The 60948-nt window shown below is 41.4% G+C and overlaps 1 protein-coding gene across 1 annotated transcript; it reads right to left on the reverse strand.

Annotated features, from left to right (window-relative positions):
• On the reverse strand, positions 13295-60508 carry SLC25A17 (solute carrier family 25 member 17). The gene is made up of 9 exons (XM_005681098.3): positions 60302-60508; positions 42617-42677; positions 34332-34398; positions 32510-32661; positions 21453-21569; positions 20336-20481; positions 20152-20247; positions 17924-18006; positions 13295-14339 (listed from the first exon to the last, which is right to left on the reverse strand). The coding sequence occupies exons 1-9, from the start codon at positions 60491-60493 to the stop codon at positions 14192-14194; spliced, it is 1062 nt and encodes a 353-aa protein (XP_005681155.2). The 5' UTR covers positions 60494-60508; the 3' UTR covers positions 13295-14191.

Here is a 60948-nt window from a genome sequence, read left to right on the forward strand (position 1 = left end):
TGTTGAGTCAATGATTGCCACCTGGCCTCCATATCCTTAGGTACTTGGGAATATATTAATCAATGTATTTGGAATATAGAAAAAGAAATATAGTAGTTTTTAAGGTTAGCAATACTAGACTTTTTGAGTTAATGGATTTTCTCTTTTGTAATAGATTACTGTACTTTGTTATAAATCACTGTGTCCTTGCTATGTAAAAATGTAACTTTATCACTATTTTAAGACTAAACAGATCTTAAGGGGAACATTGGTGAAAGGATTTTCATTTGTTGGGCTGATGTTTGCTGCTAAATCTCCATATTCCCTGCCCTTATAATGAATATAACTAACATATAGGAGAAATAAGTATTAACCTTTTAGATTAATCATGTTAACCTTGGGTTAAATAAATTCCTTTCTTTGATTGTAACTCGCTACACCCTCACCCTATAGGAATGCAACTTTATTTGGAGGGTGGTGCCTGGTTTAAGAAAAAACACCCTTGGAAAAAATAAGTTTTTTGCTTATCAGAAAGAAAGGGTCGTAAACGGGTGATTCTGTATTCATCCCTATGTGTAACAAAAGGTATATAAGCAAATCCCAAAATAAAGAAATCGGATCAGTTTCCAGAAAGACTGATTCCCCCATGTCATTCTTTCTTGCTCCCCGTTTTTCTGGCTGAATTCCCATCTGGAACGTGGGTGCTCGCCATGTCTACTTACTTGTCCCGGTTTTCAAGCCCACGCGAGAAGGAGCCCAAGGAGGGGCACCTTCCGATATTCAAGTGGCACCGGTGGCCCAACGTAGATGGTGCAAATTCCTTGTCTTGGAATTTTTTTTGGTATCTCACGTAAACCAAGTTATTCAGCCTCGTTTTCTCTCCTACTATTTTTTGGCCGAATTCCCATCTGTGCATGGGTACCCACCAAGCCTACTAATTTTGCCTGGGCTTCTAAGATCGGACCCGGGGGGCCTCAGTGCCTCCTCTCCTTCGGGAGAACGGGGAGACACCTGCGGCCTACATAGGTGGTGATTGGTATTCCATGTAAACCAAGTTATTCAGCCTCTTTTTCTCTGCTAATTTTCTAATCCCTCTCTATCTATAATTAAATAAGTTATTTCCAAGGACACCGACTCCGTCCCCACCTTCGAATCACCCTGGATCCACCGGGGCTGGAGCCCGGCAGTTGTTGCTTATTCGCTAAGTCATGTCTGACTCTTTGCAACCCCCTTGGACTGCAACACACCAGGATCTCCGGTCCTTCACCGTCTCCCAGAGTTTGCTCAGATTCAGGTCCATTGAGTCAGTGATGCCATCTAACCATCTCATCCTCTGCTGCCTCCTTCTCCTTCTGCCTTCAGTCTTTCCCAGCATCAGGGTCTTTTCCAGTGAGTTGGCTCTTTATGTCAGGTGGCCAAAGTATTGGAGCTTTAGCACCAGTCCATCCAACAAATATTCAGGGTTGACTTTCTTTAGGATTGACTGGTTTTAGTTGGTCATGCCTAAATTCAGTTATGAACCAAGTTCTCATTTGGCAGAATTTGCTACCTACTGACATAGGTGGGGAAAGGGCATGAAGTTCGTGAGTAGGAGTGGAATCATGGCAATCTGTAGACACTACCTGCTGGATCTAGAATCTGCCACAGAGACAAATACAAAGACCCAAAGCTGAGGGAAAAGTCTCAATTATGATAATACATGCATACACATTTAATATATCAAGTCCCTTAGCTGGTGACATGATACTGTATTCTAGCCCTTTTCTATCTCTGCATGGCTTCAGGTTCTCCTGCTCTGATACTCTCCTACTTTGCTCATATCAGCATTCACACACATTGTCTGAATAATCTCTCTCACAAAGATGCTGGTAACTAAAGTCTCATTAGAGGACTTCCTTGGTGGTCCAGTGGTTAAGAATCTGCCTGCCAGATGAATGGATAAGAAAGCAGTGGTACATATGCATAATGGAATATTACTCAGCTATTAAAAAGAGCGCATTTGAATCAGTTCTACTGAGATGGATGAAACTGGAGCCTATTATACAGAGTGAAGGAAGTCAGAAAGAAAAACGCCAATACAGTATATTAATGCATATATATGGAATTTAGAAAGATGGCAATGATGGCCCTATACGCGAGGCAGAAAAAGAGACTCAGATATAAAGAACAGACTTTTGGACTCTGTGGGGGAAGGCGAGGGTGGGACGATTTGAGAAAGTAGCATTGAAACATGTATATCACCATATGAGAAGCAGATGACCCATCCAAGTTCGATGCATGAAACAGGGCACCTAAAGCCGGTGCAATGGGACAACCCAGAGGGTTGAGACGGGGAGGGAGGTGGGAGGGGGGTTTGGGATGGGGGGGGGTCACATGTACACCCGTGGCTGATTCATGTCAGTGTATGGCAAAAAAAAAAAAAACCCACTGCAATACTGTAATTAGCCTCCAATTTAAATAAAAAAAAAAAAAAAAAAAAGAATCTCCCTGCCAGTGTAGAGAAGATGGGTTCAATCCGTGGTCCAGGAAGATCCCACAAGCCTCAGGGCAACCAATCCCATGTGCCACAATTACTGAAGCCCATAAGCCTTAGAGCCCGCGCTCTGCAACAAAAGAAGCCATTGCAAGGAGCCCAGGCAGCACAACTGGAGAGTGGTCCCTCCTCGCGCACGCGTAGCCCACGGGAAGTGGTCCCTACTCGTGCACGCTTAGCCCGCAGGAAGTGGTCCCTACTCGCGCCCGCGGAGCCCGCAGGAAGTGGTCCCTACTCGTGCACGCTTAGCCCGCAGGAAGTGGTCCCTACTCGCGCCCGCGGAGCCCGCGGGAAGTGGTCCCTACTCGTGCACGCGGAGCCCGCGGGAAGTGGTCCCTACTCGTGCCCGCGGAGCCCGCGGGAAGTGGTCCCTCCTCGCGCCCGCGGAGCCCGCGGGAAGTGGTCCCTCCTCGCGCCCGCGGAGCCCGCAGGAAGTGGTCCCTACTCGTGCACGCGTAGCCCGCGGGAAGCAACGAAGACCCAGCAGTCCAAAAACATTCATTAGAGTATGTTAGATGGATATGCTTCTATGTTATGCTGTTTCCGGCACTTATCTGTATCTAAAATCCCCTACTGGCTTGTACTCTCATGCCTCCCTCCATCCCAACACAAGTCCCACAAGGACAGGGGCCTTGTCTATTCTCCTCACAGTGTATCCCCGTTGCTTAGCAGAGAGCTGGCAGGTGCCACGCGCTCAAACATTCTTTGTTGACTTCTTGATTGACAGCGTACCTTTGGCACAAGACAACAATACTTATTAAGCACCATTATTATTAAGTCTTCGCTTAGGTACTAGAGACACAAAGATGAACACTGCTCCAGGACTTGGAGCAACAGATGAACAATAACATGCGGTAAGGGTGAGGCCAGCATTCTTGTTTTAATTCCACAGTATTCTCTCTGAGCTTATACATTTACTCTGCGGCTCGCTTCTGTCTGGACACATCTCGCACTTCATTCAGCTCAGACTAAGGAGTACATGTATCATGTCTAGTGTGGGGAAACTACCAAGACACTAACCTTTGGGGCAGCCATATGTTAATTCTGTCAAAATACACATTATCCCAGGGATTGCGACTTTAGGCACTCTGACGAACCTAAATTCTACACTATACCCCACCTCTCCCTCAATACATATACTCAGTGGACAAATCACACTTGGGACACAGTGATGGTGGTGAGGATTTTGAGCCCTTAATCTATCCATGGAGGTAGGTAAGTCAACAGAGAAATATAACTTAATGCAGAAGTTACTTGATAGAGCTCTAGCCCTGGGTTCTCTGTTCCACAAATACCAAAGTAAAAAAAGCACACAGAGACCTTTGTGTTAGAGACAAAGCTTGACATTCAAATGATGAGCCTGTTCTTTTTTAACACAGGTATTATTGCATAAATCATACCTTAGGGAAAGATGCTGGGATTCTTAAGACTTGAAAGCCTTAGTGAAAGTGTTGGCTGTTTAGCTGTGTCTGACTCAGTGACCCCATGGACTGTAGCCCACCAGGCTCCTCTGTCCATGGGATTCTCCAGGCAAGAATACTGGAGTGGGTTACCATTTCCTTCTCCAAGATGCCAGATTGTTCTATAAACCGCAAAGCAATATATAAAGATTAATTATTATTCATATCTGTATGCCCCAGTCTTTTCAAACATACTGAAAAGTATTTGTGAAATAAATATCTCAAATGTTCCTAGGGGATAGAGCTCTAGTTGGCTACATCTCAGAAACCTCAATACTTTGAAAATGTATTTCAAATTATATGGTAAGATGTATCTGTTAATATTAAAAAAAAAACACAATACTTTAGTAAAGATTTAAACTAATTTTTAAATTCATGGATTATCAGAATGCCTTTAATCTCTTTTCCCTCTGGCTCTGCCTTTTAATCATTTCCCTGCCTATCAGCAATTCTATCAGATGGTGAACAGAAACAAGCGAATTACTCAGCTGTGGATCAGTCCATTTTGCAAGTTTTTATTAGTGTCAATAGAGACCAATAAAGTGGTGGACGCTCCTGGACAAAAACTGTCCATTGGTTCTCTGCCTTCAATTCCTATTGAGACTGAGAGCAGCCGGGTTTAATATCTGGCCAAGAGAAGATTATAAATTGTGGATGATGAATTAAAAGTTTAGGCATAGGCCTGGGGAAAGGGAAAAGTAAAAAAATAAAATTTCAGCAAATACTGCTTACTCCATTCTTCACTTTCATAGATTAAAAAGGTTCTTCAAGGTAGTGCTCCACCAAGTTCAAGCCACAGGCCCTATGCTGATTGCTCATTACGCCTAAGAATGCTGTCATTTTTAGTTTAATTGGGAACAAATTTCTCTCGGCATTTCTGACAGCAGTGATTTATTTTTGTTTTATTTATTTATTTGTAATTGAAAGATAATTACAATATTGCATTGGTTTCTGGCATCAGTTCAGTTCAGTCCCTCAGTTGTGTCCAACTCTTTGCGACCCCATGAATCGCAGCATGCCAGGCCTCCCTGTCCATCACCATCTCCCGGAGTTCACTCAGACTCACGTCCATCGAGTCCGTGATGCCATCCAGCCATCTCATCCTCGGTCACATCAATGTGGATCAGCCACAGTGACTGCAGGGATTTATGATGATGATAAAGGAGGCGGACTGCAGTGCCCTCTGGTGGCATAAAGGTTTTCTATAGCTGCAGTTGTATAAAAAAACCCAAAACACAGCCATCTTCTATCAAACAGCTTACTAATAAAGTAAAAAGTCAATAAAAGATAAATAGTAAAATTATTCTTGGAGAAGGCAATGGCAGCCCACTCCAGTACTCTTGCCTGGGAAATCCCATGGATGGAGCCTGGTAGGCTACAGTCCATGGGGTTGCTAAGAGTCAGACAACACTGAGCAACTTCACTTTCACTTTTCACTTTCCTGCACTGGAGAAGGAAATGGGAGCCCACTCCAGTGTTCTTGCCTGGAGAATCCCAGGGACGGGGGAGCCTGGTGGGCTGCCATCTATGGGGTCACACAGAGTTGGACACGACTGACGTGACTTAGCAGCAAAATTCTTGGACTTTCGTAATGATCATCATCTTAAAGCATTTCTACAGTGGCACTTGCCCAGAGTAACTCCATGTTCACGGGTGATCCAGGGAATGATTCAGAGTAAGTCCCTGCCCTCTAGAATTTGCCACCTAACAAAGACTTGGGAGCTGGGATGCAGACACGGAACCAAAGCTCGAAGGGAAAACACTGTGGAGAGTATGCCAGCTTTGGCACCTCTGTAGCAGCTTAAATAAGACAGTTTATGTAAAGCACCTAGTATGGCAACTGGAGCATGGTAGGTGCTCAATAAATTATTACGCATCAGCATGTGCTGTTCAATGATCCCAGTCATCTGCCGGAAGAAATCTAATTTTCAGCAAATTGAAACTCCTGTAACAATTACTTCTGATACACCTAACTCTGAATTTCATAGGATTGTTACAAGAATTAAATGAAAAAGCATATAAAGCTTCAGTTCAGTTCAGTCGCTCAGTCATATCCGACTCTTTGCGACCCCATGAATCGCAGCACACCAGGCCTCCCTGTCCATCACCAGCTCCCGGAGTTCACTCAGACTCACGTCCATCGAGTCAGTGATGCCATCCAGCCATCTCATCCTCGGTCATCCCCTTCTCTTCCTGCCCCCAATCCCCCCCAGCATCAAAGTCTTTTCCAATGAATCAACTCTTCGCATGAGGTGGCCAAAGTACTGGAGTTTCAGCTTCAGCATCATTCTTTCCAAAGAACACCCAGGGCTGATCTCCTTCAGAATGGATTGGTTGGATCTCCTTGCAGTCCAAGGGACTCTCAAGAGTCTTCTCCAATACCACAGTTCAAAAGCATCAATTCTTCGGTGCTCAGCTTTCTTCACAGTCCAACTCTCACATCCATACATGACCACAGGAAAAACCATAGCCTTGACTAGATGGACCTTAGTCGGCAAAGTAATGTCTCTGCTTTTGAATATGCTATCTAGATTGGTCATAACTTTTCTTCCAAGGAGTAAGCGTCTTTTAATTTCATGGCTGCAGTCACCATCTGCAGTGATTTTGGAGCCCAAAAAAATAAAGTCTGACACTAGCCCCCGGCATACAACTTTTCTTTCCCATCACACCCAGAATGGAATTTCTCCTGCTGTTTGTCAAAGTAGAGGTGAAGAAAAGAAGTTTCTTTTTCTTTTTAAGGAAGAGAGAATTTTATTTTTAAAAAATATTTATTTATTTGGCTGTGCTGGGTCTTGGTTGCAGCGTGTGGACTTTTAGCTGTGGCATGTGAACTTAGTTGTGGTATATGGGATCTAGTTCCCTGATCAGGGTTCAAACCCTGGACCCCTGTGCTGGGAGCATGGAATCCTAGCCACCACTTGGGAAGTCCCAGAAAATGCTTGACAATGAACATAAAAAGAATAAACAGGATGAAGTTTTAATTTAATAATTTGCAAGAGGCATACCTTTTTAATCCAGGAACTGGATTCCCGTAAATTTTTTCTTAAAGAAGTAATCAGAAAATATAAAGGGAATCATATATAAATGATTTTATCACATTATTCATAAGAGCAAAAAATTGGAAACAACCCAGAAGCCCATTAATAGGAGTCTAACTAGATAATGGTACATTCATACAGTGCAATTCTACATAACAAATTATGACATATTTATTGACAGCAAGTTATATTTGAGATCAAAAAGTTACAAAGTTAGGCATAGTTTGATCTCATTTTAAAAATCCTACCTAAATATATCTGGGAATTTATGTATTTAAACAAGTCTGAAAATAGATATAGTGAAATATTAGCAGTGATTTCTGGAATATAGTAAGAGTATAGGAAGATATACATAAACACAGGCATACAGGAATATATCTTTACTCACTTCATTCTTCTTTTCTGTATTTTCTGAAAAATTTTAATGACTGTGTGTTATTTTTTATAACCAAAAAAATCTCCAAAACTAAAAGAAAAACTTTAAACCTCCACGCAGTACAAGCCAGTGAAAGCTTACTGGATAGACTACCAGGGGGCCGGAATTTGTGTTTTTGACTGCCAATCCTTTGCTATGTGAACTGAGCCAGACCTGTGTCTCACTTCTCCACCTGCACAGTCCAAAAGTAATTAATCCTTTCAATAGAGAGAATAAAGTGAGAATGAATGCATTAGAAAAAAAATCTGTAAATGTCATATCTATAAACTGCTGCTGCTGCTGCTAAGTCACTTCAGTCATGCCTGACTCTGTGCATCCCCATAGACAGCAGCCCACCAGGCTCCTCCATCGCTGGGATCCTCCAGGCAAGAACACTGGAGTGGGGTGACATTTCCTTCTCCAATGCATGAAAGTGAAAAGTGAAAGTTAAAGTGAAGTCGTATCCAACTCTTAGTGACCCCATGGACTGCAGCCTACCAGGCTCCTCCATCCATGGGATTTTCCAGGCAAGAGTACTGGAGTGGGGTGCCATTGCCTTCTCCGACCTATAAACTAGCTGTAAGTTAAAAGAGGAATAGAAAGGACTTTCTCAATTTTTTAAAAAAGATTTATTTATGGCTGTGCTGGGTCTTCGCTGCTGTGCGCGCGTCTTCTCCCGTTGCAGCTAGTGGGAGCTACTTCCTAGCTGTGATGCGTGGGCTTCGCATCGCAGTGGTCTCTCTTGATGTGGAGCACGGGCCCTAGGCATGTGGATTCATTACTTGTGGCTCCCGGGCTCTAGAGCACAGGCTCAATAGTTGTGGCACACAGGCTTAGTGGCCCCACGGCATGTGGGTCTTCCCGAACCAGGGTTTGAACCCGGAACTCCTGCACTGGCAAGCAGATTCTTTACCACTGAGCCTCCGGGGAAGTCCATACAGAACAGTATAGGTGCACGAGTCTTTGGAGGTGGGTGGGTAGGAGGACACAAAATTCCAGAAAGGCTTCCAGGAAGAGCTGATTCCTAATCTCCACAAGCATAGGAGAAAGACTTGGATTGATGGAGCCACCCTTGGATTCAGAGGCCACAGGCTTCCCTTGAGCCTTGCAGCATCATACAGAGGTTCAGACAGGTCATTACAGAAAGAGTTACCCATCTTCAATCATATGTTCCTCTAGGTTTGAAAAGGGAATGCACACACTCGCTCAGAAGGCTTACTTTTAGGGACATCTGAAGAATGTGCTGTGGCAATGTAGAAAGTTCTGGGGTCAGCCTAAATTTTAAATTCTGACCCTCAATCATTGAATGACCACAGATAAATTACCCTTGAAGCCTTAACTATCTTATCTGTTAATGGGAATCAATCTCATGTATTTAGAGTTATTACAAAGGTATCAAGATATATGTAAGTTCATTGTGCCTGGCATTTACCAGGCACTCTGGACGTGAGTCTGAGTGAACTCCAGGAGTTGGTGATGGACAGGGAGGCCTGGCGTACTGCGATTCATGGGGTTGCAAAGAGTTGGACACGACTGAGCGACTGAACTGAACTACACACAGAAATTCCATCACCCATTCTCACAGTTAGTGCCAGACCAAGTTTTCCTTCCCTTTCCCCAGACTGGGTCTCATTTGCTGGGTTCCACAGTTTACTGCCGTCTATGAGCATTTTTGGAGCATGTTTCCTTGAGTGCTATGCTAGGCACTGGTGCCTTGTCCCCGCCTCCCCCTGACCCTCTTATCTGTCTCCTAATTTCCTCTCCACTCTGTCTTTATAGTTATTTTCTATCTTCTCTTTTCTCATGCAGTCCATGGTAAGTTATTTTCTTGTCTCTTGTGTCTCAAGGAACATAATTTTCAGGGGCTACCAGTATGCCCCATAAAGAAAGCACTAACCCAAGGTCCAATCATTTCTATAGTAAAAATCCTGTGGGGTCACATCAATTGCATTTACTGCATGTAAAAATATTCTACAAGTGAGCCTTTGTATATCTTTGGTATTCTGGTGACAGTCAACACTGCTAGGTAAGTAATTCACCAGCCTAGAAGCAGGGCTCTCCAGAGACGTGCGGTGTTTGGTGCCATGAAGTCACAATTCTTTAGCTTTTCTAGAGAGCCAAGATGAGACAGTAGCTCAGCCAGTGACTCTGTGCTACTGAACCAGTTCATATTTTACTGATGAACTGATAAACGTTTGGGTGCCTTCATCTGAATGTTGGATTATTGTTCAGTCGCTAAAGTGTTAGTCGCTCAGTTGTGTCTAACTCTCTGCAACCTCCTGGACTGTAGCCCACCAGGCTCCTCTGTCCATGGGATTCTCCAGGCAAGAATACTGGAGTGGGTTGCCATTCCCTTCTCCAGGGGATCTTTGCAACCCAGGGATTGAACCCGGGTCCCCTGCATTGAAGGCAGATTCTTTACTGTCTAGTCAGTCAGTTTAGTCGCTCAGTCGTGTCCGACACTTTGCAGCCCCACGGACTGCAGCATGTTAGGCTTCCCTGTCCTTCACTATCTCCCGGAGTTTACTCAAACTCATGTCCATTGAGTTGGTGATACCATCCAACCATCTCATCCTCTGTCACCCCCTTCTTTTCCTGCCCTCAATCTTTCCCAGTGTTAGGGAAAGATGAGTTGGCTCTTTTCAGTGAGTTGACTCTTCGCATCAGATGGCCTAAGTACTGGAGCTTCGGCATCAGTCCTTCCAATGAATATTCAGGGTTGATTTCCTTTAGAGTTGACTGGTTGATCTCCTTGCTGTCCAAGGGACTCTTGTAGTGGTTAAAACATAAAATTACTGGGTTTGGCTTCACTTTTGATGAGGTACACAAAAGCCTTCCAGAAAAGAAATGTTCACGATTAAAACAAATGGGAAGACGAAACACTGCCTCAAAGTAAAATGTAATTGGCTTTCTTGGTTTAAACAGCATTTATCTGGTTCATGTTTTGGTGGTAGATGTTTACTAGACTTCCTGTGGTGATCATTTTGCAATATATACGTATGTGAAATCACTCCGTTGTACATCTGAAACTAATAAAATGTTGTATGTCAATTACATCTGAGTGGAAAACCTTGGCATTTATTAAGCACATTTACATGTCATATACTCTGCCAGATGCATACATACATATATATGGGCTTCCCTGGTGGCCCAGTTGGTAAAGAATCTGCCTGCAGTGAAGGGGACCTAGGTTGGGAAGGAGGGCAAGCCCTGAAGGAGGGCATGGCAGCCTATTCCAGTATTCTTGCCTGGAGAATCCCCATGGACAGAAGAGCCTGGAGGGCTACAGCCCACGGGGTCACAAAGAGTTGGACATGACTGGGCCACTAAGCACACACACACTCACACATATACATCTTCACCCAGCCAACAGAAGTGATTACTTGCAAGGCTGGTTCTAAAAATTAAAAATTACACACACACACACACACACACACACACATAAAATAGCCTTGCCTGGTAATCATTTCTACTGGGCAGATAAACACATAAAAACTAAGAAAGGAGAGAAAATTACTTGTCTGTGGCTAAAATGCTTTTTTTTTAAAAATTAATCTTCATTGGAGTATAGTTGATTCACAGTTCCATGCCGGTCTCTGCTATATAGCAAAGTAAATCAGCTACATACATACACATATCCCCACTTTTTTAGTTTCTATTCCTACATAGGTAGTTACAGAGAGTTGAGTAGTAGGTCCCAATTAGCCATCTATTTTATATATAGTGTATGCACGTATCATCTCCCATCTCCCAATCCATCCTTACCCTTGTCCCCCGTGACAAGTCCATTCTCTACATCTGTGACTCCACGCCACAATGCTTTTAAGTCTGAACCTAGCGCTGACTCAAAACCCAGAGTGCTTTCCACTGAACTACAGCTACATCTATTCAGTCATATCCTCCATCAATAATAATACTGTAGTAATAGTCGTCACTAGTATTTATCTAGCTCTTCCTATATGGCAAGCCTTGTGCTAGGAAATTTATATATATGATCTCATTCAATCCTCACAATCACCCTATGAGGTAGGTTTATCACCATCTCCATTTCATAGTTGAGAAAACTGAGTTTTATACCAGTTTGGCAATTGCCTTGTTCCCACAGCTGGTAGAGAGCAAGACCAGAATTGAACTTAGGTCTAACTCCAGAACCCATTCTCGTAATCATTACACTAGACTGCAGGAAACCCAACTCTTGTCCTGGCTCCAACCAGGCAAGTCATTTGATAGCTGTCTCAATTTCCTTATTAATTAAGTGGGAATATGGTTACTTGCCCCCTATTTCACAGAGGTGTTGGGAGTATAAAATGAGAAAGTGTATAAGCTTTAAGAAGGGAAATTGCCATATAAATCTGGGCTTGTTACAAGTTTCACTTGGATCTTCCTTCTCCCACGATCATAAAGGGATTTAGCTGACATTATGAGCTCTCAAATACCCTCTGAGATGGATCGATCGTATTATTGCCTCCACTTATAAAAAAGCTGAAATACAAGATGACATAACTTGTTAGTGGCAGAGCTGAGAATAAAACCCAAGATTCTAACTTCAACTGCTTATGTTCTGATGGTAAATCCTATTTCTGCATTTCAAACTTAACAGTAAAATAGACAAGAATGGACATTTAACCACTTTAAAGCACAGATTAAATGCTTACAGATGAAATTTTCTAACATAATCTCTAAGGTTCTTAATCCTCATTTTCTAGAGAAACTGCATAAAGAATCAGAAAGAAAGTCTTCCATTCCCCTTATATAGAATTCAGCTCCTTAGTTTTCTCAAGCAACTTATTAACAATCAAAGGTTATAAAACTGGGTGAGTTATTAACTCGTAGTGAGCTCAGCTTTCACAGGGAACATAAACCTCAAAGTGAAATTGTTCCCTCACAAAATCAGATAAAAAAAGAAGTATCAGATACATTCTCACATCATAAACATCCAATATAACTATATATCCTGACTTGGGAATTATTTTAGCATATCAACAATTCATAATACCCTGAGCTCAAAATTCAAGTTCCAAAGTGAACATCAAAATTAAAATAATAACAAAATACATATGGTATCTTATGGTCATTCTTCCCCCAAGCTCCCTGCTCACACCTTGACACACTCACACACACACACTTTAAAATATAAAATATATACATATAATAAAAAGCAGTTAGTGGGGCCAATTCTCTAGCTTTTAGAGAAGTGTCTCAGATTATCATTCCTCTTAGTTTTTGTTTTCTAGAACAACACAATGATCTGTTGATTATTACTAGTCTAATAATCATGTATTTTGAAATTACCACAGGGACGAGAGAGAAAATAAATTTCCACTCTCAAAATGGAACTTAAGTTCTAGTATAGAATAGACATAGACACTTCATTATTACTCTAATTGACTGAATTAGACTTATAAAGGAAAAACCTGTCATTTTTATATAGGGGCTAAAATAAAGTCTAAAAAAGCTGCTGTTCTACTCATGTCAAGAGAATCTGCTTCTTGAGTGCCTTGAGACGTCAAAATTCATTGTTGACCACATAATGAAAGTCCTACCGACCTGAACATGTGCTGTGGGGTGAACATAAATGATGACAGAACTTCTGGTCTTTTCACAGGATGCTCTAATACATTAGTCTACCTGTTCTTCAGTATCGATCTTTGGTTTCCATAATTGAAACCAACTGCATCTTCGGTGGAGTCAGGAGCTCTAAGTTCTCTTGAACTTTGATGAGTACAGATCACGTGAGTATCTTGTTAAAACACAGAAGATGATTCAGAAGGTCTGGGGTGTCCAACAAGCTCCCAGGGTGATGTTGATGCTACTGTTTGGGACCCACACTTTGAGTAGCAGGACTCTAAGCAACATTTTCAAACAGAAATAACCTTAACCAGAAGTTTATTCTTAAAATATACAGCCTGCTCCCTTTCCCTTTTCTGTGATTTTGACCAGCTGGTTGTAAACCCAATGTAACACTGTAAAGGGCAAATTTTAAGAATCGCTTTTGTGCTTAAAATCTACTGGGGCCCATATGGGTGAACACAAAACCTCAAGTTCTGTAATGAAAAGGTTGATTCAAAATAAATATTTTTTAATTATGTCAGATACGAAAGAATAAGTGATGCTTATAAAGAGTTTATAAGAGAATCATTTGGAATTAATAATTTTCATTTCCCCCACAAAATAAATAGTTCACACACTAAAGAAGATATCTTTCCTTAATTAGGAGAAAAAAAGCTCAAGAATAATAGTCATGCCTGTGGCATAGTCATAACATTTTTAGTGAGGAAAATACCAAGATGAAGACGTGCAAAAGTATACAGGAGGAGAATACCAAGAGAATTACATGGTAGCAAATTGGTTGTAGAAGCTGGAGGGCGGGGGGCAGCGGGCGGGGTTGGTTCAGGGAAAGAGAATAGCTGGTAAATTTAAAAAAGACTTTAACTGGAGAAGATTATACATGACAGCAATAGTCCATTCCCTTCAGGAAAATCAATAAATCCCCATCAAGTTTCATTTTTAGGTTTTCGATCGTGTGTGCTTTTCATATGGCCATTGGTCCAACCTCCTCCACAAGACTCAACCAACCATCAAAAAAGCTGAGTTGGCAATGAGTCGAGCTGGAGTCAAGCTGGCTATAACCGTGCATGTGTATGTACCCTCAGATGCATCTCAAGCCAGCGAGGGCAGATTTCTCCGTGGGAGGGGCAAGTACAGTGGAATCACTTGCCCCCGTCTGGAGCACTTCTGAGTGCCGGGGGCGGGGGTGAGAGGTGTCTCAGTGCTTGCGCGTGCTCTTCAGCCCCATGACCATGAAGGTGGCGGCCGTCAGTTTCTCGTAAACGAGGAACATGAGCGCAGCAGTCAGGACCGTCTGCAGCAGCTTGGCTTCAAGGCCTTTGTAGAGTCCCGCAATTCCAAAACGCCTGAAAGGAGAGGAAAAAACAAAAGGTTTTCAAAGAAACATACTGTTTGCAAAGGCTTATTCTTAGGATCAAAAGAAGCAATCAAAGTTTTAGATATTAATGGACTTCTGTTACTTAAGTACTTTATCTTTGAAGGTGCTTGGGAATTGATAAAAGTTGATTATTTCTTCAAAGCCATGATTAATCAGCGGAATGCTGACAGTATCTCACAGACAGGGTACAGATCCTAAAATCCTAAAACCATTTTAATGCCAACATCTAAGATTAACAAAGAACTTTTAGATCTTGACTTTAAGGCTCTCCCAACAAAGTTATTTCAACCTAATAGTCCCTAAATGGTAGGAGAGCTGCCAATTGGTTTAGATCATTGTAGCCTGAACAGAACTAGAGAAAGTGACAGGAATGAAAATCTCCCCGAGTCTTTCTGTACATTTGACCTTTTAACTGAGTGGTTCTCAAATTTAGTGTATGTCACAATCACTGGGAAGGCTCGGTGAACCACAGATTGCTGGGTTCTATCCACGGAGTTTCCGAAGCATTAAGCCTGGGATGGGACTCAAGAATCTGAATTGCTAATAAGCTCCCAGGTGATGAGGATGACAAGGCCCGCCTGGACACCAGCCCTTTAGAACGACTGTTCTAACCACAGAAAAGAATGCTTCAGCTAGAAACAGAAGCTCAGAGTAAATGACGTCTCCAGAGCTAATTACTGAGACTGAATTAATCTCATCTGCTGGTTCATCAGCAACTCCAAGGCTCTATATAGCACACATGCGGACCGAGATATTAAAAGTCAGTCAAGTGCTCCATTCAGGAGCTATTCTACATTTTACATACTTGCTATGTGCGAAAACCTATTATTTGGAGTGAATCATGTGATAAATAGAAATGAAAATCCTTGACTCATGAAATTCTAGTTCATTGGCTAACTTATGTTCCCCCAAGAAACCCAAGAAATGCCACCTTGGTGTTTCTCTAGGTGAGATCTGCTAGGAGATAACAGAAAAAAAAAATCTATTTAGTCCCTGTCCTCAGTTCCCGGCAGAGTTCTAGGAGCTCTTGCTTATAATTTCCTGAGAGAAAAGAACACTAGGAACATTTCTTTATTCTAACAATTGGTCTTTGATTCTAGTTCCTGACACAGAGCTCCTAAATCCCTTAAGTCCTGGGTGGCAGTAGTGTCTTCTGTTCTAATGAGGTGATTCCTGCTGGACTCTTGGGTGGGGCTGGTCACCAGAAAGACCAAGCAAAGATCAGAAGCCGCGAATTTCCAGCACCACCTACTATTCTCCAGAGAGGAGAGGGGGCTGGAAATGGAGCGAAAAATATGTTTTTTATACAGAATTCTGGAAACACATATACTTTTTGTTAATAGTGACTATCTCCTGGAAAAGAGTCAGAAAACAGTGTAGACATGCATGTACTTATAGCTTTATTAAAGTTTAAATGGCTTCAGTTTGACGAGTTTTGACTGACGGGTACATCCGTGAACCATCACCATGTTCAAGGTCATGAACGTATCCATCATCCATCATCCCCAGGAGGATGGTGTCCTCACGTCCCTTTGCCGTCACTGTAGATCATTTTCTATGTTTAAGTGATGAGTGTGTGTGCACACAGTGGTGTCCAACTCTTTTGCGACCCTATGGACTGTAGCTCACCAGGCTCCTCTGTCCATGGAAGTTTCCAGGCAAGAATACTGGAGCGGGTTGCCATTTCCTTCTCCAAGGGATCTTCCTAACCCAGGGATTGAACCCATGTCTCTCCCGTCTCCTGCACTGGCAGGTGGATTCATAAAAGTGGGATCATACAATATGAATTCCTTCTGTCTGATCTCTTTTATTCAGCATAACTATTCTGAGATCTACCTACATTTTTGCATGTATCAATATTTCTTTTTCCTTTCTGAATAGTATTCCACTGTACAGGTATATCACAGCTTGTACCTACTCATTCAATGATGGACATTTGGGATGTTTCCAGTTTTTGACTCTAACAAATGAAGCTGTTACTAACATTTATGCACAGGTCTTTGTGTAGACATGTTTCATTTGTCTTGGGTAAATATCGTGAAAGGGAATGGCTGGGTCTATAGGAGGCGTATGCTTAACTTTATAAGAAAACGCCACACTGCATTCCAAAGTGTTTGTGCCATTTTGAATTCCCACCAGCAGAGGAAAGTTCTAGTTGCTTCATTCTTGCCAACACTTGGTATGATCAGCATTTTTGTTTTTTTAACTTTACACCAATTCTTTATCTTTAATTTTTTATCCCAAGTATATTCTATCTTTATAATAAACTTAGTTTAAAATATCTTACATCTAGGAACAGTAATAAAGTTATAATAGCTTCTGCCTCAAAGGTGCTGACCTATTTGATTTCCTCTTTAAATGAAATGGGGAGATGACGACAGTACCTGCCTCAACGGGCTGTTGTGAGGATTAAGTGAGATTACCCAAGTAAAGCATCTGGCTTAGTGTCTGCCACATTATAGCTCAAAAACGCTAACTCCTCTCGCCATCGTCATCACTGTTGCCGTAATTGTGATGACAGCTATTGTTCCTCTGCCTACCCTCCTTCCCTTTCCCATGATGACTGCGGCTCTCTGACACCCGCTTATTTCTATCTACAAGAGGTTTTAGGATATGTCATCCATGGAGCACTACTCAGCAGAGCAGTCTCTATATTAGATTACAGGAGCACTCTCCTTTGTTTCAGGTGTGAAAGTCGCTCAGTCATGCACGACTCTGTGTGACCCTATGGACTAGACAGTCCATGGAATTCTCCAGGCCAGAACAGTAGAGTGGGTAGCCTTTCCCTTCTTCAGGGGATCTTCCCAACCCAGGGGTTGAACCTAGGTCTCCTGCATTGTAGGTGAATTTCTTTACCAGCTGAGCCACAAGGAAAGCCCAAGAATACTAGGGTAGGTAGTCTATCCCTTCTCCAGCAGATCTTCTTGACCCAGGAATTGAACCGGGGTCTCCTGCATTGCAGGCAGATTCTTTACCAACTGGGCTATCAGGGAAATCCCACGGTTCAGGTGTACAGCATTATAATTTGACATCTCTACACTGCACAGTGATCATCACCACAGGTCCCAAAATCAGTTGTTACCATACAGCTGACTCCTTTCACCCGTTTTGCCCACCCTCAAACCCTCTTCCTCTTTGGTAGCTGCTAATCTGTTCTCAGCGCCGATGAGTCTGTCTGAAGATTCCACATATGAGTGAAAGCACACAATATCTGTCTTTCTCGGCCTGACTTATTTCACTTAACAAAACACTCAAGGTTCATCCATGTTGTTGGAAATGGCAGGATTTCACTGGCGGATTCCCTTTCTGAAGAAATCCTGAATATTTGTAACTAACGAAGAATCAAGGACATGAACTTTTCCACAATTTCCCGAAATGCTCTCATGTGTCACTAAGCTCCTAAATGAGAAATGTCTGAGCACAGCAGGCAAGGGAGAAGCGTTCAGGCTGCCACTGCCAAGGCAAAAATACAAGATCAGCAAATCCAACCACTTCTTGGCAGAGACGGCTGTTAAGAGAGAGGACAGAATGTGAAACATCTACCAAGCTCACCTTACTCGCTGGTGAAGGAGATAGAGAACGTTCCGAAGACTCCCCAGTGTTCTGTTTTCTGGGTTGAGTCTGTGACGTCCAAACTAAGGAAGAAGGAACAAGATAAATAATTACCATCTGTTACCGCTTTCTTTTTTAAAAAATTTTATTTATTTACTTGTTTCTTTTTTTGCTGTGCTGTGTCTCTGCTGCTGGGTGTGGGCTGCCCTCTAGTTGCAGTGGCCGGGCTTCTCATTACGGGGGCTCCTCCTGTCGCCGGGCATAGGCTCAGCAGTGGTGGTGCACAGGCTTAACTGCTCCACAGCACGCAGGATCTCCTCAGGGGAATCAACCCGAGTCTCCTGCACTTGGCAGGTGGACGCTTTACCACTGTGCTACCAGGGAAGCCCTGTTATCACTTTCTTTTAATCTTAATTTCCACTTATGTTGGAGTAACATCTTACAGCACATGGTAATAAAAATACCCTTTTAATATGTGAAAGTGAAAGTGTTAGTTGCTCAGTCATGTCTGACTCTTTTGCAACCCCGTGGACTGTAGCCCGCCAGGCTCCTCTGTCCATGGAATTCTCCAGGCAAGAATACTGGAGCAGGTTGCCATTCCCTTCTCCAGGGGAATCTTCCTGACCAAGGGATTGAACCTCAATCTCCTGTACTGCAGGCAGACTCTTTACCATCTGAACCACTAAGGAAGCCCCTGGTGGCTTTTTTAGTATTTATATTAATCCTCTTTTTTCAATGAAACAAATGAAATATTTCAATGAAATAAGTGAAAATAAGAATTTTTTTTCAATGAAGCAAGCATGAGAATTTTCATTTTTACAGAGAATCACGGGGAAAATTCTACCTCAAAAGAAAAAAACCATGCCCAGGATGAAGATTTAGATACTGATGGAAAGGCTTGCAGTCTTTTAAGAAGTTATGATAAACATTAATCAGTTAGAATCTCTGTAGTCCAAGCTCTTCATGTTATGTTTCTATTATAAAAATGTCAAAATACATTTATTTGACTGCAACTGAAATTCTTTATATTAAGTACCAATTGAAAAATAGTCCACTGGTAAAAATACTTTTAACAGAAGGGAATAATCTTTTCAAACTAAAATACTTTCATTAACACCTCCATTTTACTCGTTGGTTTAAGTGCTTTGAATTTGTTCTCCCAAACACAACGTGAATCCCTCCCTTTCCACTACCACCTTAGGCCAGGCCACCATCGCATCTCACATGTGACCGAAATAGCCTCCTAACCTGAAACTCTCTTTTCTCTTAGCCTGAATAGTCACGGTAGTCTGCTCAAATTATAAATCAGATCACATGATTCTCGTCTAAAGCCTTGCAATGGTTTCCTACTGCCGTGAGAATAAAATCCAGTCATCACTCATAGCCATCCTGCTTCTTTTCTGATCTCCTTTTGAGCCACCTCCGGCCACAGTGGCCTCCCTTTCCGTTGCTAAGATTCATCAAGCTCCTAGTACACCATGTTCCCTCAACCTGGAAAGCTCTTTCTTCTGCTCTTTGCATGGCTGGGTTCTTGCCTTCCTTTAAGTCTTGGTTTACACAGGGCTCCTCAGAGGACCCACCCCAATCATGCCATCTGAGACGATCCCCACTGCGGCCCTCTCCATTAAATCACAGAATGTGGCTTACTTCCTCGATAGCTCTTCCTCAATCTGCAGTGACCTATTTATGCCGATCTACTTGTTGGCTCTCTCCTCGGTTAACTCCTAAGGGCAGGGACCATGGCTTTTATTCACCACGTGCACCCCAGCTGCTCGCAGAATGGGTACTTAAAAAAATATTTCAAAGAATAAATAATTAAATGAATGAAAAACTAGAAATTTGAAAATACTTCAGAAAAGCTAAATCATTCATTCCTTCTGAATGAATCTCTGATTCTACAAAGGGAAATCTACCCTGTGCACCAGGCCAACCAACTTGAATGTGAAGGAAGCAAACTCACTATGTTCCTGAGGTCTTTAAAGAACTTCCTCCACACCTGGGTTTTCTGAGACAGCAGGTGACCGACGAAATGCAAAGTGTAAACTTTGTTCCAAGCCAAAGAGAAAACCAACTGACAGCCTGACAAGTTAGCAAAATATCAAACAACGGGAAAGTGGCTGAGAAATGCTCTGGAGCACTCCATGGCTTTATTAACACTGCTTCAAGCAGAGAAACCACATTATTTTAGAATGCTGTCTGTCTAAATGCAGGAGAGGCCCAGCACTCACCCTCAGGATTGACTGTACTGTCTGCATAGGATAGGTGACCGTGGTGGCGATTGCTTTGGCGATTGCACCAATGAGGAACACATCCAGGGAAGAAAGCTGCGAGGCAAAGAAAGAACGAACTGCGTCAGTCTGCACGGTGAGAAGGTGTCAGGGGTTGTTTGCAGCTTTCAAGATCAGGGCTTACCTTCGTTCGTTTCTTTAAAAGCTGCCGCTTTAAGCCTTCGTAGAACATGAACTGGATGGCAGGATTAAAGACCAGCAGCAGGGAGGGAAAGGTGCCATTCCATAAAGCCAGGATCCCTTCGTCCCGGATGATCTGGTGAAAAGCATCTAAGCGAGAAGTCAAGGACCTTTGAGGACAATCCCCTAACTAGAAAGACAACGTGCCCAGAACACAGGCCAGACTGATTCTATCAAGATTTCCTTCTGGCAATGACAAGTTAATCCGTTAACTGCTCTGGAGAATCATCAGATACTGACAGTCACTGAGTTATTGAGAGACTAACTTCAATTGTTGGCAACCCCTCCTGACAAATCTGGGGTTAGCAGATCAAGTTTTCTTCAGTACTGATCATCTCCACCACCAAGCTCTCTGTGTTACACAGAAAGAATGGGGAACGACAGCCTATGGGTTTCACAGTGAAGGCCAGTACAGAAAAAGATAAGACAGTGCTCTGGAGTTCATTTTATAGGACTGCCTTTTAAGAAAATCACTGTCCTCATTATAAAGAGGGAAAGATGGGAAAGAAGAACCTGGCAGTGTAATACTATTAAAAAGCAGAAGCTCAAAGATATCAGACACTAATTTTGTATTTTTATCCAAAGAAAACACTGGGGGAGAAAAAGTAGCAGATTATTCTTCAGAAATATGCATCCCCTCCCACCTTCACTCTATGGGCTATACTCCACGGGTATATTTCTCTACCCATTGTCTTGAGGCTTGGCCATTGGGAGTGCATTGGCCAAGACGATGGTAATAGACAAGATGGAAACGGGGGCTTGAAATGTGCTTGTATGATCGGAGGTGTCTTCTTGTGCGCTTGCTGTCGCCAAGAGAAGAATATCCTGAGGCTGGTCCCAGGAAATGGAAGAGAGACGCATGGAGCTGAGACTCCTAGGCTGGAGTCAGCTTAGATGAATCAAATCCTTGCCAATCCACAGACACAGGAGCTAAACAAATGCTTACTGTTGGACACTGAGATTTGAGGCTGTCCATTAATGTAGCTTTATCATGGTGATAAATTCCAGATACAAAGAGAAAAGAGAGCCTTTAAAAAGAAACACATCCAAACGACACTCACCAATGATACCACTGTAGTTGGTCGGTACGATGTCTTCATTCCTAAATTTTGCCCCCTGCAGCTTCAGTCTGGTGTTTACCACCCAGAGTGGAGTCGTGAGCAGCACATTCACCACCCCTGTAAAGAGAAAGGGGGCGAGACAAAGGGAAAGCAAAATGTAACCTTTATGTTAAAGCTAAACACATCCATGTTCCAGTTATTTTTCTGCTGACCTACTAGGAGACCTGAGGTAAGGTGTCCCTTTGTGCCAAGGTACAACACAAGCCACCACTGTTAGAAGCAATTCAGAAGCCTTGCTCAGAGCGGGCTGGCCGGCAGCAGCACCTCTCCAAGTGAGGAGAGTGTGGAGTTTCCTCCTTTGTACACTAGGAGGCAATCTGTCAATTTACACAGCATCCAAAGTAGCAATTTTGATATAGTTTTAAACACAGTTTTTAAAAACAGCTTTCATGTGAGGGAACTGATTTCTTGATCACATGCTAAATAAGTCCATGACAATATCACATAGAACACACACCTTACAACTCTCATGTAAGTAGCTCACAGGGTTTTAAGTGAGTATGGATCCAGTATTATAAAAGACAGGTGGGAGATAGTGTGACATTTGAAAGGACTTCGACAGGGACTAGAGGCTCACAGAAGAGTTCCTCATCACTTGGGGAATTAGGACAGGCAGGCAGCAAGCAGTCGTTATGAACCATCACAAAAATACCTGCAACAGCTTCACAAGCATCGTGATTCTTACAAGCTTAAGGATGGGGATCTTGGCCACCCAAGGTGGCCTCAGAGTGGAACAATACAATGAGCCAGGTGCTTCTGTTTTGAAAACACACGATCCCAATTTTAGCACCATCTTGAGATATTAAGATATTCCTCATCAGTCCTGAAATGATTAGAGAAAAATACCAGACAGACTTGTAATAAAAGTGCCTGACACACAGTATATACTTTATAAATGTGTGTTAAATAAATGTTTAACAAGTAAACTAATGAACAAACTCAGCAAACAACCATATACCAAGCTATCGGGCCACACTCAGAAGAAGTGAGAGGCACACTCATGAAGAAGAGAAATCATTTAGTAACAGGATTGGGAATTCCCTTGGGTCCAGTAGTTAGGACCCGGACTGAAGGAGGCATGGGTTCAGTCCCTAGTCTGGGAACTAAGATCGCGCAAGCCGCATGGTGCAATCAAAAACAAAACCACCACCACAGCAACAAAGCAAGATTAAGGATGTTTTGATTTAAGGAATTTCAAACATACTATACAGATAACACCAAAGTTAATAAACTTGGTGAAAATGCCAGGAAATCTGAATCCTGAATTTTCATTAGTGGAATGCAAGACATTTTGGCACCTCTCTCTTAGGAACATTATGAGAAGGTATTTCTCAAAAGGCATTATCATTTGATGAGTTGTATCTGTTAGTTTTTCATGGAACACCAGGAGCCATCTTTAGTTAGGACTCAACATCTTCACACATTGTCAAGATACTGGTCATAATCTGAAAAAGCCTCAACTAAAGATTCTTGCAAGTCTCATTTTAAAAGAGCACCAGTGCCCAAGAGGCCAAGATAAAAGAGTACCAATACACACTCATTTGCCCAGACTTTATAATGTATTCCTATTCAATATAATGTACACACCGCTTAACAAAAAAACCAACAGTCAGAAAAATCAGACTGGAAAGTACTACTGAGCAGTCTGCTGCTTTTGATTTAGATGAAGACAGGCAAGCTCAGAACCCGAGATCACAAGCTTCTGTGGGTACTGTAGTGCAAACACCTTTCTAAACAAACGAAATAGGTCGCCCATTAGAGAAATGCTTTGGAAATCAAAATTCCCTTCATGTGCTATTCGAGAGGCAGGCACACACAGAACAGGTCAGAGGAAATGCAGCCAAGATGAAGATTTAGCCATTATTCAGGATTCTGCTTACATTATCCCATTACCCACATGAGTGGAAAGACAGAGGATTCTAAGGACAATGTCAAGTACAAAAATGCATTATATCATTTAAAGAAGAGAATATAAAGTCCTTGTAAGAACATTCTGTACTTCAAAGCTTTTTATCTGAGAAGATCTTTGTTCATACTCTAAGCCAAATAGATGGAGAGGTTACTTTTTAACCACTTTCATTTTATGAATTCTAGAAAACACCTGAGGATCCAAGATAAAGACTTGCACCCTATATAAGCAAGCAAAGGACATTTTTCTGTGGAGGAAAAACCAGCTGCAAAAGAATATGATGAGTGATTTCAGCTCTTACTAAGGCACGATGGGTATAGCTGCAGAATAAAGAAAGCTGTCTGCTTATTTATGTGTAGAAAATTTCACCAGTGCCAAGTTATGGGCGTTATTTCAGCTCTAAGATGAGAATACCAATACTTTACCTACTTAAGAATAGGAGACCGTTCTCTTTCCAATTCGAGTGATTCTATTCTCTTTCTTTTTTCATAGAAAAATAATTTACAGGAAAACACGATCAAAATTAAGAGATGAAGAACAGCAACTGAACATACTAAAATCATTCACTGATTCAGGGAATAATTGGAACACAGCTATTTACTTCTGAAATCTTGAAAATGAAGTTTTATTAGCAGTGAGTCTCCTGAGTTAAGGACAGAAAACAAAAACAGAGAACCTTAATTGGGTGCTCTTCTGGGGAACGTCTGCAATGACCGCTGAGGCAAGAGAATGGCCGATCAAGGCCACCAGTCTAAGAGTTGGCTCCCTACAAAGGAATGCGGCTTGATACACTGCAGGAACAAGCCTGCCTTACCAGATTTAAGGCCTAAAGGCAGGAAATTAATTTCAATTGTCACAACAATGATAATACCATTGGCACTCAAAAAGAGTTATTGACAAAAATTCCAATTTCATAAAAATGCCAAGTATCTTCATTTATGTTATCTGTAAGGTTCTGTTCTCAAATTCTTCCCCAGGGTTTTAAGCTACATGGGTTTTTCCTGTGAAAATACAATATATAGTAACAAATCTAAGTTTCTAGCAGAACTGGAATAACAATAGTACTTGTGCCTAGTTCTCCTGGGAGATAATGTAACTCATTCCTACAGTGATTGTAATACAATGACTGGGTTCACAGAAGGAAGAGAAAAAAGCTGTTCTAACGGTAGAAATGCGCAGGCACTGGGGAATTCCCTGGGGGTCCAGTGGTTAGGACTCGGTGCTTCCACATGGGGGCAGGGGTTCATCCTGGTCAGGGAACTAAGATACCACAAGCCCCACAGTGCAGCCAAACAAACAAAAATTCGTAGGCATTAAGAGATAAACACATGTTATGAGGAGAAGTTTAAAACTCATAACAGTCATTTCCAAGGAATTCCCTACCTTCAGAAAAAGAGAGGACCTATAATCAAAGCATCTCAGAATCATTAAGGACTATAGGAATCACTTACTCCAGGGCCTCTCACCTGCGCCACTCACACGCCGGGGGCGGGGCGGGGGTGCAGACGTGCAGGGTGTTGAGCGGTGTCTCTGGCCCTCTAGCCACTAGATGCCAGTAGCATCCTCCAGTTGTGACAACCAAAAGTATCTCTAGACACAGTCACATGTTCCCTGTGGACCTAATTCAAGCACCAAGTGGTCTGGTGATTATTCACTTTCTTTTTGAAAACCTCAAAAGACAGGAATTCACTATCACCCCAAAAAGTCTATTCTTTCCAAGAGCAGTTAGAAATTTTATTCTTATTGGTATTAAATCTACCTTCTTAAAGCAAGTGGAAACATATAAAACTAGCCAGTAGATGTTTTTTTACCTGAGATATGAATTGAAGAGTAAAAAGTTAGCCTGTCACTAAGTTGTATCTGACTCTTTGCAACCCCACAGACTGTGGCCCGCCAGGCTCCTCGGTCCATGGGATTGTCCAGGCAAGAATACTGGAGTAGGTTGTCATTTTCTTCTCCGGGGGATCTTCCTGACCCAGGGATAGAAGTCGAGTCTCTTGCATTGGCACTGATCCCCACCAGGGAAGCCCAATTAGCAATTCTTAAGTGACTTTATGTGTATTTTAGGAGAAGCAAATGTTTATGACCTGCAAGTAGGTCACCTATGGTTTACTCATCAAATATGTATTGTGTGTTTAGTATTGGGTTGGCCAAAAAATTCGTTTGGGTTTTTCCATACAATGTTACGTGCTAAGTAGGTGCTGATGATACAACAGGTACATAAAAAATGAAAATCTCTGTCCTTGTTAAGTGTATGTTCTAATAGTGTAAGACAGGATAAACAAGGAAAATACGTAGTATGTCAGAGGATAAAGTTAAGGAGAAAATTTAAGCAGAGAAGGGAGATAAGAGTTTTGGTGGTAGAAAGGGACTCCATTTTAGACAGTGTAGCCATTCAGAGAAAAACTTTACAGGAGGTGAGGGAGCTAACCACGCAGGAACCAGCAAGAGGAAAAAGCTTCAAGTTCATGGGCCCCGAGGGAGAAGTATTCTGGGACAGTTCGGGGAGAAGAGGCCGGTGTGGCTGTAGTGGTGTGAGGGGCAAGGATAGGTGGGCAGGACAAACTGGGCTTTGGGGACTCTGGCTTTTATTCTGAGTGAGAAGAGAAGCAACTGGAGGCCTCTGAACAGAGGAATAATACAATCCATCTGCGTTTTGGTGTGATCACACTGGCTGCTGTGTTGAACATGTATTGAAGGGGACAAAGAAGGAAGCAGGCCATCAGTTAAGAGACTCTGAGGATAATCCTGGCAAGATTCAATGGTGGTTTGGGCTCAGGTAGTACAAGCAGGGGAAAGGGGCTAACTGCTAGATACCATATGAAGAAACAGGAAATAGGATTCGTTCATGGACTGGGGGTGGGGTCAGAGAGAAAGAGGATGAATTCAAGACTCTTGGTAGGGCAACTAGAAGATGAGTGTTGCCACTTAGGAAAATAGGGAAGACTGCAGTCCTTTGAATTGACTTAAACAACATTTAAAATTTAATTCACTCAACATTTAATCAGCACTTTCTGTGTATCAGTCACTGCATTAAGGTACTAGATATACAAAGGGTTTTTTTAAGTAATTTCGGCCTTTAAGGAGGGTCTAGTAAAAGATAAAAGACAAATTTGCAGACTACTGTTATCCAGTAGAGTAAGCACTTAAGAGGTATACACTGAGTTGAAGCACAGAGGGTGGGCACCTAACGCAGAATAAAACCTGGGGGTGGTGGGTATGAGAAACAGGGAAGGCTTCCTGAAGAGGAGGTGGCATGAGCGGATGAATAGGAGTTAACGAGACAAAAAAGAGCAGTAAGACGGCTTCAGGCTGACAACAGCAGCTGGCGAGGAAGAATCACAGCCTGGGAGGACAGGCACAGGGAGGCCAAGCTAGGGAGGGAGGCGGCGCCGCGGCAGATCCGGTAGGGAGACCCTCATCCTGCACGTGTACCAGGCGGGGAGTGTCTTCTCTGCTGAGGGCGCTGTGACGTCCTCCTATCAGCAGGCGGCAGGGACTGAACCTCAGAACAGCAGTTCTCAGCCGCTTCTCTGACAAGACGTGTAATAGATGATGTTCGCGATCCGCGCAGACCCAGGGGTTCTAACTGTACGTCAATTCCATTCTTTTCTCACACTCTCAAGAAAACAGTTCAGAATGTATTAATAAATGAATGAGAATGATATTAACACCGTGGGCTCTCTTTTAACCAGTTCCACATACTGGACTCACCAGATAAACCTGTGTTTCTCTCCCTTTACGGACATTCTGACAGAGGCCAGGGCGCACTGACTCCTGCGGCCTGGAGGCTGCGCTCTAGTGCGCCCATGCTCTTTCACTTCCGTCCCACGGGGGTCGAGGCTTACCAAGGGTGAATTACGCCTTTTCTCAAACCTGTTTATGTTGGTCATATCTGTTGCAGTGGACAGAGCATTTACAGGCACAGGTTATTGTGGCTCATCTGGTAAAGAATCCGCCTGCAAAGCAGGAGACCTGGGTTCCATCCCTGGGTTGGGAAGATCCCCTGGAGAAGGAAAAGGCTACCCACTCCAGTATTCTGGCCTGGAGAATTCGGTGGACTGTATAGTCCATGGGTTCACAAAGAGTCAGACACGACTGAGTGATTTTCACTTTCATATCAGAAAAAAAGCACAAAACTCCCATCAGTGAATGGATATGCCTTGGCCATACAGAAAATTAGAGAAGTATATATTCATATATCTTAGGTTAAAATAAAATATTTAAGGCACATGGGCCATTTATGACATTCCATACTTCTACTGACTTTTTAAAAGCTAACCACCCTACCATACCGGGCTAGCTGTTTTAGGTGTGGAAGAATCTACTGTAACTATAAACTGTGTAAGAGTCAGAAAGGAAATCAGCAGAGTACAGTGAGAGCATGTAGGGCTTCCCTGGTTGGCTCAGACAGCAAGGAATCCACCTGCAGTGTGAGAGACCTAGGTTCGATCCCTGGATTGGGATCCCCTGGGGAAGGGAACAGCTACCCACTCCAGTATTCTGGCCTGGAGAATTCCATGGACTGTATAGTCCATGGGGTTACAGAGAGTCAAACACAACTGAGCGACTTTCACTTCACAGTGAGAGAATGTAACAAGGGGTGGTGTGTACCTAGCGTATAATGGGAAGCCAGACACAGCAAACAAACAGCTCTGGACAACCAAAAGGGAGAAGATTTCATCATATATTTCATAAAATAGTAGTTTCATGGAAAATTACCTAAGTTAGTCCCTGACAGCGACATATAACCTTTTCAATGTAAATATATATGGAAACTAATATAATAATGTAATCAAGGTATAACAAACATTTGGTCTCAAGAATAAAAGATCATACCAGACTGCCATTTGTTGCAGTTATATAAAAAAGAAGATTCCCTCTCTATAGGCTGGATCAATTCTGATTTTTTTTTTCAGTGAACAAATTTCAAACCTGAGTTCTTCAAATTATAAGTGTCTGAAAGCTATTCTTCTAGAAAGGCTACTTGAGCAGAACTGTGCAAAGTGTGTTAGTGAGAAAGGCTTGAGAAGCAAGGAGATCACAGCAGAGCAATGGTCCAGGTGAGGGATAGTAATACTTGATTAGGGGAAACAGTTATAGACATGGAGAAGAGGGCATGCATTCAACAGATCTTTAAGAGACAGACTGGTGGTTCATGAGGCCTGAGCAGACATGGAGGGAAAGAGAGCACTCTCTATGAAGACCTCCAGATTTCTGTCCCGAGCTACCTACTTGTTCATTCATTTCCTCAGAGAAAGTGTGTTACACTCTGTTTGAAAGCTGGTCTGGCTGAGGTTGGGAGTCTGTGTATGCATGCTCAGTCGCGTTCAGTCGTGTCCAGTTCTTTGCAACTCCAGACTGTAGCCCTTCAGGCTCCCCTGTCCATGGGATTCTCAAGGCAAGAATCCTGGAGAGGGTTGCCATGCCCTCCTCCAGGAGATCTTCCTCACCCAGGGATCAAACTCAAGCCTCCAGCATTGGCAGGTGCATTCTTTAGCCACTGAGCCACCTGGGAAGCCCTAGGGTTAGGGGTGAAGGTGGTCAAAGGTAGAAACTTCCAGTTATAAAATAAATAAGTCATGGGGATATAATGTACAAGGTGACTATACTTAATAAAATTGTATTGTATATTTAAAAGTTACTGAGAACAAAACTTAAAAGTTCTTACCACAAGAAAAGAAATAAATTTGTAAATATGTGTGATGATGGATGTTAACCAGATTTGTTGCAGTGTTAATTTCACAATATACACAAATACTGAATCATTATGTTGTATACCTGAAATTAATATAATATTATATGTCAATTATATCTCAATTAAAAAAAATACATTTGGTTCAAGGGAAAGTTTATTATAAAAAAATCAACTAAGGACTAAAATAAGACTATTAAGCATAAGAAAGGCTGAGAGACCGAATAAAAAATAGTAGTGGTCTCATACAGGTGAAGAGGAAAAACTGGGGGCCATGAATACTCTTGGCCTGGTTACTATTTTTCAGTCAAATCATTTTCATTTCAATTGGACATTTACATTATTCAGTTGTGCAGCTTCCAAATCTGTACTTTTTCAAAGAATATATAAAAAAGTGAGTCCACAAAATACGAACACTAAACAGACATTTAAATAAATTAATTTACATACAAACTAAATGGATAAGCACACACACAAAAGGAAATAGATCTACTTTTTTCCCGTCTCTTTAATAAAACTCTGATTAATTCAACAAATTATTTATTCAGCAAATATTTATTGAGCTCCTACTACAAGTTAGGAATTGTTCTTACTGAAAATTTCGCAAGGGAGGGGGAATATATATATACACAACTATATATGTATATATATAACAACTAAAGTGAAAGTGAAGGTAGCTCAGTCGTATCTGACCCTTCACGACTCCATGGACTATACAGTCCATGGAACTCTCCAGGCCGGAACACTGGAGTGGGTAGCCTTTCCCTTCTCCAGGGGATCTTCCCAACCCAAGGATTGAACCCAGGTCTCCAGCGTTGCGGGTGGATTCTTTACCAGCTGAGCCACAAGGGAAGCCCATGTAATAACTGAACACAGATACATAACTGCAATATATATACTGTTACATATGTAATATATACTTATACATATGAAGTATACCTAAGATACTGCTCTGTATCTTATGGTGCTCATATTTCACCAAGAAGAAACAGATAGTAACTAAAGATTCACAGTATCAGATTACTGGCTTCCCAGCTCTTCTGAAACCTCAGGTGACAAGGATCCAAAGACTTCTAAAAGCGGGCTCCTTAACTCTCCAACTTACTGCTCATGTTCCTATACTCACTTTACTCATTCACTAAATTACAGAGCTCACTGTTCTAAACAATTCTCTCAATTCCCTCCATCGGGAAACCACCACCACTTATCTCCAAGTGCTACTAATTCTGCCAAGGCTCAGTTCAAGAGCCACTGCTTTCTATATGCAGATATCTCCCAGCCAAAAGAGACCCTCTTTCTCCTATGAACCCCAAAAGTATTAGCGACTATGATGATACTGACTACACTGAGCTGTGCACTAAGATCTTTGTCACACCTGACTAAACGCTTTCACACTCAGGGTGGGCTTCATGCGTGTGCAACCCTGTCTCATGCTTGGTGTAAGGCTTCATTGTCAACCATCTTGGAGTGCTTAATCAATTGTGAAGGAGTCCTGCATTTTCAGTTTACACCGGACCCTGCAAATTATGTAGCCAGTCCTGTTCATGTTAAACATCTCAGTCCAAAAAACAAAACAAACAAACAAAACCCCCCAGAAAATAAGCAGGAAAGGTACTGTAATTTTCATTTTAAAAAAAAAGAGATCTTAATGTCCATAAATTCCGGGTACAGGCTCCTAAACAGGAATAATTGACCCTCTTCTCTGATTAAGAAGATAAAAACAAGCCAAGTTAAGCTCAGAAATAAAATTTTCTGTATATGGTCAACTGATCTTTACAAAGGTGCCAAGACTACTCAGTCGGGTAATGGACAGTCTAGTCACATCAACAAATGGTGTTAAGAAAACATTCACACACAAAAGAATGAAGTTGAATCCTTATCTGATACCACACACAGAAAGTAACTCTAAGCGGATTAAAGACTTAAAACTATATAACTCCTAGATGAAGATTAGGAGAAAAGCTTTCATGGCATTAAACTTAGCAATGATTTCTTGAACATGACACCTAAACCATAGGCAAAAAAGAAAAAATAAGCAAATGGCATAAGATCAAACTCAAAAACTTTTGAGGGAGGGGGGTTCATGTTTGGGAACTCATGTACACCTGTGGTGGATTCATGTCAATGTATGGCAAAACCAACACAGTATTGTAAAGTAAAATAAAGTAAAAATAAAATTTTAAATTAAAAAAAATAAAAATAAAGCATAAGTAGGAAAAAAAGTTATTGAAGTATATAGTGAAACTATAAAAAAATTTTTTAATTAAATTTAAAAAAAACAAAACTTTTGAGCATCAAATGACATAACCAACAGAGTGAAAGGCAACCCACAGAATGGGAGAAAATATGTGTAAATCATATATCCGATAAGGGGCTAGTATCCAGAATATACAAAGAATACTTGTAGCTCAACAGCAAAAAAATCAAATAACTCAAAAAATGAGCAAAAGATTTGAATAGACATTTCTCCAAAGATGCTCAGCTTCAGATGAAAAGATGCTCAACATCACTATCATCAGAAAAATGCAAATCAAAACCACAGTGAACTATTATTTCGCTCTCATTAGGATAAAAAAATAAACCAGAAAATAACAAGTGTTGATGAGGATGTGGAGAAACTGGAACCAACTGCTGGTGGGGTTATGAAACAGTGCAACCACTGTGGAAACAGTACAGTAGTTCCTCTCAAAATTAAAAAAGAATTACCATATAATCCAGGAATCTCACTTCTTGGAACATATCCAAAGAACTGAAAGCAGGGACTCAGAGAGATTCATACAACCCACACTCAGAGCAGCAACTATTCACAGTAATCAGGAGGTGGGAACAACCCCAGTGTCCATCAGTGGGTGAATGGATAAACAGAATGTGGTATATACATACAGCAGAATACCATTCACCCTTACCAAACAAGAAATCCTGTCACATCCTACAGCATCAATGAACCTTGAGTATACATTACTCCAAGTGAAATAACTCAGTCAAAAAAAGAGACAAATACTGTAGGATTCCACTTACATGAGGCATAGAAAGTAGTCAAATTCATACAAACAGAAAGCAGAATAGGGGTTACCAGGGGCTGGGGGGGAGGGTGGAAAGGGGAATTGCTGTTTAATGGGTATAGAGCTTCTTATTTGTATGATGAAAATGTTATAGAGATCTGTTTCACAATAATGTGAAAAAACTTACTACTGAAATGTACACTTAAAAAATGTTAAGATGGTAAATCTTATGTTATGCATTTTTACTATACACACACACAGAGTCAAGTTAGACAACTAATTACGTTCTTTGTAGTATTACTGTGTGTTAAAATAACCTCATAGAGGGTATATGAATACAATATAAACAATAAAATATAAAAACACCTTATATTCAGAAAACTTAAGTTACCTGCAACAAATCCAACTACCAGATCTTTTCCAGTAGTAGAATGTTGACCTTTGACCCAGACTGCTTTGAGGCTATTAAAAGTGTAGAAATATACAAAATTGGAGCAGCAGAGACTGGAGATAACTGGAAACCACCCTCGATATGGTGCCAGGCTAGGAGAAGAACACAATAAGCAAAGTAAAGATGTGGGACAGAAGCCTCTAGAAAAGAAAGTCCTAGAAAAGGCTGATCGTCATTCACATATTCTCAAAGTTCATTCCTGTATCAAAATGTACCCCAAACTGTACACATATCCTACCTTCTGAGGATGCCCAAGAAGTCTTCTCTAGCATTAATGATACCAGGAAACAACATACTTTCAATGACTGATTTATTGATTCCCTCCCTTGATTTCCTTTAGAAATTACTATATAAAATTAGAGACAATTTCCTCATGACTGTTAGTTAATACAGCATCATTCACTTTATTACAGGGCAAGAACATTTAAAATTAAGTAAATACAGAACAGAAGTGATGAGGGCATCCAAAAAAAGTGATCGAGACATGGTGGCACGGGAACCAGACGGCAGGGGCTCACACTGGCCACAGCTGGGACAATGTGACCACCAAAATAACTAAGGAATCAACTGGAAATCACTGCATTTCTGAGTCTCTATAAATTAAGTATTTCCTCATAGACTGCTTACAGTTGCAAGAAAGGAAAAATAAAATTATTCAGTGGTTAACTCAAATCTAAGAAATTGTAATTAATCAGTAAAGGGCAAGTGGACAATATGTGACTCTAGATGGGACATCCCAAGAAGAACACAATTTTACCTACATATTATTCTGCCCGAGAATGCAAGCTGCTGCTGCTGCTGTGTCGCTTCAGTCGTGTCCGACTCTGTGCGACCCCACAGACGGCAGCCCATGAGGCTCTGCCGTCCGTAGGATTCTCCAAGGCAAGAACACTGGAGTGGGTTGCCATTTCCTTCTCCAATGCATGACAATGAAAAGTGAAAGTGAAGTCGCTCAGTCGTGTCCGACTCTTAGCGACCCCATGGACTGCAGCCCATCAGGCTCCTCCGTCCATGGGATTTTCCAGGCAAGAGTACTGGAGTGGGCTGCCATTGCCTTCTCCGCAAGAATGCATAGATTCAGGCTAATCAGGAAGAAACATGAGGCAAACTTAAAATGAGAAACATTTTATTTAAGGAAAAATAAGGGGAGAAGGTCCACACTCTGAAAATGTCAGTCACAGGGGTAAGGGGTTTGATGTATGGTATATAACTTACTTACAAATAATTCTGAAAAAAACTTGTGTGCGTTGTGCGTCTGTGTAGTAAAGGAAGAAGGATGGGGCGGTGGAGAGGGAAGGAGAAAGCATGAGCAGAAATGGAAAAAACAAATAGGAAAGAAAGTGTCAACAACAGGTCAATCTGGGTAAAGTACATACTGGTATTTTTTGTATTAACACTATTTTAGCTTTGCAGCTTTCTGTAAGTTTGAAATTATTTCCAAATTAAAAGCTTTTTAAAAGGTACAGAGGTCTGAGTGTATCTGATAGGAATGAATCAAACAGCTATCACCTCCTTCAATACTGTACATAAAACAAAGCACAGGTTTCATGTGAAGTCTCTGTGATCAAGAATTATAATGGCCAACCACAGAACTTTAAGGCAGTGGAAATAACTGTGCAGTTAAAAGTCAGGCAATTACAAATTCACAACACAACAAGGCTATGAGAAATGGATAGAGAGTGAGCAGAGACACGACAGACGCCCGGGAATCTCCCAGTGAGCTGCTCCATCTGACAAAGATGAACGAGACGGTAGTACTCACAGGCCTTCTTCTTTAATGATCTCCAGGAGCACCATGTGTGTTGTTTTGGACTTTCTTTTCTCGTCAACTACAAGATCAAAGAGTTTAAAGATAAGTCCTTTGAGAGTTGTTATCTTCAGCACCAACAAGTTTCACTGAAAGGCCACTGCCTCGCCTGAGCAATCTTTCAATCTCTGGGCTCCCTGGTTTGCCTCAGAATTCAGTGATTCTCCTGTGTTCCCATGGGCTAAATTCTCAACTGCTGATACCCTGGGTTTTAACTGTTATTTATGAACCATAAAACATTTTAATTCAATACCTGATTTCCAAAGTGAAAGATGTAACAGGAGAAATTTATTTTTTTTTTATTTCATAGGGCTCTTCTGTTGGTTTTTTTTTCAAAGTTATATATTCTCATTTTTTTCTTAATATCTTATAAAGTAGAGAGAAAATAAATTACCATTTCCCTTTTAGAGAAGAGGTTACAGACACAACACTGTCAAGGACTGCGGGGGACTGCCCGTGAAGGGTTAAGTCTTAGGAGCTGCTCTGCGTTATGCAGAGCCCTAGGACATGTTCCTAAGCTCCCTGTCCCGCCCCCCTGAAGAATTTATTACCCTTAAGGCTCCAGGACGTTTGGTTCTTGCAACATTTCATAGAAGATAGATTAGCTTATTGATAGAAGATAGATTATCTATTTGTGATGTACACAACGGTAAGGGTCTTGTGATTGTATTTAGAGATTAAGAATAATCTTGTGAATGTCAGAAGTCACGTACTTTATCCTATATATACTGCAGCACAATAAAGGAAGGCATCAGCCATTTTGGTCTGATCCTCTCAACCCCATCTTTTGTCTCTCTCTTATTTTTCTTAGCGGGGACGCTCCGTTCTCTCCCTGTGCAGGTGCGACTCTTGCTTGTGCTGGCCGCGGCAGGTGGCGCCCAACGTGGGGCTTGATTTCGACAGTTTTCCTCGCCACTACTCTTATTAGCTAAAAAGAGTGAGTATATACGTATACAAGTGAATTTAAATTGAGGAGGAGTAGTAAGGTATATAGTTGAGAGTATAAATATGGGACAGACGCATAGTCGTCAATTGTTTGTACATATGCTATCTGTAATGTTAAAACATCGGGGAATTACTGTTTCCAAACCTAAATTAATCAATTTTCTTTCATTTATTGAGGAAGTTTGCCCTTGGTTCCCCAGAGAAGGTACAGTAAATTTAGAAACATGGAAAAAGGTAGGGGAACAAATTCGGGCTCATTATACTCTACATGGCCCTGAAAAGGTGCCTGTTGAAACTTTATCCTTTTGGACACTAATTCGTGATTGTCCGGACTTTGATAACGATGAATTAAAACGTTTAGAAAATTTACTGAAACAGGAAGAAAATCCTCTACATGTTCCTGATCTGGAACCCAGGTATGCTGTTCCCAAGGGAGTTGAAGGCGACCCTCCGTTTTCTAAATTATCGCGTCCTTCAGATAATGATGATTCACTTTCATCCACAGATGAGGCGGAATTAGACGAAGAAGCTGCTAAATACCATCAAGAAGATTGGGGTTTTTTAGCACAAGAAAAGGGGGCGTCAACATCTAAAGATGATTTGATTGAATGTTTAAAAAACCTCACTGTTGCTTTACAGAGTTCAGGAATTAAGCTTCCCATTAGCAACTCTAAATCTCCTGCTCCGCCTCTTCCCCCTGCCTATGCTCCTTCCATTATAGCAGGTCTCGATCCCCCTCCGGGGCCTCCTCCTCCTCCTCCTCCATCTGAGATTGTGTCTCCGCTGCAAAAGGCATTGAAACAAGCACAACGACTTGGTGAGGTCGTCTCCGACTTTTCTTTTGCTTTTCCTGTCTTTGAAAATAACAACCAGCGTTTTTATGAAGCGCTGCCTTTTAAACAATTAAAAGAGTTAAAGATTGCTTGCTCACAATACGGTCCTACCGCTCCATTCACTGTTGCTATGATAGAAAATTTGGGTACTCAAAATCTACCCCCAAATGATTGGAAACAAATAGCTAGGGCCTGTCTTTCGGGAGGAGATTATTTACTATGGAAATCTGAATATGCTGAACAGTGTGCTCGTATAGCCGATGTCAATCAGCAACAAGGTATACAGACTTCCTACGAAATGTTGGCTGGTGAAGGTGCTTTCCAGGCTACTAATACTCAACTTAACTTTTTACCTGGTGCATATCCACAAATATCAAATGCGGCTCGACAGGCATGGAAAAAACTTCCTAACTCTAGTATTAAGACAGAAGATCTCTCAAAAGTCCGACAGGGACCTGATGAGCCTTATCAGGACTTCGTGGCACGGCAGGTGGCGCCCAACGTATAGGTAAGATAATGTCAGATGAAAAGGCTGGGATGGTATTTGCAAAACAATTGGCTTTTAAAAACGCTAATTCTGCCTGTCAAGCTGCTTTACGACCTTATAGAAAAAAGGGAGATCTGTCTGATTTTATTCGCATTTGTGCTGATATTGGACCCTCCTACATGCAAGGTATTGCTATGGCAGCGGCATTACAAGGAAAAAGCATTAAAGAGGTACTTTTTCAGCAACAAGCCAAGAACAAGAAAGGATATCAAAAGTCAGGTAATTCGGGTTGCTTTGTTTGTGGTCAACCTGGCCATCGGGCTGCAGTGTGCCCTCAAAAACGACAAATCCCTGCTAATACTCCTAATTTATGCCCACGATGTAAAAAGGGGAAGCATTGGGCCCGGGATTGTCGTTCCAAAACGGATGTTCAAGGTAATCCTTTACCTCCGGTTTCGGGAAACTGGGTGAGGGGCCAGCCCCTGGCCCCGAAACAATGTTATGGGGCAACACTGCAGGTTCCAAAAGAACCATTGCAGACCTCTGTCGAGCCACAAGAGGCAGCGCAGGATTGGACCTCTGTGCCACCTCCTACACAGTATTAACACCCGAGATGGGGGTTCAAACCCTTGCCACAGGAGTGTTTGGGCCTTTACCTCCAGGAACTGCTGGATTGCTTTTAGGGCACAGCAGTGCGTCTTTAAAAGGAATACTTATTCATCCTGGTGTGATTGACTCTGATTATACAGGAGAGATAAAAATATTAGCCTCCGCTCCTAACAAAATTATTGTGATTAATGCAGGACAACGTATAGCTCAACTTCTTTTATTTCCATTAGTTATACAAGGAAAAACAATTAACCGAGATCGTCAAGAAAGAGGCTTCGGGTCCTCTGACGCCTATTGGGTGCAAAATGTTACCGAGGCACGACCAGAACTTGAGCTACGCATTGATGGTAAGCTTTTCCGCGGAGTGCTTGATACAGGGGCCGATATTAGCGTTATTTCTGAAAAATACTGGCCTACTACATGGCCTCAACAAATAGCTATTTCCACTCTTCAGGGTATTGGCCAAACTACCAATCCAGAACAAAGTTCGTCCCTTCTTACTTGGAGGGATAAAGATGGCCATACAGGCCAATTTAAGCCTTATATTCTGCCCCATCTTCCAGTTAATCTATGGGGGCGTGATATATTAAGCAAAATGGGTGTTTATTTATATAGTCCTTCACCCACCGTAACAGAATTAATGTTGGATCAGGGCTTACTCCCAAACCAAGGTTTGGGTAAACAACATCAAGGCATCATTTTACCCCTTGATTTAAAATCTAATCAAAGTCGAAAGGGCTTGGGGTGTTTTCCCTAGGGACCTCTGATTCTCCTGTGACACATGCCGATCCTATTGATTGGAAATCTGAGGAACCGGTATGGGTCGATCAGTGGCCCCTAACACAAGAGAAACTTTCTGCCGCACAACAGCTGGTGCAGGAACAGCTGAGACTTGGGCATATTGAACCTTCTACCTCTGCGTGGAATTCCCCAATTTTTATTATCAAAAAGAAGTCAGGAAAATGGAGGTTGCTACAAGACCTTCGTAAGGTAAATGAAACGATGATGCATATGGGAGCCCTACAACCTGGGTTGCCCACTCCTTCCGCTATACCTGACAAATCCTATATCATTATTATAGATTTAAAAGATTGTTTTTACACTATTCCTCTTGCACCTCAAGATTGTAAAAGATTTGCCTTTAGTTTGCCCTCTGTTAATTTTAAAGAACCTATGCAACGCTATCAATGGAGAGTCCTCCCACAAGGAATGACTAATAGCCCTACGTTATGTCAAAAATTTGTTGCTACAGCATTAGCTCCCGTTCGTCAACGTTTTCCTCAGTTATATTTAGTTCATTATATGGATGATATATTACTAGCTCATGCTGACGAACATCTATTGTATCAAGCTTTTTCTATTCTAAAGAAACACTTGAGTCTTAATGGTCTTGTCATAGCTGATGAAAAAATTCAAACTCATTTTCCCTATAATTATTTGGGTTTCTCCTTATATCCTCGCGTTTGTAATACCCAACTAGTAAAATTACAGACTGACCATTTAAAAACTCTAAATGATTTCCAAAAACTTCTAGGAGACATTAATTGGATACGCCCTTATTTAAAACTACCCACTTATACCTTGCAGCCTTTATTTGATATCCTTAAAGGTGACTCTGACCCTGCGTCACCCCGAACACTTTCTTCAGAAGGACGATCAGCCTTACAATCAATAGAAGAAGCTATTAGACAACAACAGATTACTTATTGTGATTACCAACGGCCATGGGGATGCCGAAGCGCCGCGTTGGATACCGGAAAGGCTGGTACGCGCGGCGGAGGAACTCCCTGACACATCAAATGCACCACATGACACTGAGCGAGCCCACGAGTGAGCTGCCTACCCAAAGGCAGATTGAGGCGTTGATGCGATATGCTCAGAATGAGGCTCATGTACAACCTCCGGTGACGCCTACCAATATACTGATCATGTTATTATTATTGTTACAGCGGATACAAAACGGGGCGGCTGCGGCTTTTTGGGCATATATTCCCGATCCACCTATGATTCAATCATTAGGATGGGATAAAGAAGTAGTACCTGTCTATGTCAACGATACAAGTCTTTTGGGAGGAAAATCAGATATTCATATTTCTCCCCAGCAAGCTACTATCTCTTTTTATGGTCTTACTACACAATATCCTATGTGCTTTTCTTATCAATCACAACATCCTCACTGTATACAGGTGTCAGCTGATATATCTTATCCTCGAGTGACTAGTTCTGGCATTGATGAAAAAACCGGAAAAAGATCGTACCGTGACGGAACCGGACCTCTCGACATTCCGTTTTGCGACAAACATCTAAGCATTGGCATAGGAATAGACACTCCTTGGACTTTATGTCGAGCCCGGGTTGCATCGGTGTACAACATTAACAATGCCAATACCACCCTTTTATGGGATTGGGCACCTGGAGGAACACCTGATTTCCCTGAATATCGAGGACAGCATCCACCCATTTTCTCTGTAAACACTGCTCAAGTATATCAAACAGAACTGTGGAAACTTTTGGCTGCTTTTGGTCATGGCAATAGTCTATATTTACAACCCAATACTAGTGGGAACAAATATGGTAATGTAGGAGTTACGGGATTTTTATATCCCCGAGCTTGTGTCCCTTACCCATTTATGCTGATACAAGGCCATATGGAAATAACACTGTCATTGAATATTTATCATTTAAATTGTTCTAATTGCATACTTACCAATTGCATAAGAGGTGTTGCCAAAGGAGAACAAGTTATAATAGTAAAACAACCTGCTTTTGTAATGTTACCTGTTGAAATAACTGAAAGCTTGGTATGACGAGACTGCTTTAGAATTACTACAACGCATTAACACGGCTCTTAGCCGCACTGAAAGAAGTGTGAGCCTGATTGTTCTGGGTATAGTATCTTTAATCACCCTTATAGCAAATGCTGTCACCGCTTCTGTATCTTTAGCACAATCCATTCAAGCTGCTCATACTGTAGATTCCTTGTCATATAATGTTACTAAAGTAATGGGAACACAAGAAGATATAGATAGAAAAATAGAAGATAGATTATCAGCTTTATATGATGTGGTTAGAGTTCTAGGAGAACAAGTTCAGAGCATTAGTTCCCGCATGAAAATCCAATGTCATGCTAATTATAAGTGGGTTTGTGTTACAAAAAAGGCTTATAATGCATCTGATTTCCCGTGGGATAAGGTGAAAAAACATCTACAAGGAGTATGGTTTAATACTAATGTGTCTTTAGATCTATTGCAATTGCATAATGAAATATTGAAAATTCTCCAAAAGCTACTTTGAATATAGCTGATACTGCTGATAATTTTTTACAAAATTTATTTTCTAACTTCCCTAACCTTCATTCACTGTGGCGAAGTATAATTGCTGTGGGCACGGTTCTGACTGTTGTGCTTATCATAATTTGTCTAGCTCCTTGTCTTATTTGTAGTATTGTTAAAGAATTTCTACATATGAGAGTTTTAATACATAAAAAAATGTTGCAACACCGACATCTTATGGAGCTTTTAAAAAATAAAGAGAGGGGAGCTGCGGGGGACTGCCCGTGAAGGGTTAAGTCTTGGGAGCTGCTCGGCGTTATGCAGAGCCCTAGGACATGTTCCTAAGCTCCCTGTCCCGCCCCCCTGAAGAATTTATTACCCTTAAGGCTCCAGGACGTTTGGTTCTTGCAACATTTCATAGAAGATAGATTAGCTTATTGATAGAAGATAGATTATCTATTTGTGATGTACACAACGGTAAGGGTCTTGTGATTGTATTTAGAGATTAAGAATAATCTTGTGAATGTCAGAAGTCACGTACTTTATCCTATATATACTGCAGCACAATAAAGGAAGGCATCAGCCATTTTGGTCTGATCCTCTCAACCCCATCTTTTGTCTCTCTCTTATTTTTCTTAGCGGGGACGCTCCGTTCTCTCCCTGTGCAGGTGGACTCTTGTTTGTGCTGGCCGCGGCAAAGGACATATGTGGTTGGCAGCAGAGCCAGGATTAAAACTCAAGCTTCTAAAATATTAGCCTTGGGCTCTGTTTCCTAATCTTAAAAAAAAAAAAAAAAAAAGGTCTCAAAAGGAGAGCTCTACTTTTCTTTGCATTCTCAATGAAAACAAAACCTACTTTAATCAATTTCAAATTTCTTACTCATATCTGACAGTATTCTGAAAATCTAAAAATGGGAAAATGAACCAATTACTTAAGAAAATTGGTACCTGCATGGCTCATGAGATGATAAATTAGGAAACGCTGTACAAGGCCTCTGACAATAACCATCAAAATTGCAAATCTTTACACACTGATCCGACAACCCCACTTCTGGGGATTGATCCCACCGAACTTACAGAAACAGAATGACACGTGAACAAGCCGATTCGACAAAAGAGAGAGACATAATCCAAGAATCTCTACTAGTGCAGGGGCACACAGGTTATGCTGCAGCCACGTCACGGGCCACTCTACAGCCAGAAGGATCGACAAGGCCCCAGCAAGCTGACTTGGAAGGCATCCAAACAATGCATGATATGGAACAGTATGAAAAGTAAGCTTTTTGAGTAAGAAAGAGAAAATTGAGAATATAAATCATTTGCTTGTTAGTCCATAAAGACACTCAGGGCTATTTGAGAGACTAATAAAAGATATTATCTATAGGGGAGAGAAAAGGAGGCAGACTAGAGTGAGATTTTTTTCACTGTACTATCTATCTTTTTATGTATTTTAGGTTTCGAGTCATGAAAAAGTACTACCTGCCCCAAATCTCTAAAATTAATTAAACAGTAGTCATGAAGGGTTTTAACACAGCAATTAGTTTATTCAAAGCTAATCTTACTCTTATCTCTTAATGTAAGTTTGGGCATAGGTTTATAATTTCAAGTTGAAAAATACTGAGGAAAAAACAAGTAGAATTTATAAATATAAAGTGAAATGAGGGGTGGGGGGGGGGCCTAGAACTCCATGCCTAGATGAGCAATGATAATGGTATGTGGGACCATGTTTCCTATTCTCTGCTCTCTTTACAGAAAATGTACTCCTAGTAAAAACAAAAAACAAAACAACACTCTACATTCTGCCTTTCAAAAGTCATACTGTTTATCAGAATGAACTATAATGATTCAAAATGACTAATGCAAACCCACTCAGGTCTCTCAGACTAAAAAATGGCTGAGGCTATGACTCATTCACAAACACCTCTCTGTTAATTAGGAAACAGCAGTGATGACCAGTCTTTAAAGTCAGTGAAAAGGGACAACAGCAGATACTAATGAAACAAAATATCCTTATGTTACTTTAGAATTTAGTAGAGAAATAAGTTTGCCTCCTGATATCAAATGAACAGGAATATGATGACAATCAGATACTCACCTTGCAGGCGAAGTCGAGCTGTATCCAAGGGAAAAAACACTGTCATTGCTGTCATGCTTCCCTGAAAAGTTTGAAAAGCCTTTAGCCATTATGGTATCACAAAAATAATGAGCCACAACTTTTAAATGAACATAAGTTTGTTGCTATCAACAGGTCAAATCAAATTTTCAGAGAACAAATATACAGATTATTTTAATCTACTGGGATCATTATTGTTCAAACTTCTGTCAGTTACGTTTAGTTACATACTTGAACAGACAGAAGAAATCTCTTTCTGATATTGAAAAAGAAAAGGTAGTGGGTCCTTGGAAATGACAAACTTAGGGATTTACAACCTTGGACACATATCAAAGATAGCAGGTAAATGGATTTTTAAGCTTTTATTGGTCAGTTACCGCTCCTATGCTATCCTCTGATAACCCAAGAAACCAAAAAATCTAGTAATCAGATACGTATTTCTATACTCTGTGCTTAATAATATATTCACCACAAAGTAAAAGAGAGTTAAGGATCATATTGTTCTTTAAAATAGCTCTGTCTGCTTGTGTTTTAAATAAAAGAGGGGAAATATCTTAGCTAAAAATTCTATAAATAATTCATCCAAGAGAATCCAATGACAAAAATTATCAGTGGGGGAAAATAAGAAGCCAACAACTAGTCTTTTCATTCATAAAGCCCTAAGACAGACAAAAACCAGAAGCATACAGTTAGGGATAAAATCATATGCATGAAATCCCCAGGTGAGTTTATGGATATCAACCCAAATGCAGACCCCTCTGGTGTATATTCTCAGGCATAAGATCAAGTTTTAGGCTATTGATCTAATAACGGTAACACAGAATATTTTTATCATGACAACAATGTGAAACTAAGTCAACTTTAAAGATAAGAATAAAAATGTGCTAAGTCTCTTACCTATTTATAGATGAGCCTGTCTGACAAGGGAGAACACTGTATTGTCCTATTAGTTACTCTTAGAAACTCAGATTAAATGTTATTACCCCCAGCCATCAGGTCCTCTGTGTTCCCACAGCACTTGCTTATGTCTCAGAGCACTCAGGCTGCAGTGAAATCTGACTCTTCCACCAGATTGTGAGAACATCTATTTATCTCTGAATATCATCGATTCTTAAACATTTATTAAATTCAATCTACTGTCAGCTATCTCTGATGCTGGGAGGGATTGGGGGCAGGAGGAGAAGGGGACGACAGAGGATGAGATGGCTGGATGGCGTCACCAACTTGATGGACATGAGTTTGGGTGAACTCCGGGAGTTGGTGATGGACAGGAAGGCCTGGCGTGCTGCAATTCATGGGTCGCAAAGAGTCAGACATGACTCAGCGACTGAACTCAGCTATTTATGCTATTCTGATGGCTCCCACATCAAATGATCTTTCCTAATAAGAACTAGATAATATTTAATGTTTTAAGTAACTCTGTATCTGTAAAGGTGTACAGTCTACAAATCTATTCTCCTGGCATCCTTGCTCACCTTACAAGCAATTTCCAAGAAACGGGGGCTGGAAAGCTGGTTACTGAACACTTATCAAGGTTCACTGAACACTTATCAAGGTTAGTTTACTTCCTATCATGCTGCAATAGCTCATCCATGCAGGGTATTGCATAGACAGGGCAGCTCCAGACAGAAAAGTCCTGCCTGGAAACTACTTTCTCAAACAACTGGATCACCTCCATCCCTCTTCCCTGTCAGCTTTAAATAGACACCTGAGGTTTGCTAACTTAGAAGACCCTGCCCTGTGTGTGTGCTAAGTCGCTTTAGTCACGTCCAACTCTTTGCGACCCTATGGACTGTAGCCCACCAGGCTCCTCTGTCCATGGGATTCTCCAGCCAAGAATACTGAAGTGGATTGCCATGGCCTCCTCCAATCTTGAAATCTTAAAGTACATCTTATACCAAGATAAAGAGAACAGTCAAAAGTCTGTTCTATACAGGATATAGGATGCTTGGGGCTGGTGCACTGGGAGGACCCAGAGAGATGATATGGGGAGAGAGGTGGGAGGGGGATTCAGGATTGGGAACTCAAGTACACCTGTGGTGGATTCATGTCAATGTATGGCAAAACCAATACAGTATTGTAAAGTAAAATATAGGAAAATAAATAAATAATGGGGAAAAAAACACCTATAAACATTGATTTTCCTCCCTTCTCAAAAAAAAAAGAGAGAACAGTCAGTCCAAAGAGCTCAAAGGTCTATTACCTCCTCAAGCACTAGCATAAAAAACTCAGATCTATAAAATTAAAAAACATTTTAAAAATATATTAGTACTGGAAAGACTGGATCCAGATGGTAAACTGAAAAGCCATCACTGCCTCCTCTGCATTCCAATCACTAATACTGAGAGAGAAGATTTATAATATTAATATAAAAGTGCTTTGTAGAAAAACAAAAAGGAATCTAATTGGTGGATTAGAAATTAAAAGGATGACAGAGTAAGGCTGTTTTGAAAGAAGAAACCACAAACCAAAATGCACAGAAGGTAGACAGAGTAGGCAGAATAATAGCCCCCTGAAAGATTCTAACCCCCAGTTACCTGTGAATACGTTACATTACATGGCAGGTCACTTTGCCAATCAGCTGACCTTAAAATCGAGAGATTATTCTGGATTATCTGAGTGGGCCCAACAAAGGTCTTTAAAAGTAGAAGAGTAGGTGGGAGTGAGGCAAGAGGACTCAGCCTATTATTGCTGGCTTTAAGATGCACAAAGGGTGCTTGCCTTGGCAGCACATATACTAAAATTGGAATGATACAGAGATTAGCATAGCCCCTGTGCATGCATGACACACAAATTTGTGAAGCATTCCATTATTTTTTTTTTAAAAGATAGACAAGGGGGCCACTAGCCAAGAAATGTGGGCAGCGTCTAGAAGCCAAAAAAAGCAAAGAAATGGATTTTCTCCTCGGGCTTCCAGAAAGGAACACATTGACATTTTAATTCTAGCTCATGGGCTGTGTATCTGACTTCTGACCTGCTTGATTGTTCTACACCATTCAATCTGGTAGCCGGTGATTAATCACAAAAGTTCAGCTGTATCCAGCTACAAATAAACTTAATATCTATGAGAAAGTCTATTGCAAATGATAAAGGTAAATTGAGAACATAGCTATTCGGTACTTTTGGGGACTTGCTGTATTTGTCTCCTCACCAAGTAAACACACAGATGACTGTTTTCATAATTCTATACATGAAAGTCTCATGTTAGGCTACAGTCTTATAATTTTTTCAGAAATTTGAATTAAATTCCGCTTTTCATAAATACTCAGTGTTGTTTTTTCCTCTAGGACTGTCTCCTCACTTTTGTAAAATTGGACAGCACAAAATACTGAGAAGATAACTACACAAGGTATAATACTGTTGTGCCAGAGAGGCATATAAATCAATCCATTATCTGAGTCCCACAGAATTCTAACCACCTGAGTGGGAGTTCTACTGTCGACAACAATTACAATTTAAAAGGCTCTCTTTCGGAGAAACAACCTTCTAACTCACCAAAAACAAACATTCTGAGTCACAACACTCTACCATCCCCTTCTGGCATTTAACCATTTCGTGCGGGGAAAACAAATTAATTTCTCCACCACGTTGGCACCTGGAGGTGGAAGAGCCCTTACAGGCCCCCTAGCCCTGCAGACCCTTTCCCTGGACACCACAGAGCCTGGCCAGGGTTGATAAGTTGCTGTTTAGTTGCTAAGTCATGTCTGACTCTTTTGCCGACTCTATGGACTGTAGATGGCCAGGCTCCTCTGTCCATGGGATTCTCCAGGGAAAAATACTGGAGCAGGTTGCCATTTCCTTCTCCAGGGGATCTTCCTGACACAGGGATTGAACCCAAGTCTCCCGCACTGTGGGCAGATTCTTTACCACTGAGCCACAACGGGGATCACAGCATCACTAAGAAGGCTGCTGAAAGCCAGTGGGGCGGAGGCAGCCAGAACCCAGGTCTCTTGAACTCCAGGCTCTACTGTTCACTGTTCTACCTCAGTTCTCAATCTTTTTTCCAATCAAGACAGAAGCAACTTTGCATTTTTTTCTTCTACTTGTAAAAGTGTACACGTATACACAATACTAACCCACACACACAATTGGGAAATTCTTAACAGGGATTACATAGGGAGAGGGATTAACACCTCCCTTGGGATGTTATTATTTTTAAACAATAAGCATGTGTTTGCTTTAGTTTTGAAATGAGGAGAAGGAAATTAAAAAAAAAAAAAGACATCAGAATACAAGAGAGTAAGACAGTGTACAGATTCTCAAAGCAACGGGCTGGGGGATCCTTAAGAGTCCCCTAACCCTGTCCAGAAGTCCGCAGGATCAAAGCTGTTTTCATAAACTACTACTGCATAATTCCTTTTTTTTTTTTTTTTGCCTTTTTAAAATTCTCATTTTCTCACAGTGTGTAGTGAACCTTTCCAGAGGCTCTGTGATGTATAATATTGTAACAGACTGAATGCAGAAGCAGATAAAAGGATCCAGTTATCTTCTATTAAGTATTAGAGAGATTTGCAAAAATACAAAACAATGCCACTCCTCTTACTAATGGGGGAAAATACAGTTTAAAAAATGCTACGTATGTTAACATGTAACAGGCTTAATATTTTTAGCAGATAAGTATCTTTATGATTTCCCAGCTTTAATTTCTAGAATAATAAATATTGAAAGTTATTACCAAATAAGTAAAACCTCTTCAGAGTCTGCAATAATTCTTAAGAGTATAAAGAAATTATGAGACCAGATAGTCTTGAGAACTTGTTATAAACATGCCATTAAATATGAAAAATAGTACATTATTAACAAACTTAATTATTGAACATATCACTTCTAATATCCTTTTCAGCTGATGATAAAGCCGTGTAATGTAAGAAATTGAAAACATCAGACTTTTGGGTTAGATACTATCCTTTCCACAAAACTCTACAAAAGGCAAGTAATTCTAGGAAAAATAAATATAGCCTATAATTAATACCTTAGGGGAATCATTTATTAGAGGCTTGGGTTTGGTTGTTTTTTTTTTTTTTTTTAAGTAACAGAGATACTAGATGAGAAAAACATCTAATAGAATGCTGAAAGGAAAACCAAGCGCAAGTCTGGAAGTGACCTGAACATCCTGGAAATTCAAAGGCTATTATCGTCAGAATACACAGAGCACAACTAAGAAGGGAACAAAAGTCTGGGGGTAAGTAGAGGTCAAGTCAAAGGCTTCTGCTGAGTATATTAAGGACTATTCTAGCGACCAACTGGACAGATGTGGGGAGAGGAAGTGGAATTTCAAGGACAACCCCCGAGGTTTCTGGCTTAAAAAAAAACAACAGTGAGTGTGTAGTCATGAACTAAGATGGTAAATACTGCAGGAGGAGCAACTTTAGGAAAAGCATACTGAGTTTGGCTTTTGCATTAAAAGTGAATGAAGTCACTCAGTCATATCTGACTCTTTGAGACCCCATGGACTATAGCCTGCCAGGCTCCTCCGTCCATGGAATTTTCCTGGCAAGAATACTGCAGTGGGTTGCCATCTCCTTCTCCAAGGGATCTTCCCGACCCAGGAATCGATGCCAAGTTTCATGCCCTACAGGTAGACTCTTTACCATCTGAGCCACCAAGGAAGCCCAATCTTCCTGACCCAGGAATCGAACCAGGGTCTCCTGCATTGCAGGCACCTTTACCAGCTGAGCTACCACGGAATCCTGACTTTTAAATGCCTCAAAGACTTCTACACGAAGATATCCAGCGGGCAGCCAGATCCATCTGGAGCTCCTGAGACTCTGGGACAGAAATGTAGATTTGGAACTTACTGGAATAGAGCATCTTTCTTCACCTTTAAGACAATAACGATTGTACCATGGTTTAACAGATCTTTTGTTAGGGGTGGGTGAAATCATTATTTTACCAATATGCGATCATATACTGTTTTATTTTCGTAACCAAATTTCCATTCTCAACAAATAACTGAAAACGTACCACATGGCAGAACATTTTGTGTTTCTATTTTCTATTTCACTGATTCTTCTTTTTATTATCTCCCTTTTCCTTTGTGAACTCATATCCTTATCTAATATCTTGAGATGGATGCTTAGCTCATTGGTTTCAGGTCTTTCTTCTTTTCCAAACTTGATTTCAAAAGTTACTCCTTTCCCTCTAGGTATTTTAGCTGTGTCTGACAGCTTTTCATTACAACTCAGTGGTTTTTTCAGATATTCACAAAGTTGTACAACTTCACCACCAGCTAACTCCAGAACATTTTTATCACCTTAAAAGAAAACCCATTCCCGTTAGCAGTCACTCTTCATTTTCTCTTCCGCTCACACGCTGGCTACCACTGACCTATTTTCTGTCTCTCTTTTGCCTATTCTATACATTTCAGGTAAATGGAACCAAATAACACATGGTTTTTTTATTGGCTTCTTTCGAGGTTCCTCCATGTTACAGAATCAGAACTTCATTCTCTATTGTGGTTGCAAAATATTCTATTATATGGATAAATCACCTTCTGCTGATGAAATCCTTTCATCAGTTGGTAATTTGGGTTATTTCCACTTTTTGGCTTTGTGAATAATGCCGCTACGAACGTTTGCATACAAAGGTTTACATGGATGTGTCTTCAATTCTCTAGCAGTGGAATTGCTGGGTCATATGGTAATTACGTTTGATATTTTGAGGAACTAATAGTTTTCCACAGTGTCAACACAATTTTATATTCCCAACAACAAAGCATGAGGTTTCAAGTTTCTCCATACCCTTGCAACACTTGTCATTATCTGTGCTTTTAATTGTAGCTATCCTAGTGGGTGTGAAATAGTATCTCATCGTGGTTTTGATTTGCATCTCTTTAATAACTTGCATTTCACGTTATTTATTGGCTACTTGTATATCTTCACAGGAGAAATGTCTATTCAAATCCTTTGTGCATTTTTTTGACGTTATTAATTTTTACTTTTCAACTATGGTGGGTCTTTGTTGCTGCATATAGCCTTTCTCTAGTGATGAGTCTGGGCTTCTCATTGGAGTCGCTTCTCTTGTTGCAGAGCAAGGACTCTAGGCACACAGGCTTAGCTGCTCCTCAGTTTGTGGGATCTTCCCAGACCAGGGATCAAACCCGTGTCCCCTGCATTACAAGGCGTAGTCTTAACTACTGGACCACCAGGGAAGTCCCATTTGTGCATTTTTTAATTAGGCTATTTGCCTTTCTATTAATGAGCTGCTAACATTCTTTACATATTCTGGAGGCTGGACACTTTATCAGATATTGCAAATCAGACTTGCAAATGTTCTCCATTCTGTTGTTTTTTTCTTTCTTAATAGTATTTGAAGCACAGTCTTAATTCAGATCAAATCCAGTGTATATATTTATTACTTGTGGTGTTATATCTAAGAAACCACTGCCTAATCCAAGGTCATGAAGATTTATATCAATGTCTTCATCTAACAGTTCTGTAGTTTGAGTTGATACATTTAGGTCTGAGGATCATTTTGTGTTAATTTTTGTGTGGTGTGAAGCAGGGGTCCAGCTTCATTGTGTTGCATGTGGATGTCCCACCGTCCCTGCACAACTTATTGGAGAGACTGTTCTTTCCCCATTGACTTTCCTTGGTGTCCTTGCCGAAAGTCAACTAAAAACAAATTTGGAGGTTTATTTTTTTGGATTCTCAGTGCTGCTCTGTTGATCTGCCTGTCTATCCTTATGCCAATATCAGTCTCTTGATTACTGTAGCTCTGTACTAAGTTTGAAATCAGGATTCTAAGAGTCCTCTAAATTTTTCTTCCCCAAGATTATTTTGGCTACTCTGGATCCCTTGAGTTTTCATATAAACTTTAGGATCATCTTGTCAATTTCTGCAAAAAAGCAAATTGGAATTTTGATATGGAGTATGCCAAATCTGGTAGATGCTCTTAGGAAGTACTGCCACCTTAACAATAATGTTTTCCAACCCACCTATTCAGAGGATTTCTTCCCACTTACTTAGGGATTTTTTTCAATGACTTGTTTTTAGCATAGCTACAAGTTTTAGTATGCACCATCTGTGCTATCAGTTGTTTTTTTTAAATGTGAAGTCTGCACTAAGTAATTCTAGTCAGTCTTTGTGTGTGTGTGTGTGTGTGTGTGTGGCTGCACCTCACAGCTTGTGGGATCTCAGTTCCTCAACCAGGGATTAAACCTATTTCCTCTGCAGTGAAAGTACAGAGTGTTAACCACTGGACCACCAGAAATTCCCTATCACTTAGTTTTAAATGCTTTTTTATTTCCATTTGATTTCTTCTTTAACCTACAGATCATTCAATAATGTGTTTAATTCCCAAACATATATATTCACATTTTGAATCTATTACCCCTTAGCATTTATCACCTCTCTTCTATGTTCCTTGGATATTTAACAAGTGAACTAGAAATTTATTCTTAACTTAATCCCCCTGCTCCAAAAAATTTATAAAACTTTGTACAATAACAAATACCAAGCAAAAGTAAATCAGAACAAACATAAAAATAACTACCACTTTATCCCGAATATGAAAATGAGTACAATGACAAAATCAGGGAGGAAAAAACCCAGAATTTGAAGTTAGGCTCTTTGTACACAAGTATCTGATTAAAAGACACACCAGAGGCATTATAAGGGGCCATCCACACAGCCTCAAGAGTTTCAACCAGAAAGACCAGAGCACAAATACAAACACTGCTTTAGCAAAGTATCAATACATCTGATTTAAAATAATAAGGCCTTGAATCACTTTGAGTGGTGGCTAGGAAAATGGAGAAGGAATGTCTGCCAGGAGAACTATAAAAGAATCAATAGCATCTGCTCATTTATTGGATGTGGATCGCAAGAGAGATGGGAGAGGCAGAGAAACGAAGATACCACTGACAGAAATAGGTAAATGAAAAGAGGAAAATAGAAATAGACAGAAAATCGACAGGAAATAGAAAAATAGAAAATGAAAATGATATAGTTTTAAGAAATTACTAGTTCAATCTTGGGCACAGTGAATTTCAGATGATGAAAAATTAAGTACGCTCTCACGTGAGTTCAAGCAGTATTATATATCCTGTGTACAAAATTCTACTATAGTAAATCCACTACACACGAATGAGTTCTGTTCCAAGAGTGAGTTCTTAAGTCCAATTTGTTCATAAGTGCAACAAAGTTAGCCTAGGCACCCAACTAACACAATCGGCTCTCTAGTACTGTACTATAATAGGTTCATAATACTGGTCACACAAATATACATAAAAACAAAAAATAAAGAAAACATTTTTAATCTTGTAGTACAGGACCTTGAAAGGCACAGTAGTACAGCTGGACTGCTGGCATACAGGGTCTGGCACCGAGAGAACAGGCAGGAAGGGTTACTGACTAGGGGAGGGCTGGGGGGGGGGGGGTGGAGATGCAGAGCTGAAGGATCGTCAGCAACAGGAGATGGAGGGCAAGCTGCAACTTCACTCACACCTGACAGTGATGGGACGCATATCTGCATCTCTGAAAGCTCACAAATTGAAGATTCATATGAAGGGGGGTTACCATATATCCCAGTCACTGACGGGGGAGCCTGGTGGGCTGCCGTCTATGGAGTCGCACAGAGTCAGACACGACTGAAGCGACTTGGCAGCAGAAGCAGCACTGTACTGTGTCTAGTTGTTAATGAGTTTATCTTCCTTATTAAGACTATGGACAGGAACTTTTAAGTAATTAATTAATGACTAAACAGAAAACAAAATCTTCAGGCAGTTGGCAATACCATACTGCAGACAGGAGACAAATCACAGCCAGAGATAAAAATGGCAAGCAGAGTCATACAGATCACTTTTTGCCTAAGTTCTTGGGCATTTCTGGTTCTCTCTATTGTGAACGATCCCATTGTCAGCATCTGGCTTCCTTAATAATGTATCAATATCTACGTTTCAGGTTATATGTCCAAAACTGATAGTTTATTCATTTCCTGGGCTATGTCTCTCCTGTAAAAGGTCAATAAATATCCAGTCTACCTTTTAATTTGGCTGACAACAAACACACATGGAGTTGAAATGAGGTACTTAACACCATAAAGTCAGAAGGAAACAGTGGTGTAAGCTTGGTCAAGGCTTGGTTTCCTAAGCACGTACAATCTTCTGGAAACACCAAGACAGGGACAGACATAAACACAGAAGCAGAGTATCATGGCCTTTCAGCACGAACAGTGATGCCTGGGTTGGCCGACCAACCAAATTCAACCATTTCCAAAGTGTTAATTCTCTCCCAAAGGACGAAGAACAATCCCCCGCCCCGCCAAACGCAATGCTAGTTCCAAAGCAAATTTCCAGAGGACTCCAGAAATGGTGGTTGAGTCAGAGGAGCATCCTGAAACCAGTGTACAGCATTTTCTAATATGGTACACGGCATTACTGGACAGACGGATTATTTTAAAAAGAAAAACAACTAAAATACACTGTCAGTGGTAGATCTCGATCTAATGAAATTCCAAAGATGAAAGCCACTTTGGCTTTCATATTAAAAAATGTTCTTCACCTAACCAGAGTTAATATAAGTCTTTCCCGTGATACAACAATCAAGCTAACCCTCATACCGGTACACAAATACACACGGTAAACAGAAGGCTTAAACATACCTGAGTGTCAGAAGGAGCATGGGCTTTGGAATAAAATAAACTGAGGTTCAAGTGCCAGCTAGAGTATACACATAAATTACTTCAAATCTCCTTGCCTCGATTTCCTCATTTGTAATCTGGGGACCAGTAAAAACTGCGGGGGCTGCTGTAAGAGGTTAAGCATTAATTTATGGAAAGACCCAATATCATACTAGGCATACAGCTGGCACTCAAGAAATGCTGCTCTCTGTATGTACTTTTTATAGCATTTTTTAGCAGTAGGGCTCAATATTAATCAGGGCCCTAAAATTAGCAATGGTTACTTACATTCCTTCCAAAAGAGCAATTGTTATTCAGTAAATTCATTTAAAAAATACTGCTCTTTCAGAAGGACCTTTAAGAAGGTAGGAGGGTCAACAGTGTGAAAGACTACAAAGCTGAGTTAAATAAAAACGAAAAACAGTCAGGAGACTAAGCCATTTGGAAGTCAGTGTTGGCCTGTGGGAGAGCGGGTCCAGTGATCAGAGTAGGATGAGGAGGGAAGGCAGTGAGAACAGACTAGTCATTAAATAAACTTAGCATCAAAGGAAGGAGAATAAGCAGCACCTAAGAGGGCAGTTTCTAAACCAGCTCAGTGTGGTTACATTACAGGACAGAGCTGAAGGGAAAAACACTGGGAAAAGGTTAAAGTTACAGGAAAGAAGGAAAAATGAATGGAGCAAAGTCCCAAAAGACAACTGTGGGTAATGTAAGAGGGGAGGATCAAGATCAAAGGTAGCAGAGTCCAGCCACATCCGTCTTTCCTGAGCTCAGCACAATGGAGGAAATACTGAGGACAACTGTAGCTGATTCTGTAATTAGAAAAAATGGAAACGTTAGAAAGCTCATCCCAAGTAGCCGCTATTTTATCTAGAGCAAAAGGTGAGATCATCTGTCACAAGTGAATGGACAGAGCTGACCACATAAAATGAGAGAAAATTTCAATTCCAGTGAATTTCTAAAATCGGACAAATGCTGCATTTTCAAGAATACATCTGATAAAGAAACGAATGATTATGGGTTTACCACACTATCACAGGTATTGAGATAGGTACTCCACAAGGGTTACCACACTGACTTCTCAGGAGGACCCAGTAAGCAAAGTTTCCATTTTATAGCTCAGAAAACTCCAGTTCAAAAAGAAAACATGAATGACCCGAGATGACACGGATAGCTGTGTCTTACTCCAAATCGTAACCAAATAATCCCACAGTTCCCTCATAATGCAGTGGCGTGAGGTCACATTAACATTTATACTAAATATTTACCACAGTGAAAAGTCAGAAACAATGCAAAATATTCATAAATTATGGAATACTCACCCACTCCAGTACTCTTGCCTGGAAAATCCCATGGACGGAGAAGCCTGGTGGGCTGCCGTCTATGGGGTCACACAGAGTCGGACATAACTGAGCGACTTCACTTTCACTTTTCACTTTCATGCACTGGAGAAGGAAATGGCAACCCACTCCAGTGTTCTTGCCTGGAGAATCCCAGAGATCGGGGAGCCTGGCGGGCTGCTGTCTATGGGGTCTCACAGAATCGGACACAACTGAAGCGACTTAGCAGCAGCAGCAGCATGGAATACTCATATGACAAGAATATTTTATTAAAAAGCCAATGATTTCTGAAGTCTTTTTAATAACATGATATAGTAGATATCTCATGTTTTGGACCACACAGCAACATTCTCTTTTCTTGTGGGTGGGCTGATTTTCTTTACCTCTTTCCACTGTGCACAATCTTGGTAATATGTCAGCCTTGGAGGCTTATCACCTTCACAGAGGCAACCCACCACCTCTTCCTAGGTACCACCAAGGTCTTATCTTGGTGGTAGATAAGATACCTTGGGCGACTGAACTGTACAACCTTCCCCAATCCTACAATTTAGTTCAGTTCAGTCACTCAGTCGTGTCTGACTCTTTGCGACCCCACGAACTGCAGCATGCCAGGCTTCCCTGTCTATAACCAACTCACAGAGCTTGCTCAAACTCATATCCATTGAGTCGGTGATGCCATCCAGCCATCTCATCCTCTGTCGCCCCCTTCTCCTCCTGCCTTCAATCTTTCCCAGCATCAGGGTTGTCTCTAATGAGTCATTTCTTTGCATCAGGTGGCCAAAGTATTGGCACTTCAGCTTCAGTATTAGTCCTTTCAATGAATATTTAGGACTGATTTCCTTTAGGATGGACTGGTTGGATCTCCTTGCAGTCCAAGGGACTCTCAAGAGTCTTCTCCAACACCACAGTTCAAAAGCATTGATTCTTCGGCCCTCAGCCTTCTTTAAGGTTCAACTCTCACATCCATACGCGACTACTGGAAAAACCATAGCTTTGACTATACACCACCACTACACACCTAAGAAGAGCTTCCTGAGGACAGGGACTTTTCCACTGACCCTTATATCCAGAGGCCTTGGACAGAAAATCAACAAGTTCTGCTTGGTTTCTATTTCTAAAAGGCAGGTAGTGAGCCTACAAGGTAAAAAGTCCACTTAATGTTAAGCATGTAAGAGTCAGATGTGCCTGTGTGCCTGCTGCTTCAGTCATGTCTGACTCTTTGCAACCGTATGGACTGTAGCCCATCAGGCTCCTCTGTCCACTGGATTCTCCAGGCAATAATACTGGAGTGGGTTGCCATGCCGTCCTCTAGGAGATCTTCCCAACCCAGGGATTGAACCTGCTTCTCTTACGCTTCCTGCATTGGCAGGCAGGTTCTTTACCACTAGTGCTACCTCGCAAGCCCAAGAGTCAGATAGTTGTGCTTAATTTTCTCTTTTGATATCAACTGGTGAAAAGTGCTCTGAATAAGCTTTCTTACACAGTTCTAAGGATGGCTATGTCTGAGCTTTGAGTCACAGAACAATAACAGGTAAAAGGCAAGGAGAAAGGAAAACTTTCATATTTCTATAAGACTTGAATTCTTTAACCATCAGCATTTATTCAATGAAATGCAATTCTTTTAAAACAAATTATGCAATTAATTTTTTAATATAAACAATAGGAAAAAAGAAATCTCTTGAAAGCTACCAATTAATTATTATCATTACAATCCCAATGTCTGTTTCAACATCTAAACCCCCTAGACAATTCCAACCAATCTCACTTTTCAAATTCTAGACTAATAAAATCTCTTTTTAATTACAAATGTGCATTTCTTCAAATAAAGTCCACCTTTGGAAGCTAATATGAGAACCAAAAATATGCAATTATAAATCCAGTTATACTCAAAATTTTGAGAATTATTTAATTGTATCAGGCAACAGTCATCGACTAGCCATAAAGCATTCTCTGAAACAGCACAATTCTGGTTCTCAAATACTTGAGATTATCTGCAATTATACCAAAGCGTTCCATAAAGCACTCCAAATCACTGATCTGTTTAACTTTCAAAGTGTTATGTGTATGCGCATAACACCACACTTGAGGTGAGAAGGTGTAGAACCTGGGAAAAAGTGACTAAGCAAACATGAAACATGTCCTCTCAAAAAGGCTGTAAATCAACATCTCAAACAATGACTTAACAATCTTTTGGGGAGAAAAAACAAGTAATTACATCAGTTTATATCAAAGACAAAAAGCTGGTGAGGGAAACTGCCAGCATTTCTGATACAGGCTGCCTTGCTCAAGTCAGGCACTCAGGCACGCAAGTGCTCCTAACCCCTATGCTCTCCTGGATCATCTCAAAACTTTGTATGGCCAAGGCATTTAACTAAACGTGAGTCAATTAAACCACAGTACTACACGTTAAAAGTAATGCTATTTTTCTCATCAAACATAGTGACATTTTGTGGTGAAATGGTTTTCCTTTGGTAGCAATTAGAAGAAAGCAGGTCCACGTTGTGAAGTTTATCCTTAAAGCAGAAATTTGCAAAGAGTTAAGAGAACCACTCTCAGCCTGATATTCAATAAAGCAACGAAACACAATGTAATTTCTCATTCTAACAGGTTCCAGGAAGCAAGAGGAAAAGAAATTATTCTTACAAAAGTATATCTAGTAGATAATCTAACATAGCCTACGGGAGAAAGAAAAACCACTGAAAATTCCAGGTGCTTAATTTCAAGCAGAAGTGTTAACACGAGAAAAATGGGAAATGAGACAGAAAAAAATAGAAATGCTTTTTCAGGTTAAAATGAGATATATCATCTCTACCCCCAATTACTGCCTACAGCAGAACTCAGAAAACTAGGTGCAAGAGTCAAGTCTATTCAATGACTGGTTTTGTAAACTAAGATTTCATCAGAATAGCCCTCCATCCATTTACTTATTGTCAATGACTGATTTCAAACTATCATGGCAGGGTTGAGAAGCTTTGCCAGAGACCATACGCCTAAATTATTTACCGGTTGCCTCCTTAAAGAAAAAGTTTGCTAACCCTTTCATTTCTCTCATAAAACTTAACACTACCTAAAATTTGTTTTTTGATTTAGTCAGTTATTGTCTTAACTTCCCCACTAGAAAGCAAACTTTGCAAAGAAAAAGACTTTTGTTCTCCACTATATTTCTAGCACCTAAATCAGTGCATGGCACATAAAAAGCACTCAATAAAGATATTGAATGAATGGCTATTTATTAAGAAAAAGAAAGGAGAAGAAACATTTCCCATCTTCCCATTCTCATTCTCTCTTTAATGCACTGCAACTATTCACCCTACAAATCCACCAAAACAAGTCTTCTCAGTTAACCACTGGCTTTATCATGTTGATAAACACATTGATAAATCCAACGGTTAATCCTCAGTCCTCATCTTACTTGACTCATCGACAGCATCTGACCCAGTTGGTCTATACCCTCCTGCGTGCAACTCTCAGAACACCATATTCTCTTATTAATAGTTCCCCTCCTGCCCAATGGAGACCTTCCTTAGTCTCCTCTGCTAGTCCTCTCACTTCCCCAGCCTCTTCATGTTGGCATGCTTCCAGGCTAAGCCTTTTGAGACTTTTCTCCTCCATTCACAAAACTCATTTCTTTGATGAGCTCATCTAGTCTCATGACTACTCTTCGGCATTTCAAACTTAACTATCAAAAACCAAACCCAGGGATTTCCCTGGTGGTCCAGCAGTTAAGATTCTGAGTTTCCAATGCAGGGCATACAGGCTCAATTCCTGGTCTGGGAACTAAGGTCCCACATGCTGAGTGGCATGGCCAAGAAGTAAAAATAAATAAAAATAAAACCCAAAACCATTCTCATCTTTCCCCCAAAAGCTGCTCCTTTATAGTCTTCACCATCTCAGTAAATGGAAATATAATCCTTCCAGTTGCTCAAGGCCAAAACACTTGGGAGTCAACCAGCTCTTATTCTATTACATCCCACATCCAATCTACCATCAAAACCCTGGTAGCTCTATCTCAGAAATATATTCCAGGTGAATGAGCTTTTCTCACCATCTCCACTGCTACCATCCTGGCGGGCTGATGGTTTCCATGCTTTTACCCTTGTTCCCTTACAGTCTACTGTCAACGGAGCAGCCACGGTGATCATGTTTAAAATGTAAGTCAGCAAGTTGCTGCATGCTCAAAATAACTTGCTCTAACAGCTAGCCAGCTCCCTTCACACTCAGCGTTAAAATTCTCACACAATTTGGTCTCCTGAAACCTGTTTGCCCGCCTTTGTTTCTCCACTCCAAAGGTCTCCAGGCCTATCCTAGGGTATATCAAGCAAGCTTCCATCTCAGTGCCTTTACCCTGGCTGAAAGGCTCTTCTGGTCTGAGTGAACTAGGACTCCTAAATCAGGCACTTCCATCAACTACTGTGCCATCTAATTCACATAACAACTCTGTGAGGTAGGTGTCAGTGCCTCCATTTAAAGATTAGGAAAGTAAAGTTTTTAGGCCACTTATCTAACAAGGATGGAGTTGGGGCTCAGCCTCCATTAGTCTGCACAGAACATGAGCTCTGATGCTTTTGAACTGTGGTATTGGAGACGGCGCTTGAGAGTCCCTTGGACTGCAAGGCGATCCAACCAGTCCATTCTAAAGGAGATCAGTCCTGGGTGTTCATTGGAGGGACTGATGCTGAAGCTGAAACTCCAATACTTTGGCCACCTCATGTGAAGAGTTGACTCATTGGAAAAGACTCTGGTGCTGGGAGAGATTGGGGGCAGGAGGAGAAGGACGACAGAGGATGAGATGGCTAAATGGCATCACCGACTTGATGGACATGAGTCTGAGTAAACTCTGGGAGTTGGTGATGGACAGGAGGCCTGGTGTGCTGCGATTCAAGGGGTCGCAAAGAGTCGGACGCGACTGAGCGACTGAACTGAACTGGAGAGGAGAGGATTCAGCCAGTTATATGCCTCTGAAGTCCCAGTGATTTCAGGTGCATACTGACAGCTAGAGAAGGATTTAGAAAAGCAGAGAGCCAGTATGAGAAGCAGGATGAGAACCAGAGAGGAAGGTACTGCACCAAAAGAGTGGTGTCAAATGGAGGTGAGACATCCAGAAGCTCAAGAACCAGGCGCATTCCTCATAGTAAACCACACCTGTGGTAGAGAGCAACTTTGCTCTTGACTTAAAAAAAAATGGTATCTTCTCCTGCCAACAATATTGGCCAGAGGTTTGTATCCCTGCTAGGTTCTGCCTCTCACCTGCAGTTTAGTGTGTGAAGAGACTGCGTAGTTAAGAATGTGATTAAGCGACACAGCTGCACACCTAGGTTTTCCTCTGGCCCAGTCAAAGTTTGTGCGCCCGGTGGGGTGGGACAGGGGGACGACTGCCCTTTAAATTTCAGATGGCAAAGAGAACAACAGTATCTTCGTCCTTGTGTGTGTGTGGGACACACACTTCCCCCCTCCCCCAACCCCCCCCCACCCCCCGCCACACACACATCCCAGGTACTCTTTAAGAGGACAGAGCGGTAGCCAGGAGCGGAGAGGGTGTCGGCCTTTACACCAAATTCTTCCAGCAACATTTAGCTTATGCCCCATTCCTCTACGCCCCAGTCACGACACGATCGCCTTGCCATCCCCATCCCCCAGCCAAAGCCTGCTCTGGCCCCAGAGAAGCCCCACACCCCACAGTGGCCCGGGCACGAAGACCCCGCCTCACCACGGCTCCCGCCACGGCGTGGACCAGGCTTTCGTAGGACAACACGGAAGACATATGTGCGGTTCCTGCAAACCCGGCTGCAGTTTCCCAGCAGAAGCTGAAGCCAAACTGACTGGCGAAACTAGCGCCAGAGTACCGTGCAGGGGCGTCACAAGCTCCACCCCTCAGGCCCGCCTCCTCCAGAACAACCATTTCCGGGTCGCAGGGCGCCCGAGTCTCCTGGCCCGGAGGCCGCCTGCGAGAGAAGAGGGAGGGAACGCTCCTTGGCTCTGATTGGTCCCCGGCGCTGGCGCGGGGCGGGGCAGACTGGTGCTGCGGCGACCACGTGGAGGGTTGGGTCTGGCGGAAACTCGGCACCCGGGAGGTCCACTCTGTTTCCTCGCGTTGCCGCTGCCCGGTGGTGCCTTACACCTCTAACACTGGGGACTTCAGAAAATCTTTTTTTCCCTCCACATCTCTTCATAAGACTAGCTGGAGACAAGCAAGATGGGGGACTCATCTTCCTGTTTCTCTAAGACTTTACTCATATTTTCTCTAGCTAGTATTTTTAGTCACGTTTTGGTCAAGAGGACATACATGTTGATTGGGCAATGTTCTCCCCTCTGAAAAACCCTGGTGGGAAGAGAACTTGAGCGTCAGGAAATCAA

Source organism: Capra hircus, chromosome 5 (assembly GCF_001704415.2).
Source record: "Capra hircus breed San Clemente chromosome 5, ASM170441v1, whole genome shotgun sequence".
NCBI lineage: Eukaryota > Metazoa > Chordata > Mammalia > Artiodactyla > Bovidae > Capra > Capra hircus.

Bases quoted from the DNA above. Each gene is read 5' to 3' on its own strand.
- SLC25A17 (XM_005681098.3), bottom strand. From the start codon at position 60,493: ATGGTTGTTCTGGAGGAGGCGGGCCTGAGGGGTGGAGCTTGTGACGCC. The intron at 42,678-60,301 runs GTGAGGCGGGGT...CAAACTTTTCAG, and splicing joins ACGCCGTGGCGGGAGCCGTG to GGAAGCATGACAGCAATGAC. The intron at 20,248-20,335 runs GTAAGCCCTGAT...TTTGCCTCGCAG, and splicing joins TTTTAAAGAAACGAACGAAG to CTTTCTTCCCTGGATGTGTT.